This window comes from Rhopalosiphum padi, chromosome 3 (genome assembly GCF_020882245.1).
Source record: "Rhopalosiphum padi isolate XX-2018 chromosome 3, ASM2088224v1, whole genome shotgun sequence".
Classification (NCBI taxonomy): Eukaryota; Metazoa; Arthropoda; class Insecta; order Hemiptera; family Aphididae; genus Rhopalosiphum; species Rhopalosiphum padi.
Genome location: NC_083599.1, coordinates 3740011 through 3812099, shown reverse-complemented (window position 1 = coordinate 3812099; position 72089 = coordinate 3740011). Strand labels below are relative to the sequence as shown.

At 28.7% G+C, this 72089-nt stretch overlaps 6 protein-coding genes and 1 pseudogene across 8 annotated transcripts; 4 read left to right on the top strand and 3 right to left on the bottom strand.

Moving 5' to 3' along the window:
- Nucleotides 1-2173: 2173 nt before the first annotated feature.
- On the bottom strand, nt 2174-5488 carry LOC132927664 (COP9 signalosome complex subunit 5-like). Of its 3 annotated transcripts, none has more exons than XM_060992242.1 (5): nt 5360-5488; nt 3956-4123; nt 3377-3611; nt 2802-2996; nt 2174-2713 (listed from the first exon to the last, which is right to left on the bottom strand). In XM_060992242.1, exons 2-5 carry the CDS (start codon nt 4108-4110, stop codon nt 2279-2281), a joined length of 1020 nt encoding a protein of 339 aa, XP_060848225.1. In that variant the 5' UTR covers nt 4111-4123; nt 5360-5488; the 3' UTR covers nt 2174-2278. The 3 variants fall into 3 exon arrangements, with proteins under 3 accessions (XP_060848225.1, XP_060848224.1, XP_060848223.1); XM_060992241.1 differs by lacking the exon at nt 5360-5488 and adding an exon at nt 4353-4934; XM_060992240.1 differs by lacking the exon at nt 5360-5488 and adding an exon at nt 4188-4931.
- On the top strand, nt 5319-8945 carry LOC132924718 (high mobility group protein 20A-like; the record flags this gene model as incomplete). Its single annotated transcript, XM_060989161.1, has 7 exons — nt 5319-5518; nt 5602-5718; nt 5783-5907; nt 6005-6139; nt 6635-6731; nt 6791-7006; nt 8809-8945. Coding segments are annotated over exons 1-7 (870 nt in total), but the record flags the coding sequence as incomplete, so codon positions are not given.
- A 4508-nt stretch (nt 8946-13453) lies between these two features.
- Nucleotides 13454-16743, top strand: LOC132924717 (uncharacterized). Its single transcript, XM_060989160.1, has 6 exons — nt 13454-13701; nt 13825-13913; nt 14012-14214; nt 15457-15558; nt 16311-16504; nt 16605-16743. The coding sequence occupies exons 1-6, from the start codon at nt 13454-13456 to the stop codon at nt 16741-16743; spliced, it is 975 nt and encodes a 324-aa protein (XP_060845143.1).
- Nucleotides 16744-32528: 15785 nt separating this feature from the next.
- On the top strand, nt 32529-34142 carry LOC132924496 (elongin-C-like). The gene is made up of 3 exons (XM_060988852.1): nt 32529-33001; nt 33424-33617; nt 33714-34142. Exons 1-3 carry the CDS (start codon nt 32972-32974, stop codon nt 33853-33855), a joined length of 366 nt encoding a protein of 121 aa, XP_060844835.1. The 5' UTR covers nt 32529-32971; the 3' UTR covers nt 33856-34142.
- A 2890-nt stretch (nt 34143-37032) lies between these two features.
- On the bottom strand, nt 37033-37757 carry LOC132924716 (transmembrane protein 222-like; annotated as a pseudogene).
- A 3422-nt stretch (nt 37758-41179) lies between these two features.
- LOC132924715 (uncharacterized) lies at nt 41180-43864 on the bottom strand. The gene is made up of 3 exons (XM_060989159.1): nt 43331-43864; nt 41728-42412; nt 41180-41562 (listed from the first exon to the last, which is right to left on the bottom strand). Exons 1-3 carry the CDS (start codon nt 43862-43864, stop codon nt 41180-41182), a joined length of 1602 nt encoding a protein of 533 aa, XP_060845142.1.
- Nucleotides 43865-60989: 17125 nt separating this feature from the next.
- On the top strand, nt 60990-65305 carry LOC132924714 (bleomycin hydrolase-like). The gene is made up of 9 exons (XM_060989157.1): nt 60990-61107; nt 61835-62001; nt 62083-62235; nt 62405-62497; nt 63032-63169; nt 64090-64338; nt 64428-64657; nt 64735-64855; nt 65090-65305. The coding sequence occupies exons 1-9, from the start codon at nt 60990-60992 to the stop codon at nt 65303-65305; spliced, it is 1485 nt and encodes a 494-aa protein (XP_060845140.1).
- The last annotated feature ends 6784 nt before the right edge of the window (nt 65306-72089 follow it).

Below are 72089 nucleotides of genomic sequence, written 5' to 3'. Positions count from 1 at the left end.
CAAATTCAACAGTGGTGTACATTAGGCGACGTTTAATAATTTCATATTTGTAAAATATTTACTTTTATTGTAATTTTCTGACAGTGAAAACTTAAACATCATGAAATGAACATGTGAAATATATTTTTGTTAATAAAATTTAAAATATTTATATTATAAGCTATCTATATTATGTATATTATGAAGAATCTGTAAATAAACTATAATAATGTATTAATATAAATTTAATTATTGTATGATATTATTTTATAATGTTTAAAAGATTAATTTAAGTACAAATTAGAATATTTTAAATGTTTTCATTCTGAAATATATAAAGTGTTCCAGACATATTTTTTTTATGGTTATTGGCTATTATCTTTTTTAATGATTGTTTTATTTACTTATTAGTAGGACTCAGATTTATATGTATTTATGAAACCAAAATATGTGTTAAAAATTTCAAAATTTATATTTTACTAAAATGATTTATTTATTATTATTTTATTATATAATATATCCATATGAGTTTCTAATGAAACAAATTATATCTTAATAGTAAAATTATTATTAAAAAAAAAAAAAGGTATTAAAAATATATAAAAAAAAAATAAAAATTATATTGTTTATAATTTATGGTAACGTGAATTTTTAAATTTTCAAATTTAATAGATCTTAGATTTGGTCGTAAAATTGCCTTATACCGTCCTATACCGACTATATGATCTTTCGACTTCCACTGATGTTATTCGACAGAATTGAATTTTGACTATCTATGTCTGATGGAGTAAGTTATATCGACCGTAAATTAAGTCCAATAATTGGTATTATTTTGTTATTATTTTTATTAGTTTAATTCTAAAACATTTTAAATAATGTGTTGAATTATTTAAAAACCAATGTATCACGATTAATTTTTTAAATGTCATTGTTTTGATCATCTTCTATCTATATCACCAAATTAAGTCTTTATAAGTATTGACGATAATAGTAAAATAAGGTGTCAAAAAATTACACGTGTAATTGACGAAAATCATATAAAAGCATTACATGAAATATGTGTAGTCAAACAGCCATTTAATTGTATATTTTGTAATGCTACTTGTGATGAATTTGATCAATATCAATTTCAACAGTGGTAGTCATCTGGCGACATTTAAATATTTCATATTTGTAAAATATTTTCTTTTATTGCAATTTTCTGACAAAGAAAACATGTGAAATATATTTTTGTTAATAAAATTTTGTTAAAAAAAAATCAAGAAAACAGACTAAACAGAAGAAAAAATATTGTGAAATCTGCTGTAAAAATTATTCATGTCATGCGTCATATAAAGCACATATGAAAAATTTTCACGGTCAAACAAATTTAAACCCAAATGCGTCAAGTGAAGATGGATCAATTTTAAAGTCTAAACTTTATTTCACCGAGCAGAAGCAAACAAGAGATAGAATTAGAAAGACTGATAAACAAAAATATAATAAAGTCTATATAAGAATTAACGACGAAAGTAAAATAATGCGTCGAAAAGTTACAGGTATAATTGATGAAAATCATATAAAAGCATTACATGAAATATGTGTAGTCAAACAGCCATTTAATTGTATATTTTGTAATGCTACTTGTGATGAATTTGATCAATATCAATTTCAACAGTGGTGTTCATTTGGCGACATTTAAAAATTTCATATTTGTAAAATATTTTCTTTTATTGTAATTTTCTGACAGAGAAAACTTAAGCTTCATGAAATCTTATATGCTATTATAAACCCTGCATTTAGATTTTGTTTTTTCTTGCACAATGATCCCTAAAGTAAATCTAATATAATTAAAAAAAATAATATACAATATAGTGATAAAATATTCTTAAATAATAAGGATTTATTTTTAGTCTTTACCATTATGAACCTAAATAACAATTTGCCATGATCATATTTAATATTTACAATATTAAACATGAATGGTTAATTTAAAAAATACTTACAGTGAAATAGTAGAAATTATGTTTTTAACTTTTTGAAGATAAAATGAGCACTATTAAATTATAAATCATATAATTTACATTTTAGTAAAAATTATGTTATTTAAGCTATATTTATTAATATAATGTAGATGTCATCACACTTATTTATTGATTTTACTTAATAACTGCTAATATTAAAATAGTTTTATGAAAAAATAAACCAACATACATTTATTATTTTATAAATATAGTTTATTTAAAAAATGTACGTATTATAATTAGTTATGTCGATAATCTTAATTATTTACTTAGAAATTATAATACAAATTTGTTATTTATTGCCGATTATTCTTTGGTGTACAACTAATAAACAGAGCTTCTTTAATTGTTTGAGACATTAATCCACTTAATATTTCGATTGTTGCTTTATTACTATCTTTAGTAGCTTTTACCAATTTATCTTCTATTTTAGTAGGGTCAACAGGCTCGGGATATGTACGACTCAGAGAAGTGTCAGCTTGTTCTAGCTTATTGGAAAGATCATTTATTTGACTAGTTAAGTAATCAGCATTGGTTATTAAATTGGAAGAACTTAAAGTGTTCACCCAATATTTATTCCACAATGAATCCAATAAACGTCGATCCAGAGAAGATTTGAAATAATTTACTTCTAATGAATAGTATTGTTTATAGTGTACTCCAAAGTCTTCAATTTTATCTAATGGAATAGATTGATACTCAGATGGTTCTTCATTTGCTGGCATATAACCCTACAAATTTTAATTATGTTTTGAATAGCATTATAATAAAAATTGATTTAAAAAGATCAAATATTAAAAAAAAATTGAATAAACTTGCCTTAGGATAGGTACGGAATGCTCCCAAACAAACTTTACCAGCAGAAATTGTTCTAACTGGATCAATTACAATTGCTACAAAAGGTTCTTGGAAATTTTGATTTAACATTTGAGTTGAAACATCAATACCAGATAACCAGCAGCCATAGCCAGGGTGGCTATGATACCATCCAATTGCATTTTCTTGACGTCCAACCTAAAATTAACAATATATAATTATAATATAAAATAAATTTTATTAGTTATGAGTGATTATTTATTAAGTGTATAATTAAAAAATACATCAAAAAATAATTAGAATTATAATTTAGAATTTTATGACCAAAAATAATTGTACTTTAAAAAAACTGTCATATATGCTATGAACAAATCTAGAACAAAGTCTTAATATAACATAGGGAAACAATCAAAAATTAAATTCAAATAGCTTATTTTTATTCGATGAACAAAATACCATAACTTTATGAATATACAAACAAATTACATACAAGATACAACACCAAGTAGTTTTATAGACATCTTTAACTGATAATATAAACATTATGTACTTAAATATTATACTCAAAGTAAACTTACTACTTTAGCAGATTCAATATATGCTGCCATGTATTCATAGGCTTGATCTTGAGCATTGACTCTGGTTTCTGTTCCTTCAACAGGTAAAGCAAAAGAATCCATGACGATCATTGTATTACCTTCTACTTTGCCAAGTAATAGACCCATTATTTCCAAAGCACCGCCAGATCGAGCATGCATGACCATTTTTAATAGTGCTAATGCAGATATTTTAATATCTTTAAAATAATGTGGACTGAAAAATTTAACAGTACATATATTAATACAAAGTGTTATATTAATAATATTGAATACATTTGGTAAAAAAGGTGGCTTATGGGAACTAATCCTTTCGACTTGTACGAAGACTACAGAAACTTGGGCAGATGAGAAGTTGCTAATGATAAATTGGCAAATTTCAAATCTAATTTTAACCAAGTTAAGCCCATTAACTCATAATTATTTGAATATATAAATAAATAACATTATACAAATATGTGTCAAAAATATCTTTGATTCAAAATTAAATTAATTTTCATATGATGAAAAGCATTTTAAAATCAATAATTATAGTTCATCAAAAACATAATACAAACATACTCTTTCTCCCAAGGCTTGGCAGTCAAAATATCTTGTTGTTGTTGTTGGTCATATTTGAATATGGCATCGACTGTATTAACAATTCGTATATTGTTTTCCAATTCCCATGTCTTTTTAGCAATGATTGCTTGAGAATCCCTCGACGTAGACGCCATACTAAAGAATCACCTAAACATAAGCATTAATTAAATCATAAATGCTGTCTATATTGGAAGTTAAGATCATAACAAACGTTTTTAATTTCTTTTAGGATATCTGAACAGATAGAATAGATAATTAATTAACTACTTAATTAGTAGTAAATTAATTCTGTTAGTATATTGTTTTATAAATTATCAACCGAAAAAATAAGTTTTAAGTTTTAATCGGAAAATTTAACATTGGTCACAACACTCACAGCTCGCAGAACAAGAGAGAAACGGATGACATAACAAAACTATATCACGAAAAAACTCTATCGACTACTATTATCGCGTGCGCATACACAAAGAGGTATTTATGACTGTCGTACGATGACGAATGCAGAATGGCCGATTGACGAAGTCCGCCGTTCTCGGGGCGTTTATTAGGTTAGGTATATTTTACAACGTCTGTGGCAGTGGCAGTGGTCAGTGTGGGCAGTGGCAGTGGTCAGTGTGTCCAGTGGCGAGTGGCGACGGGATCGACAGACATTATCGTATTGTCAGCAGTGTTGCGGGGGTGACGGCTTTCGCGCGCGACGCGACGACGAACGGTCCGAACGGCAACCGCGAACGGTCGGCGCGGCGGGTGGTGTCTGTGCGCGCTTGCTCAGGGGGGCGTGGCGCGGTTACCCGGCGTGTCGAACAACGTCGTTAACCGGGTCCAGCAACCGCTACACCGAAAGACCGATCGACCGAACCGTAATCATCGACGACGTGTCCGATTTGCGCCGTCAGCTGCCGATCGCACTTACGCGGTCATACCGGCGGCACGAGGACGGCGCGACCACGGCCTACAGGGTGACCGGCGGAAAGGGATTATTGTGCGGGCGGTTACCGGGCAGGTGGTTTCCAATTTATTATGTGGGTTACAGGTGTGTGTGTGTGCAAATATACGAGCACGGATTATCGACATATTATTATTATTATTTCCAATCGAGCCGGCCGGAGACGTCTTTCACGAAAATCCACGAGGAAAATATAATAGATAAGCCGACCGCGACGGAGATAAGAACGCCGTACCTATACCGTGTGTTTCGCGCGAGGGGATATTGCTATAGTACATATATCGAATGTTTACTATATATAGGTACGACGAGTTAAGACGTCCCCCGTGTGTCAGGCCAAGTGTTTTTCGCCGTACCGTGTCGTCGCGCGCGTTCGACGTTATTGATCGACGTTTTTAGGCGTTTCGCGATTAATTACAATTTATAATTATATTTACCGTCCACCTTTGTTTTTGATTTTTGATCGGAACGGGCGACGTTCAAACCGTCGGCTTGTGTGAATACTTTTACGCTCAGTCTTCGCCAGAAAATAAGCCAGCTTGATTGATTACAAATGTCGAGTTCTGAAAACACAGACTCTATCGACAAATCATCAGGTACTTGCACATCTATAATTTTGTATTTTAATGTTAGGTTGGTTCCATCGCGTTCTTCTATTGCGTTCTTTTAAATGTTATAGGTCAAGATGATGTCACGTTCGTCGAAAATGCCATGCCTAAAAAAGTCAATAAAACTAAAGTTAAAAAAACTAGACCGTATTTGCGTGACAAATCAGCTCCAAAACCTCCGACTTCTGGTAATTAATTAACGCACATTTTTTAATTACTAGAAATACATTCCTTATTTGTCTATATTTGTAGGATACATACGATTTATGTCTAAAAGGCGTGTACAATTTCGTTCTGAAAATCCCAATTTATCATTTGCTGAAATAACCAAAATATTAGCTACTGAGTGGAACCAGTTGCCGGCATATCAAAAACAAGTACCTTATTAATTCTTAATATATTATTAAGTAACACACCAATTATCATTAGAAATAATTTTAACTATTCTTATAAAGAAATATTTTATATTTTTAGCCATATCTTTTAGCTGCTGAACAAGACCGAGTGAAATATGATGAAGAATTAGCTGCTTATAAAAAAACTGATGCTTACAAAAATTTTATTAAAAGCAAATTAAACAAAAAAAAAATTAATACTCCTATCCAAAAAGTTAGTTGAATATTCAATTATATTATTTTCACAAAAAGTTAATATAATTTTTATGACATATTAGTCCACATATTATATAAAATAATAACTTTACAATATTTTAAAAAGGTTTTTTTTTAATTTTAAATAATATTATTTATGAAAATCTTAATTCATTCGTATGTTACAACAATTCTTAATTTTAATTAATAAATGGTAATTAAACTATACATTTATGATTTCATAATATCAAATTAAAAAAAGTGTTATTTTATTTACATTATGAGAAACACATAAAAATATATATTACAGATTAAGGTTGTATAAAATGTCCAATTCATAGTAAAAATTATCTACTGACAACAAATTAAAAAAACTTTTTTTTTTATACTAAAGCTTTTGAATAAAAATGGTTGGATGAATAATATTTATATTACAGAATGAATTTTTGTAAAATTATAAACTCATTGTTAATACTTAATAATTATGAATTATCTATGTACTTATTCTATTTAGGATCAAGAATTAAAAAAAAAAAATACATCTAGTAAAAACAATAATGCAGCACATGACATACCTATATTTTCTGAAGAATTCTTAGACTTCAATAAAGGTTGGTATTTATTTTATTTTATTTTATTAATATATATTTATTTATTTATTTTTATATAGCTAGAGAAACTGAATTAAGGAACTTCCGTAAAAATGTAACAACTCAAGAACAAGAAGTATGTGTCTTAGATAAACATAATGAAAATTTACAACATTTTACTGCCAAATTAAAAGCTGACACTGAAAAACTCGAAGCTGATTGTACAAAATATGAAGAATATTTAAAAAAATTACGATCCAAACTTCTAAATGCTTTTGCTAACTTTGAATTTACAGGTAATTATTTCAAAAAAAAAAATTTTATTTTATTTTATACTACAACTATTTTAATTGTTATCTACAGTGGTATAGTCGTAAATATTTTTTTGGGTATACACTTAAATTGAGAAATATTTAATATGTAGGGGGCTCCGCCTCCCCACTCCCCCTGTATACTAAAACTTAACTTAAATTTATATATTATTTTTTTTTTTTTTTTTTAATAGTTTATTAAGGCTTCAACAACACAGGTTTTATCTATTATTATATATATATATTTAAATATATAATAATATATAATTCCATTATAGTAAATGTGTTTATTTATTATTTTATTATTTATAATTTATAAAATTTCCAAATTTGTATGTTTTTCTAATGGCTCCACTTTCTTCAAACAGTTATCATCCCGATTATCAGGCCGATCTGTGCTGTAACAGCCAGCTTCCAACATATTTGGTTGACTTCCATGTACTAAGAGGTGGCCCATTTATATTGATAAACATAAGATTTGTTATATTTTTTATTGTCAATTTAGATCTTAGATCTGAACATATTATATTCATTAAACATTAAACTAAATCCCCGTTCACATTCTGCTGTAGAAACTAGCAATGTTTTTATAAGTATATTTAATTCCTGTATTTCTTCATTCATTATATTATTATGAATAAAGTTTCTCATTTCTTGTACTAGTACAGATGTATTTAATAAAAATCTACGGCCCAATGGTTGTATTTTATTTTCTCCATGTCTTATATATATATCATATTATTGCCACTGTCATAACTCATAATATTAATTTAATTATAAATATTTGTTTTATTAAATTAAATGTAATAAACAACAAGCATGTATTATCACTTATTAGTATCTAGTTTCTACTACCTAATACCTACTACCTGCCTAATTTATTATGTTTACGTAGTATTCAATGTTTATAGTTTATTAATAATTTCTGATGATAAATAAATAAACCATGAGTAATTTAAGGAGTTATGACGTTTGGAAAATTTTAAATTTTCTTATTTCTTATAATTTTATGATTAATCATAATTAATTATTCTGATACACCTAACACCAATTCTACCAATTCCAATGCTACGACCATATACCCGCGTATTTATTTTATTTTATTTCCTATACGCATTCAAGAATTTTAGCGTTTTGGGTATACACCATATACCCTCCACTACACCACTGGTTATCTAATTAATAATAATAAAATACCTAGTACTTTTTTTTATTTGAATTCTGCCAAATAGCATTTTTTAAAAGATTGTGAAATAACATTACCCGAAATTTTGAATAGATATAGTACTTATAAACACTTAATAAATCATTCATTATAATGATCAATCATGGTACAAAATCTTGGGTGTTTAAGAGCTAGCATTTATTGTGATTTAACATATTACTAACTACATATTATAGAACCCATTATCTTCTTGAAAATAAATAAAATATAAATATATTTTGAATTGTTTAAAATGTATATCTAGTGGCTGGCACTTTTCAATTTTCTATTCAGCGGGTAGAATCACTAGATTTATTATGTTAAAATAGATTACAGGGTTAAAACTAATTGTTGTCTCACTTTTACTTACAAACGTGTTTATTGTTGTATCTGTTATACAGCTACGAATTACATAATAAAAAACTTTGAATAGCTTTAACATTTATACTACTTGTACTATTTATAAATATAAAAATTATAAAAAATAGCCAAATAATATATTATTTTATCTATAATTATATTAATTATTTCAATGATTTAAATTTATAATTATTATATTTTAAATATATTTGTGTTTTTTTAGATAACACTGAGTCACCTACCTATGAGACTATTGATACATACATGGTTAATTTATCCAAAAATTTAACAAGTGATACTGACGTTGATTCTTCCCAGATTACAAATGTAAAGAAAGCCATTTCTAAATTAAATTCTTCACAATGTTAAAATAAATTATATTTTTATTTTTTAAACTATAAGTCATTATTTATCAAATTATGTTTTTAATATTATTTAATGTTATATGCCTATATCTTAGATCTTAAGTGGCAAACCTTTTCTAGGTCATTGAGATTTAAAAAAAAATTTCTTAAAATATTTAAAATGTGTATTATGTTAGCTTTAATAAAACACAATCATTGATTCATTTATCAATATGTTATTGAGTTATTCTTCTATTTTGATATGACAGCATGAATTGATAAAATATGAAAATAAACTATCATAAATTAATGTTGACATGTACAATAGAATGTAAATGGAATTAAACACTGATCAAAATACAGAATATATTTGTAAGTGAGTTCCAAATTTTCAATATTTTATAATTGATAACTATTATTTAGAAATAATAAAAAATTGTTTTCATTATTTTCCTATTTTGGTATGCAAGTACTTGTAACTATTTATAATTTATAAATGTAATTATTAGGGCTTGGAAGTTGATGACCTAAAAAAAAATGCTAAAATGACAAAATATTTTGATAGTTATCTATAGATTATTTTAATACTTGAGGAAACTGTCGAAGAATCCGAAAATGGTTTTTTCCTAATAATAATATACAACATTGCTGATTTTTTACTGACAGGCAATAAATAGGTTAACAAATTTTAATGATTTAATGGGTACATGTAAATGACATCGGTATATAGTGTGGTACTCGTACTCACACTTCGGCAAAGTATTTTCCTGTAAAATATTACTAAAATATTATCATGATAATATGATAATATCACATATTCACATAGTCAGTACTCAGTATACTTATATATTTATTATTTGTACCTATTAGAAACCTACTTATAAGAAATCATATTGATTATTGGCTTAATCAAAGATATGTAATAATAATGTACTTACAAATTAAAAATTAAGTTTGATCTAAAAAAAAACGCCATCAGTCGTAAAGCAAATTAGATTTTTTTTAGAAATAATCTTCAATCTGCATATTGTTATATATTATGCTCTACTTATATAATATTACAAACCATATAGCCAATAGTGTAACGATTTTTAAATAGTAATATTACATAGGTATTGTCTTATGCTTTATAAATAAATGTCTAAATTAATTATCAGTGTTTACTGTTTATAAATGTGAAAAAAAAATACTTTACACGTTTACACTAATATCTAATTGTGTATCAACGTATTTTCTTAGTATCCTTAATCGCCAATTAGCAGCTGCATGCAGTTGTATTGCATTAATGCTAAAATGTTATAAATTAAATAAGTACCCAAAGATAATAATATTATATTGGTAAATGAAATTCAGAGAGTATATTATTATTCATTTTCTGGTAAGGGTAAGATTAAATGGTCTATTTCCAATGATTAAATTAATAGTCATTATAGAAGGGCTCAAGATTTATAACAGTATAAAATTATTAAATATGCTAAAAAAACAAAAAAAATATAATTTTTGGGGTCCAAGCAAATTAGATTTTCTTGGAAAAAAATAGTAAGTGGTATCTCACAATTATTGACTGAAAGCACGGATTTAAGTATTACATAGAGTATAGTAAGTAGTAACCTAATAAGATTACCTTATTATTTGTAATTTAAAATTACTGACACCATCTATTTTTTTTTCTTAAATTATATGGAAAGTTAAACAATGACATACAAAATTTCTTTTGATAGGTATATAGACTATATAGAGGTTTTAGTTAGGTTCGATTTTTATACAGGAAGTTCTAGCACCGGTTCATTCATATCATTATATTCACGTATAAAGATAAACACTAAAAAAATATGCTCTTAAATTAAAAAAAATATATAATATTTTATTGATAAATAATTAAAGTGGTTTTCAAGAATGTTTGCTGTGTCTAATGATAATTTTTCAGATCTAAAATCAAATCAATAGTGGTTTAATTATTTCTCTAAATATTTATCAACAACAGCAGATGTTAAATTAATGATTTCATCAAACGAATAGAAAAAATACAAATAAAACTATTTTATAAGAAAATGTAGTGTCGGTAAGTATAGGTACATTTTAATCGTCTCGTTTGATAATGGTCATTTTAATGCATTAATGATGTGTTAATCACCTACATACCTACGTAAAACTCAAATTAGTATATATAAACCAACAATTGGTGCTTTTTAAAACGTCTGTATACTAAAGACCGATAATTAAGGTTTTTAAATTGTCAAAAAGAGGATATCTAGTAAATGGTTAAATTCCTTCGATTCATATATTTTATTTTCATTAGTCTTCAATTGCAGACTGAGATCGCATCATGTGCAAGTTGCGTCTTTTCTGTTATTTTTCTTAGCTAGATTAATATAAATTAATATTATTAATAATTTTTTATTTTGTTTTTTATTAAAATTAAATTTTCTTAGTATCCACAGCCAACAATCGCCTTTCAACATTTAACAGCTAATAATTTCCATGCGTGTACGTATTTATTCATTTATTTTTATATATTAATGTTTATCATACATATAATATTATTTTATGTTAGTATAATATCGTGTATATGGTATATTTGCAACTTTTAATTTTATCGAAATACTTCAGTTTAATCAATTGCTTAACTATATTATCTTTATAAGATTATTAGTACCTACATTTTAAAAAAAAATTTTTATTCCTGAGAATTTAAAATTATTTTTCTCGTGTAGGAACAAGGTGCATTTTTCCTAATATTAACCCTCGCAAAAACCTATAAAAGAGACTGATAAACTTAAATTTAATTTTCAGAATATAAATCGGATAATATGTTCGAAATTTTAGACTTGGGATATAAGTTATCAAGTGTGTGTACAAAACTTTTTACTTAATTTATTTATAAAAATTTATTTTATTTTAAGAAAATGGCGTGCTAATCATTGGCCAGGTAGATACAAGATACAAGATAGATACTTGCAGTGACGTCGGTCACTATGTATAAGTATTGTGAATAAAATATCTAATTTAGGTGGATGGAACCGGGCATACGCCGATAGTCCGTAGTATATAAGTATACAAGTTTTAGATATTTGAATATAAGTAGGTACATGAAATTTGTCCCATATTTTAGTGTAAAAAATTCACTGTTGTGTTTAACTCGGATTTAATTTTCATGCAATACCATTTGAAACTGACATCGACGCAATTTTATGTATTTGACATAAATATTAAGATGGCGGTAATTTACCAACTCGATGAAAATAGTAAATATACCTACTTAGATACATAGGTACCTATTTTTTAGAAAAATGATGCATATAGTATATAGGTTCCTATTGATTTTCACCTAAAATTAAATACTAATTTAAATAGATACCTAATCTACCTACCTATAAATTAATTTCATAATTCATAGGATAATACTTATATCTATTTCAATAAAAAACAATTATTATAAAAAAAAAGGAAATTGTAAGTATAAATAAGTATTCATTATTGTAAATTTAAATTACAGATTTTTTGTTCTAAAATAAAGTTTAAAAAAATGTATATTTTTAAATGACAATCGTGGAATATTTTAAAAACTAAAACCTACGTTAGCTAACTAATAAATTATTATTATGTCATTCTTTTCAATGGACATTTTGAATTACCTAACTATTGGATAGGTTGGCACCTGCAGCCTGTAGGTTTTCTATTATTTACAAGCATTACGTTTTACTTTTTAGGTACTATTAAACAATTATAACCGCTCCGGTCGTTTCATAAAAAGATCCAAAAACAATACTTAAGTAGGTACAGATGTACAGTTTTATTAACTGCAGATATATAGAAAACTAGATATATAGATTATTAAATATCTTACACGAATCAGATAATTTCATAGAATTTCAAAGAGAAATTAAGAATAGTGTATGATAGATATTATTATCTATTCAATGTGTTTCACTATAATATTATTGTTGTTAGTTTTAATTTTACATTTTTTAACAATAATACCAATAGGCTAAGTTAGGAAAATGTAGAAAAATATTGTCAATCTAGCTATGTATTTTAAACTTTTTTATGGTAGATTTTAGTATAAGTTGTATTGATTAAGCATTATATTATTTTTATCCCATCTGAAAACGTTCACTGTTATTGTACATACCTATCTAACTAGAAAAGTAGAAACTACCTAAATAAGTTATTATACATTACCTACTATAGAATATACCTTATATATTATATACAATAATAATAATTAACTGCTTTTAAATTTTTTTTATTTTCTTATATAATGCAATGGAGGTTCATATTTTTGAGTTTTACAGAAATGTTACACAGGACGTCAATTATAGCAGTCTGAGTACCGTTGAAGCCCTATATATTATTTGTTACTAATAATTCGACCGAATCATTACAATGAAATCTATATGTCGTATCGATTTTATCGACAACCAAAATCGTACCGATAGAATTTCCAAATTTGTATTAATTTATCAAGACCTCAACACGCGGCGTTGTATACTAAGACCTCTAACGAGTATACTCGAAAAAGAGATGGCACATGTATTGTACGAAATATTTACAACTACAGGAGTTCCTTACATATTAAAATGCAATAGAGGTAAAACATTTGCCTGTCAAGTTGAATATAATTTATACCATTTGGGAATACACATTATTGTGGCTTATGAAAGTATACAAATTAACAGTAAAAAGAATCCCACAGACGGTATTACAAAAATCATTAGCGAGATGATTGATGCTTGGTTAATGATTAATGACACAAATAAATGGATTGAGGGGTTAGATATGATACAATTTCAAATAAATCACAATATTTATTATGAAGCTATACATTTACCGATTAATTTTAACAACACCTACTCCTTAAATTCTAAACAATGTGTAATTGGATTAAAACGCAGAACAGAGTCAGTCTTTACAGTCAATATTCAAGCAAAAAGAAAAAAAGTTTTCAATGACAAGGTCGAAATTGATTTACCTATATTTTCAAGTAATAAAATAAAACTTTACCTATATAATATACTGAAAAAATAAAAATAACAGTATTTAATAACAATTTAATTATTTATTTATGAAACTTGTTTACAGATCCTGTAGAAGATAATGATAAATATGAAATCATTGAAGAAATACTGGATAAGTTAAAACATCAAAATCCAATTCCTTATCTTATAGGAATTCATAACGATGAGTTTCTGCAGTTACACCAAAAACCAGCAAAAGGATGTCCAAACACAGAAGTTCTGCAGAAACATAATGCATGTAGTATAATATCCAATACCACCAATGAAGTATGTACCTACCTAGTACCTATTACCTAGCTAATATCGAAAATAAATACTAATAAAGTAACCTCGCGGTAATCCGAAGGGAATTAAGAAAGGAGTTGTTCAGACAACCTATAACTTTATAATAAAATTGTCTTGCAATAAATACCTTATTGCATGCCTATAATTTCTTAGAATTTTATGAGTACTAAATAAAATATATATGTATATAACTAATTCTCATGCAACTGATGAAGTATGTACTTACTTAAAATTTCTCAAAGTAAATAATTTTAACATTTAAAATACTAACTATTTAAAACTTTTTTATTTTATCATTTTAATAATTAATTTATAAATACAAATATATGTATTATAATGTAATATTATATATTTATGTATATAATTATTAATTAGAAATTAGAAATACAAGAAAATATTGTATACAATACTTTCTCTCATGTTTATCACAAATTCAAACTGATGGTCTTATATGAGCCTTCTTTCTGTTATGATTGATTTTAAACAATCATGGAAAAGTCTTTAGTATAGACTTAGTAATGCTTGAGATTTGTCATATTGGCTTGTATGAGGTAACCTGTTGTTTTCCCTTATTTTGGTTTTACAATGATTAGTGACAAATTGTATGTGACTAAGTGATATACTGTATAACACTGTATGAGTTGGCTGTAGAATATTATAACTTTTTAATCCTTTTTATGGCTTATTAAGATTATAACTTATAAACCATTAATATCATTTTTTTTTTAGCCAATGCTCTGGTATGACTTATTTGTTGATGTAAGAGGTTTTAATATTTCATAAAATTTACGCAATATGTATTGATAATTATCTTTTATGAATAAAGATTAATTTTTTATTTAATATAGTTTTGTATTTGACATACCTACTAAGAAATATGTACAGTGAGTATTGTGTTTTAATAATTGATATTAATATCATTGTATGCATAATTTTGTGATTAGGTCTATAATTCAATAAATATTGGTTGTTACTATGGTTGATTGCTGTGATTTTGAATAAATAATTCTTTTTAGTGATCGTGTTAGACTATTTATTTATTTATAAAATAAACGCCAATCAGCTTTTATAATGGTAATAACTAATAACATAGTAGAAATTATATGATATAATATAATATATATATAATTTATATTAATAATAGATTATAAACATAATAATGTAGCGTATGTTTCTGTATATTTCAAATATCATCAATTAATATATTAAATTTAATTGTTTTAGGAAAAGTTGCCTGAGTTAGTACAGAGAGTGGCTGAAGTGTGTTCACAATTAGATGGCCTGCAGATTAACAAGAATTCTAGTGAATCTAATGCAACTGATATAGTATGTACCTCGTTAAAATCCCTCGAATTAATTAATATTTATATAATTAATATTTTAATAATTATCTTAGAAATTAAGTTACATTAATATAACAGTAGATTACAAACAAAACAATATGTCAGTAAAATTATACCCACCTAGCCATCAAAACACAATATGATAAACACAAAAAAGTTTCTACAAAATAATTAACAAACTTAGTTCATTATTTTTAATTTTTTTACGTGTAATCATAAAAAAAAGTTATTACTATAATAGTATAATTACAATTAATTGATTACGTTATATTTTATCTCCACAGTTATTATTTCTCCTATAATTATACACATTTTAATATTTAAATAGGTGACTAAGGTATAATAATGATGTTAAATTATTATTATTATATCATTGAACATTTATAATTCACTCTGATTTAAGACCAAAGTTAGGTACCTTTTTTACCTATGTTGATATAGACTACATATGTATTAAGTAAATATGTGATTTATTTTAATTTTTAAATCATAATGATATAATAAATTAATAACATTATAACAATATAGTTAGGTACCTAATCTGAGTTAATTTCAGATTTCTTATATTACTATAATAGGAAGGAAAGTACTTAACTGTTTTAGAACTAATTATAGACAATTTAAATTATTGACTTATTTTAGGTATTTTTTTTTTTTTAATATCAATAACAATATTTTTGCTTGGTCAAAATTATAAATTATGGCTAATTAGTAATTAGGTTTGGTTGTGTTTAGGACCAAGGGAGTTCGGGATATGGTGGATTGTGCGGTCCGAATTCGAAGTATGTCATGCTGATATCTAATGACGGTCACGAATTTATTATAAAACAGGAGCTTGCCATGATGTCAGGCAATATCAGAGCTATATTAAATGACCCCGTACAGATAGCAGAAAATGAAATCAATGAAATCCGCTTCAAAGAAGTCCCGTAAGTAGCGGTGACGACAGCCATCATATAAATATATAATACAATATAAACCTTGTTAACAGAAGCCTTATTGATATTCTTTTTCTTGTTTTTGTTGTAGTTCTCACGTTTTAAAAGAATATTGTAAATACATGGTGAAGAAAAGATCTAACCCAAACAGCACGCTATATATTCCCGAATTTCCGTTATTACTTGTGATGGCTGTGGAAATTCTAATAGCAGCTAATATTATAAACTAAAAATGTTACATATTGAATACGTTGTATTATATTATGTATAAAATATAATGATATTTAATTTTGTATTTTTTTTTTTTTAACATGATTTAATTATCTATACATTTTATAAAATCTTGATTGTTATTAATTTAATATTTGTTAGGTAAACAAAAAGTACTGATTACAATAAAAAAAAGTAATAAAATAATTTGTTTTCACTTTGTCAGTTGGTCGCTTTGGTTGCGTATAAAATAAATGTAGGTATACATGTAGCTTATTAAAGCCATAATATTATTTGCTGTCTTACACTCTTACACAGTGGTGTATTGGAGGGTATACGGGGGTATACGGCGTATACTTACTTCTCAATTTTTTTGTTTAGCGTATACTCTCTAAATAAACGACGATACGCGAGTATACGGCCGTATAGCCCCGTATACCTGTTAGAATTTTCAAAAATTAATAAAATTCCCTAAAAATACAAAATAAAAACTGTACTATTAAATTCTATTTTTGATGAATTAAATTTCTGTAAAGACGACCCTCGAATGTAATCGTTAGAAAAAAAGATGCAAATGCATCAAGTTCCGGGCCCTAGAAATCATGATTAGTGTACTAATCACTAAGTTATTGGTAGTTAGTAACCATTCTAATTTCTTAGACTGTACTATTTTTTTTAAGTTAATCTTTGGTCAAAGTGATAGGTACTGATAATTAGAATAAAGATTGTTAGTGAATTCGAGGGAAGCGAGAAAAAATTTTTTTTGATTCAATGTTATAGGTATATCATTGACACCTAAGATCTAGAAGGCGTATACCCACGAATATTTTTAGCAATACACCACTGCTCTTACATGTAATGTTGGCTTATTTAATCGTTGTTCCTCAGGTAATTTCAATTTAAGTTTTTTTGTTGAAAAGAATCGTTACTGCTTTTCAACGTTTTTGTTGGCTGGTTCACGATTTTAATAGCATAGCAATATTACTTTCTTGTTCATTTAATACTTTTTAATTTATTAATTGTTTGTAGCTGTTCATCATTTGATTTACCCGCCGGCGACACATACATATTATGCTGTTTAATTGTTGATATATATATATATACAATTTAAAATTTCAAAATATGTTTTGGGCTTTGGTATACCTAAAAAGTTAAAACGATTATATTTTGATAATTGATAAGAAATACGATATATAATTGATGTAAAATGTACTCTTATGCTATCTCTAGATGCAAAAGTTGAGTAAAAAAAAATAGATATTTACAAATGATTATAATAACAGAATTTAAACAATCTAAGCTTTTTAAATATTATTGAAATGGTAAAATAGTTTGTAATGGTTTGTATGGTTCGACAGCCTGGTCACCTAATTACATCACTTGTATTGGTCTCATTGAAAATGTACAACATAAATTCTTAAAATTATTAAATTACAAAATTAATATTCCATTTACTTCAAACAACTCATGTAATATGCAAATAATTGAATTAGGCTTTATATCTTTGGAGGTAAGAAGAAAAGTTGCAGATATTATGTTTATTTATGATTTGTTTAATGGTCATATTTTTTCCCCAGAATTGCTCTCTATGATAGAGTTTAATATAACAAATCACCGATTAAAAAATTCAAACTTATTTCATGTACCGTTTTATAAAAATAATGATAGCTCTACTTCTTTCTTCCCTAGAGCATTAAAACTAGCAAATCTTATTACTGATCATGTAGATTTTTTCTTTATGTTACGTATTGTTTTTAATAGGAATTAAGGAATGTATATTTAGCTTTAAATTTAGTTGTAAATTAATTATCATTATTATGTTATTATTAATGTAATGCTGTTTTATTACTATTATTCATTTACCACTGTCTAATTATTATTATTTTGTAACTGTATTTTCATTATTATTTTTTGTCTTACTTTTTATTTTTTGTTCTTACTGTAAAATACTTAAAAATATAAACCTGATACTGCTCACACAAAAGGGTTATAACTCGTTTATCATAAATAAATAAATAAATATATATTATATTTATTATATTTATAAATTATAACGTGAACATAGATATACATAAATTAATGTTTTTTTTGTATTCATTATTAATATACGTTGTATTATGTATAAGTACATAAATACATAATATAATAATATTCAATTTTGTATTTACTATTTTTTTTAGATTCTAAACGAAGTGAGGAATGTATTGATTTTACAATGATGTATGTTTTATTTTTGTGTCTATCATCACGTTTTGGAGTAGAAATAATGCTTTGATTTTTTACTTCAACCCATATTTGAAAATGAAAATTCATTTAATTGATACTTAATAATTTCCAGTATTTTTCAAAAACGTCAGGAAAAACCTTAAAAAAAGTAACGAAAAATGGATATTTTTAAGCATAATCAGTTTTCGACAAAATCGATTTTTTATTTTGATATAACTCAAAAACGAATCATTGTAAATACTTAAAATTTTCACCAAATGTTTATATTAGCGTTATCTATGTATGATTAAATTTTCAAAATATTTTGACCTTTCTAATACAAGGTTCTTCATAAGTTTTCTTTCAAGTAACTGTAAAAAAAATTTCTAGCGTCAGTACAGAAATAATTTTATGAGCGTATGAAATTTAATTGTTTATGAAATCGCGTAAAATTACGATATAGTACAATTTAAATATAGGTAATAATAATATTATATATCCCACTAATTATATCCTATACCGACAAATCTTCTCCGTTCATAATCGTTTTTCGTATACAATGTTACCTGTCATTGCATTCAAATTTAACTCACTATACTACTATACAGCACTATACAACACTAAGTATAGCTTGCTCATGATGTCAGGCAATATCAGAGCTATATTAAATGACCCCGTACAGATAGCAGAAAATGAAATCAATGAAATCCGCTTCAAAGAAGTACCGGAAGTAGCGGTGACGACAGCCATCATATAAAATATAATATATAGTAGGTATAAACCTTGGTAACAGAATTCTTTTTTGTTGTTTTTTTGTAGTTCTCACATTTTAGAAAAGTCGTGTAAGTACTTTGTAAAGAAAAAATCTAACCCAGACTTCAAATTCCCGAATTCCCATTTCTACCAGAAATGGCTGTGGAAATTCTAATATCATTTAATATTTTGAATTAATAATGTTGAGCGTATTAGACGTTGTATTATATATACAATATAATACAATGATATTCAATTTTGTATTTTTTTTTCAACATGATTTAATTATCTACACTATAAAATCTTGAATGGTATTAATTTGGTTTATTTGGTAGATAAACAAAAAGTACAGATGACAATAAAAAATACAATAAAATAATTTCAGTGAATACAATAATTATTTAAAATCATTATTGTACATAATAGGATAAATACACGTTTAAAACTTCCGTGTATATAATTTCTATTTCTGTAAATTAATAGAGTAAGTTACAAATTATTTTTTAACTACTCGAGTATTCTACCACAAGTGACACGCCCACATCTAAACGTTAATTTTGGTAATTTGCGCCACACCATATAACGAAATGGACGAATGTGTAAATGTGTAATCTGCACCACACTTTTAACTTCAATTGTTAAAATTTAAGTATGCATTTATTTATAATTATAACATGATTTTCATACTTTGAAATCATACTTATTTAATACTTTTTAAAATAATTTTTAGAAATGTATAACTATTAAAATGGACATCCACGCGGTACAGCTGAACGGCAGCGGGCAATGACCAGTATGATCGATATAGATATCGATGTATAATAATAATATGTGTGTCGCACACGCACCGGCGGTTTTTAATATATTATAATAATATTAAAAACGGCGCACTGCACGGCTCGTCCGTTGGCGAATTCGCGAATTCGCACAATAAATACGACGTATTCGCTGCCACACTAATACGCGGACGAATTATATAGCATATAAAATATATATAATTAATTGCCGGTGCCATGCCCGTTCGGCTCCGAGGACAGAACCACGTGTTATGCTAATAACTAATATAAGCAACGCGGTGGCGGATCACGTACAATGACGGATATCAAACCGACGATGATTGTCGTTTTATACAATAACGGTCCGACACGAAAATCCGGCAAGGCCGACGGCAAAAATACCAACAATTGTATCTCACAAAAAACGTGGTTGATGACACTCGAGCTGCTGCGCGTCGGCATCCAACACGCGGGGCACGCAAACGAGAAAACAAGACTGGTCTGGGTTGCACCGGCAAAGGCCGAGCTGTCGCGTATGTCGGCATGACGAGAGAGAGGGGATCGAAAGTTCTCGATCGCGTTATCGCAGATACCGATTCGGGAAAGTCCGGAGTACCGAAGAAGGCGGCAGTTTGAACAATTTAAACTATTATTTTATTACAGTATTACCTGTGCTCTTTTTAATAATATATAATACCTATAATATCATTGGTTTTCAGACATTTGCGTTCATTGGGCTTTTACGCAGCTATATAGAGTATTATAGAGTATTACTCTATAAAGTATTATAGAAATTATTTATGTTAAATAGAATACGACGACGTTTCTCAAACCGTGGATCGTGTGCCGATCGTGGCCCACTGGTGGGCCCGCGAGTCAATTTTTGGTGGATCGTGAAATTTTTTTAAATTTTATAGATCCTAAGATTTTTATGTTATTTTATACTGTATAAATTTTATAAATTATAAAGTGCTGTTATCAGCCACAGCAGGAAAAACGAGCACACGCTTTGCATATACGCCTCATTACTAAACATACATTTGTAAAATTATGTAAATTATAAATCTATAGATTTTTTAGTATGAAGTATCTTACAACTTACAAGTACCTTTATGTAAGATATTTCAATTAAAACTATATTAAAAATAAATATATCGTAAATAATCGTCGCAAAAACACGGATAATGTTCTTACCTTAAGTGTTGTAATGATATGCTGATAAATCATAATTTTGTATAGCTATTTAAATATAATAAATAAATAAGGGTCAAATTGTCGCATGCAGATAACAGCATAAAATCTTTTTTCGCCGATGTAAGTCACGATTCACAGTGTAGGTCACGTAGAAATTCAAACGTGTTTGTGACAATGGGGCGCAAGACGTGTGACTTTCTCTTTCTCGTGTACCGCTAGAGACACGGAATGGCCTAACGAGGGTCTCTATCACTAACTAAACTATGATCCACTGTCGGTCCACGAAAATATAATACCGGGTAGCAGAATTTAATAAAATTGTCATATTAAATTGTATTATTTATCATTTCGTTTGATAATTTGAACTTTTTAGTAACAATATAAATTGATTATTATATTGTCGTTACAAATTAACGCTTTAATTTTATTATACAATTCTATGTGGACGTTCAAATGTATTTGATTTTGCCTTTTTTACACAATCATAAATGTAAAATATTTTGTTGGGTCACGAAGGCGAAAAATATTAATAATTACCGTGCCAGCTCAAACAAGAGCTTGCAGGGAAACGCTGAACTATGCTGTCTTAATGTCCTACAAAATCTCAAATCACACCAATGAATGGTGTTTATGTAATGATCTCTAAGATATAAGTTTAACAATCTAATCTAATATATATAATGTATTTGTAATTTCAAATACATAAGCCAGTCCAATAATTTAATACTTATTTTTAAATTTTTAAAAATCATTTTTTTATTAAATTATAATTATGTGTATAATATATATTTTTAAATGTTTAAATTAATATTAATTCAATATTTTGATAAAAAATACCGGGGTTTTTTTAAACTTGTTTTAATTCTATGTTAATTATTAGTTTTTTCTTTGTTTCTAGTTATACAATTTCGGGGTACAGTTTTTCTAGATTTTTATTCTACTGTGTTAAATGACAAGGTTTATCTTTTGTACAATATTTTTTTTTTTTTAATTATATGGATTATTATGTCACCCACTGCTCCCGCAATTATGTTTAATACGTATTTTAATGAACATATAAACTATAGGTTTTTTTTATCATTATTTTATTTATTTTACAACACTTATTATTATTTAATATTTATATATACCCAGATTGAATTATGATTTATTATACATTTGCACGTTTACTACAATATATAGATAAAACTACATTGCAGTCCTTATATGACCTTATATATATATATATATATATATATATAAAAGAACAGGCCTTTTTTATGTTCCCATTTTGTGACGACGCTATTTAACTTTTTTCCAACTTTTTTCACAGAGTTGTTTCAAATACCTTCCCGAGTGTCACCGCGTCAGCCGATTTTCAAAATGTTGATTTTTAAGGGTTAAAATCGGTGAAAATAAATTTTTACGTGTAATTTGTATAACTATATTCATATAATAATAACAATAGCAGTCGGCCGATACGGGACAGCCATCATATAAAATATAATATATAGTAGGTATAAACCTTGGTAACAGAATTCTTTTTTGTTGTTTTTTTGTAGTTCTCACATTTTAGAAAAGTCGTGTAAGTACTTTGTAAAGAAAAAATCTAACCCAGACTTCAAATTCCCGAATTCCCATTTCTACCAGAAATGGCTGTGGAAATTCTAATATCATTTAATATTTTGAATTAATAATGTTGAGCGTATTAGACGTTGTATTATATATACAATATAATACAATGATATTCAATTTTGTATTTTTTTTTCAACATGATTTAATTATCTACACTATAAAATCTTGAATGGTATTAATTTGGTTTATTTGGTAGATAAACAAAAAGTACAGATGACAATAAAAAATACAATAAAATAATTTCAGTGAATACAATAATTATTTAAAATCATTATTGTACATAATAGGATAAATACACGTTTAAAACTTCCGTGTATATAATTTCTATTTCTGTAAATTAATAGAGTAAGTTACAAATTATTTTTTAACTACTCGAGTATTCTACCACAAGTGACACGCCCACATCTAAACGTTAATTTTGGTAATTTGCGCCACACCATATAACGAAATGGACGAATGTGTAAATGTGTAATCTGCACCACACTTTTAACTTCAATTGTTAAAATTTAAGTATGCATTTATTTATAATTATAACATGATTTTCATACTTTGAAATCATACTTATTTAATACTTTTTAAAATAATTTTTAGAAATGTATAACTATTAAAATGGACATCCACGCGGTACAGCTGAACGGCAGCGGGCAATGACCAGTATGATCGATATAGATATCGATGTATAATAATAATATGTGTGTCGCACACGCACCGGCGGTTTTTAATATATTATAATAATATTAAAAACGGCGCACTGCACGGCTCGTCCGTTGGCGAATTCGCGAATTCGCACAATAAATACGACGTATTCGCTGCCACACTAATACGCGGACGAATTATATAGCATATAAAATATATATAATTAATTGCCGGTGCCATGCCCGTTCGGCTCCGAGGACAGAACCACGTGTTATGCTAATAACTAATATAAGCAACGCGGTGGCGGATCACGTACAATGACGGATATCAAACCGACGATGATTGTCGTTTTATACAATAACGGTCCGACACGAAAATCCGGCAAGGCCGACGGCAAAAATACCAACAATTGTATCTCACAAAAAACGTGGTTGATGACACTCGAGCTGCTGCGCGTCGGCATCCAACACGCGGGGCACGCAAACGAGAAAACAAGACTGGTCTGGGTTGCACCGGCAAAGGCCGAGCTGTCGCGTATGTCGGCATGACGAGAGAGAGGGGATCGAAAGTTCTCGATCGCGTTATCGCAGATACCGATTCGGGAAAGTCCGGAGTACCGAAGAAGGCGGCAGTTTGAACAATTTAAACTATTATTTTATTACAGTATTACCTGTGCTCTTTTTAATAATATATAATACCTATAATATCATTGGTTTTCAGACATTTGCGTTCATTGGGCTTTTACGCAGCTATATAGAGTATTATAGAGTATTACTCTATAAAGTATTATAGAAATTATTTATGTTAAATAGAATACGACGACGTTTCTCAAACCGTGGATCGTGTGCCGATCGTGGCCCACTGGTGGGCCCGCGAGTCAATTTTTGGTGGATCGTGAAATTTTTTTAAATTTTATAGATCCTAAGATTTTTATGTTATTTTATACTGTATAAATTTTATAAATTATAAAGTGCTGTTATCAGCCACAGCAGGAAAAACGAGCACACGCTTTGCATATACGCCTCATTACTAAACATACATTTGTAAAATTATGTAAATTATAAATCTATAGATTTTTTAGTATGAAGTATCTTACAACTTACAAGTACCTTTATGTAAGATATTTCAATTAAAACTATATTAAAAATAAATATATCGTAAATAATCGTCGCAAAAACACGGATAATGTTCTTACCTTAAGTGTTGTAATGATATGCTGATAAATCATAATTTTGTATAGCTATTTAAATATAATAAATAAATAAGGGTCAAATTGTCGCATGCAGATAACAGCATAAAATCTTTTTTCGCCGATGTAAGTCACGATTCACAGTGTAGGTCACGTAGAAATTCAAACGTGTTTGTGACAATGGGGCGCAAGACGTGTGACTTTCTCTTTCTCGTGTACCGCTAGAGACACGGAATGGCCTAACGAGGGTCTCTATCACTAACTAAACTATGATCCACTGTCGGTCCACGAAAATATAATACCGGGTAGCAGAATTTAATAAAATTGTCATATTAAATTGTATTATTTATCATTTCGTTTGATAATTTGAACTTTTTAGTAACAATATAAATTGATTATTATATTGTCGTTACAAATTAACGCTTTAATTTTATTATACAATTCTATGTGGACGTTCAAATGTATTTGATTTTGCCTTTTTTACACAATCATAAATGTAAAATATTTTGTTGGGTCACGAAGGCGAAAAATATTAATAATTACCGTGCCAGCTCAAACAAGAGCTTGCAGGGAAACGCTGAACTATGCTGTCTTAATGTCCTACAAAATCTCAAATCACACCAATGAATGGTGTTTATGTAATGATCTCTAAGATATAAGTTTAACAATCTAATCTAATATATATAATGTATTTGTAATTTCAAATACATAAGCCAGTCCAATAATTTAATACTTATTTTTAAATTTTTAAAAATCATTTTTTTATTAAATTATAATTATGTGTATAATATATATTTTTAAATGTTTAAATTAATATTAATTCAATATTTTGATAAAAAATACCGGGGTTTTTTTAAACTTGTTTTAATTCTATGTTAATTATTAGTTTTTTCTTTGTTTCTAGTTATACAATTTCGGGGTACAGTTTTTCTAGATTTTTATTCTACTGTGTTAAATGACAAGGTTTATCTTTTGTACAATATTTTTTTTTTTTTAATTATATGGATTATTATGTCACCCACTGCTCCCGCAATTATGTTTAATACGTATTTTAATGAACATATAAACTATAGGTTTTTTTTATCATTATTTTATTTATTTTACAACACTTATTATTATTTAATATTTATATATACCCAGATTGAATTATGATTTATTATACATTTGCACGTTTACTACAATATATAGATAAAACTACATTGCAGTCCTTATATGACCTTATATATATATATATATATATATATATATAAAAGAACAGGCCTTTTTTATGTTCCCATTTTGTGACGACGCTATTTAACTTTTTTCCAACTTTTTTCACAGAGTTGTTTCAAATACCTTCCCGAGTGTCACCGCGTCAGCCGATTTTCAAAATGTTGATTTTTAAGGGTTAAAATCGGTGAAAATAAATTTTTACGTGTAATTTGTATAACTATATTCATATAATAATAACAATAGCAGTCGGCCGATACGGGAATATGGTACGGCACCGCGGGCCGAGGATTTCCAGCTACCTATTGCAACCTGACTTTTTTTTATGTATTTTATCGGCGTATAGATTTGAATTGTTCCTAGGCGTAAAACACCGACTAGCTCAATTATATAAATTATAAAATAAATTTTTTTCTTCTTTAAAACACAACAATGTGTGTTGATTTAAGAATTTCATTTTGAGAAAGCAAAAACTGCACACGGGCGAAGCCGGGTAATTCAGCTAGTATACTTATATAATATGTAATTTATTATAAATAATTTATTAATATAAAATATATACCGATTAGTTACTATGTATACGTTCTAGAAACTTCTAAATTTGGCTCACGCGTTTGTTAACGTTTTCTAATTTCAGTTTCTTATAACTTCTACTAAATATGTATTATCAGAGATTTTTCTAACATACCGAAAAGAAAATTTATTTATTTTTAATATTTTTACTAATACTTTTTTATTTGGTAGAAATTGTAATTTTTTTTTTATTTTTGTCATATTATTTGTTATTTTTTATAAACTGCTTTTCTTGTCTGTAATCTATTTCTTATCTCGTTTATTTTATCGATTTCCATCAAAATATCTGATTGTACATTATATAATAATTAATAATAGAATAATCATTAAATTATTTTACGCTGTGTATGGTTTTATTTTATCTGTAGGCATGGTTACTTTCTTAGCTCTTTGATTTTGTCTTTTTGGGGGCGGGGGGGGGGGGAATCATTATGAAAAGTCTTTTTAAGTGCTCTCGCAACTCAGGTCCGTTAATTCGAAGTTCATTTTTATATTTACAACTACAATAGGGTTGCCATACGTCCCGGTACACCGGGACATGTCACCAGTTCATGACTTCGGTCCCGGTCGTCCCGCTAGACCCTACAAAAGTCCCGGTTATGTGTAAATAATATTAGTACCAATAATTATATTAAATTATATTTTTATAAAAATTACTGATAATGGCCCAGTGGACAAAAGAACGTAACCGTCTTCAAGTAGAAACTGTATAAAGTATCATTCAATGCAAATTTAATTTCAAAATGACTTGTTCAGAATTTCATACGTATGCTATGGGAAAACCAGAGCTATTGAAACGGGTGAAAAAGTCAGAAAAATATAATATTTCAAAATAAATAAATAAATAATGTTTCATTAATCAAATGTATCTTCTAATTTAATTTCTTTCATAATTCAATACTATTATTATTTTATTCTACATATATATATATTCATTACACTGTGTTCTAAATTTTAATATTATAAAAAAAAAAATGTTGTTCAAATTATTTTTGTAAATGTCCCGGTCAGTACTTGAACTTTTATGGCAACCCTAAACTACAAACAACACATCCATGACCAGATTAGTCACTTCGCATATAATTGTTTATTTTAAATACAGATTAGGTATTATTTGGAATATATTATTATTTTGTAAGTTGTAACACATATTATAAATATAAAGAAAATACTTATTTAAGTAATCCTAACCACATGTTACTACGAAATGTTATATCTTTAGGAAGTAAGAAAAATTACACTTTTCTCTTTGGTTGTGATTATTACATCCAATTGCCCAACAGTAACCTAAATTAATATTTGTATAAATAATAAAATATAAAATATTTTTGAATAAAAAATAATTACAACAGTTAAGTAAAAACGAATAAGCTTTAGACAATAGTTGAATAATGTATTAATGTGTAATGAATTGACTAAAGTAAATAATGTACATCATAATTCATCATATTAAATAAAGATGTAAAGATATTATAGTGTACATTTGTAATTAACTTTTTTCCCGCAAAATGTATTTCCTTAGCACAATTAAATTTACAATAGAATTAAGTTTGAATCGAATAACTTTATAATTTCCCTTTCTATTCGATGAACAATATGCATTTAAAATTGTGACCAAAATATTTATTTTAATTAAAGGGTCATCAAACTCAAAAAATCAAAAAATTTTCTATTACCATAATAAATAGAATAGAGTCTAACTAAGATAATGATACAACTAAAATTCGTTTATATGACTATTCGTTTGTTAGTTACGTTGAATTTTGACATTGCATGTGACATCACGGATTCGTTCGCCGCGGCGGCGACCAAATATAATACACGGCAATATTTATCCATTTTTGGTTTAACGTAAACAATGACTGCTAATAAACTTAATCATTTTTCGAATGAACTGATCAAATGTATTTAACAGTACCTCATAATCTTTCCATTCGTATAACTAAATCACATTTTGATTTAATCTTTTAAAAAAAAATAACACTTAAACGAATTATATTAAAAATTTACCATATTTTCGCCGCAGTAAACGTGTGTAATATTGTTTTGACCAGGCATGTATACGGAGGGGGGTTAAAACCCAAAATAGTTTCGAGTACCTAACGAGAAAAAAATTGTTTTATGTTGTGGCAAATTTGTATTGCTAAATTTTGTAGCCCCCGCGAATTTTTTTTTTTTGTATTCGTGCTTGGTTTTGACGATCGTGACATCGTGTACCTACCTATAAATTTTTACGTTCAAACTGCCATTTTAGTTTTAACTCGTAGGCAATACTAGAAGTGTGTATGTGGCCGTGTGGTTTGCATAATATTATATTAATATATTATTATCTATACGGGGTTTAGTAAGTTCCCACACGAAACATAGCAGGTAAGCGGGTACATATGTAAGTTCCCACACGTAACATAGCTGGTAAGCGGGTACATATGTAAGTTCCCTCATGAAAAAAAATACACCTGTACGTAAGTTTCCACACGAAAAACAAATTATACCAAACACAAACTTTATTGAGACTTAGGAGTTAGGAATGACAACTTAAACGAAATTGGTGTGGTTAAAATTTGTTTTGTTTTTGTATTGCATAAAAAAAATCCAATTCAATTTTTTTTAGGTATAAAATAATAATAATAATAGAAAAAATCAAATCGTATTTGGTTTATTGCGAAAGCTCAAACACTTCACATAGTCATAGTGTCATACTGTGTATAATTATTTTTAAGTTATAATCTGATATTTTATTATTGATATAGTTTTGTTTTTCTTCTTCCACACATTATTTGTATAGGTATAAAATAAATAATAATAATAGAAAAAATCCATTTTGTTTGATCTAATAATACTTTACAATATAGTCATACTGTGTTAACAAAAATATACCAATATGTATTTTCCGGATTTTTCCACGTGGCGATAAAATTTAATACATTACATAATACATTCTATCTTCAATTATCTTTATTATATATGTTGGCTATGATAATATGAAATAGTATGGACAGTCCATTTTATTAATTTCAGTACTCGTTCATTATTAACAGAGTTAAAATGTTAAAAGTTTTATTGAATTCAATTCGAATTTTTATCTTCATCATCCTAATATATTCAAAATAATAGAAGTTTTAAAAATGATTCAAACAAATACATATATAAAGATAAAAACATCAGATTTAAATAGACCTCAAAATATAAGTAAAAAAATAGAAGAAAAACAAAACTATATAAATAATAAAATATCAGATTATAACTTAAAAGAAATTACACAGTATGACTATGTGAAGTGTTTGAGCTTTCGCAATAAACCAAATAAAATTTGATTTTTTCTATTATTATTTTTATTTTATACAAATACAAATATTATACACATTATATTATTAATTTATATTATATATTATACGGACTAGATTCGATTAACAATTGAATTGGACTTTTTTTTATGCAATACAAAAACAAAACAAATTTTAAGCACACTACGTTTAAGTTGTCAGTTCTAAGTCTGAATAAAGTGGGAAGGACGTTTGTGTTTGGCAAGGCTGAGCATTAACGAATTAAAAGTTAAAATTATACACAATTTATATAAACATTATTATGTGTCTGAAATTTTTTATTTTGAAAATTAGAAAATTTTAACTTTAAATTAAGTTAAGTTACTTTTCTTTGCCCAGCCTTGGTGTTTGTTATAATTTTTTTTCGTGTGGGAACTTACGTATGCATATATCCAGGGGTAATTTTTACCTGTTATATCTCGTGTGGGAACTTACATTCGCCCATCTATACAGCGACTAGTATTACCTACTCTGACACGGTACGCAAAGGTCGTCCGTACAAAGTACAGGCACCGCAGCGACCGGTCTGCGCCTTACAAACCGCCACCGCGGGCCGGCGGAGTACGATTGCGCGCGTTTTACCTTTTTAGGTAAAGTACGATTGCGCGCAGTGCCAGAATAACAAAGAACGTGATTTTAGCTATTCAAAGGCGTACGATTGCGCGTGAAATCGGGAACGACGTTATTAAACAAAAAATAAAGTTGTATCATAATTATTTTTAATATTTAAATTTTAAATACAGAAACAAATACACTTATTCAGAAACTAAGAATGATATAATATTTAAAAAAATGTTACTATACCGTCATAAAAGAAAAAAATTATCGTTAAATGTACGTTCAAAAAAGTGGAAATTATATTTAATATAATATTCAAATTACTTAAGTAAATTTTCTAGTGTTTTATATTATTTATACGTATAATGTTTGTGTTCAATTTGCTGTAATTCTACCTTCGATTTTGGTTTTTTCGATTTTGGAAACGGTAAACAGATTTACCATGAACATATCATATTATACTTGGCAACGTCGCAGTTAAAAGTAAAAATAATATGGCGCGCACAGTCGTATCGTACCCCCGCGGACAAAGACGACGCGACACCGTCGACCCACCCACGCCCATGACACAAAGGACCTACGGAATGGAATGGAAGACATGTCGTTCCGGACAAGTACACTGGCCGCCGACCGTCTCGCTCTCTCGCGTGAGCGTGAACCGTCTTACCGACAACAACGTCCCCTAGTCGAAAGACCGCGTAAAACATAATAAATTGTGTGTATTCTCTTTTGTGTCGTCAACACCTGACGTAGTGACATTTGCAGGCCCGCGCGTATTTACAAAAATTTCCGGCAGGGGCAACATACAATTGCCCCCCCCCTCAAAGGAAAAAAAATATTTCAATATTTTGCCGCCCCTAAACTTAATTGTAATATTGCCGCTCCGAGCCCTCCCTTAAATACGGCCTGGACATTTGACAACTAGCTACTGGCACATGCTACCGCCGTAGCCACGGTGTATATAATCAGTGTTCGGAACGTTCACTTAAAAAAGGAACTCGTTCACGTTCGAGTTCTTTTAAATAATAAACGCGTTCAATGTGTCGTTCATTTAATTTTTTTTTAATGAATCGTTAATCTGCAGTAAATATAAAAAAACCCATAAACATATACGACTCAACCCAAAAATAAAAATACAATTTGGACTTAAGAGCATTTACAATTTATTAAGTATCTGAATACATTTTTAATACTTGACTTGTTATTTGAGTTACAATCAAATAAATATCATAGGAATTATAATGGGAAAACATAAAATCTTTAATAAATTAAATGTCTTAAAAATCGATCAAAATCATTAAAAATATAAAGGTCGTTCAACGACGTTCTTTCCAAACACTGAATTTATAATGTATGATATAATTGTTATTATTTCATTGATATTAAATCAAAATGTGATAATTATACGAATAAAAAGATCACGACGTACTATTAAATACGTTTGATTAGTTCAATCGAAAAAAAAATAAATTCATTAGCAGTTGTTTTACGTCAAACCAAAAACGGATAAATATTGCCGTGACGCCGTGTATTATATAATATAATATAGCCGCCGCCGCCGCCGCCCCTGCGAACGAATCCGTGACGTCCAGAGCAATGTCAAAATTCACCTTACTAGCGAACAGGTGGTCACAGACGAATGGTATCATTTTATTCTTCATAGTATGCACTATAATATTTGAGCAAAAGAAAATTTTTTAGTTTGATGGTCCTTTAATTAATGAATTTCCAAATTATTCACTGCAGACATTTTCTTATTATGGGCATCGATTAAATAATAAATATACATGTATATTATGTATATATGTATATTTAATCAATATTATGGGTGAAACGTTCGTTCGGGTTTCGAGTTATTTTCAAATGTCTTTGGAACCACAATAAAGACGCCACCAGTCAACTAACAGGTTAGGCGTTGTTGTTTGATAACGCCACCGCCGCCTACGCACGCCGTGGAAGCAACATATTATTATTCCGCACCACCCACTAGACGTCTACAGACCGAGACCAGTACAATACAACTACGCTTGACGCTTTCACAGACCAGGTACCGCCATCATCGCCCGTTAACTTGGATAATTGGAAGCTGGTCGTGCACCTCTTCGTCAGTTCGTCTGTTTAAACGTGAATCGACGTTCAATCTGTCGTTCGTCTCCTACTTGTCCGTCAGCGCGGATTGTCCTTGCCGCCATTGTTCACACATCGTACCTACAATAAGATGAGCGCCGACAAGGTGGAAAACGGTCAGGTAATGACGAAAATTGATAATGTTTAATTAAACGGCTGTTATTGTCTATTACGCGATAATAATTATTAAAACGTTCTTCGTTTCTGATACGGTGTACCTACCTGTAGCAGCCTGATAACAAACATAAGAATGACGTGGTGATAGGTTTTTAAAAAAAATATACAAAACATAATAGGTACTCAGTTGTAGGCACCTGTAACAGTTTGTTATATTATATTGAAATATGTAAGCAATACTTGGGGCAAGCGATGAATTGAGATTAGTTCAGAACACAATATATAATAATTGGCAACCTGTAGGATTATTTATTTGTGATAATACAGAATGAATACAACATGACACATCACATATTAGTAAAATTTGAATACTGTAATGGCATGACAATGATCAATTTAAGTGTAATAATGCTTGCTTGTGTTTAGGACGAAGCGAGTTCTGAATATGGAGGATGTGAAGGTCCAGATGCGATGTATATCAAGCTGGTATCTAGTGACGGTCATGAGTTTGTTATTAAACGGAAGCTTGCCATGATATCAAACACAATCAAAGCTATGTTAAGTGGCCCCGGTCAATTTTCAGAAAATGAAACGAATGTAATCCACTTTAGAGAAATACCGTAAGTAACGGTGGCGACAGCCATCATATAAATATATAATATAACACAAACCCTAGTAACAGAAGCATTAAAGATATTCTTTTTTTTTTGTTTTAGTTCTCACGTTTTACAAAAGGTATGTATGTACTTCGCATACAAAGATCCTTATACAAACTGCCCAGATCCAGCTCCTGAGTTCCCTATTCCAGCAGAAATATCTGTAGAACTTCTGATGGCAGCTAATTTTTTGGATTGTTAATGTTGTGTAATAAAAACAGATATTTACAAATTATTATAACTATAGAATTTATTGTATCTATAAATTGTATTGCGGGCATAGATATACATAAATTAAATATTTCTTTGTATTGATTATTATTATACTTTGTATCGTATTATATTATACATATTATAATGATATTCAATTTTGTATTTTTTTTTCAAAACACGATTTAATTATCTACATGAATGTTATTAATTTAATATTTGTTAGATAAACAAATAATACAGATAATAATAAAAATACAATAAAATAATTTCAGTGAATATATTATTTGTTTTCACTTAGTCAGTTGGTCACTTTGATTACGTATAAAATAAATATAATATAGGTATATATGTAGCTTATTAAAGTAATCTATTATTTGCCGTCTTACATGTAATGTTGGCTTATTTAATCGTTCCTCGGGTAATTTTAATTTAAGTTTTTTTATTAAAAAGAATTGTTACTGTTTTTGTTAGTTGATTAATGTTTTTAGTTTATTGAAATGGCAACATTACTTTCCTGCTCATTTAATACTTTTAAATTTGTGTCTAATGATAGATTAATTGTTTGCTGCTGTTCATCATTTAAGTTACTCGTCTACGACACAAACATGTAGTTTAATTGTTTATATATATACAATATACAATTTCAAATTTTAAAAAATCAATTAATAAAAAAAAATGAAAAATACACACATATATTCATTATAATTGTTAATAGGCATTTAAAACATAATTTTTTACTAAATAAAGTATATAAAGTATTTGAGTAATTAAAACTTACATAATATATTGCATTATATAATATTATGATTTATGTTTTATTCTCAATTAAGCTGTTGGAGATATCTGTGCCATTGAAACTCAAATCAAGCATAATATATTTATATCTGGTACGAACAGTATTTATAATATTGTGTAATGATATATGTAATATATCATTATTAATTAATTTAATTTAACATTTTCTAATAATAATTTTAACATTTAGTATAAAGTAGATAAATTAAAAATATAATATATTATCAAATGTCATATACATAAATGCTTTGTAAGATGATGCAATCTATGCCCTGATTAATAGCATAGGCAGCATCTCACAACTTCTTTTATAAAAGCACAAAACATACTAAGTAAGTCGCTCAGTTGCACACCCGGTCAATATTCTGTCACTGTTCATATATCATATTCAGTTTATTAAATTAAAATATTGTTCATAATAATTAAGTGAATTATTCACTTTTGTATTTCATTAATTCCTAATCCATTCAACATTCAAGAAGATCATTTCAAACAACAAGTTCCGTAAGAATTAAGGTAATATATCTGTATTTAACATATACACTATGCATAGTCTTATATACACATTTTTACACAAAAAGAAAACTCTCTTAATCACACCTCAAATTAAGTTTACATATTAATAAATATAAAGTAATGAGTTAAGAATATCAATCTAAATACTATATATTATTTTTTTCTTTACTAATAGTAAATCAGAACATTATATTTTTAACTCATTACAATTGAAATGCACGATTTCTTTGATTTGAATCTTGTAGTGTACAGTCTACAAAGACAATAGTATTAGATTTTGGTGAGGAGAGGCGGCTTAGAAAAAAATTCATATCGTTCTCTGCGTCAATCTAAATAACAATTTGATTGTCTAGTCATAAAATGAGTGTTGACAAGAAAAAATTTATCTAATTAAACCTAAAAGTTTTTATTACTAAACATTTTGAGCAAATTATACCACTGATTACTTTTATCCATTTAATTAATAGAAATATATTTTGTATGGATGGGTGACACATTACTTAATTAAATAAATAGTTCAGACAATTTAGTTTTAGTTGGACCCATGCTTTCAGGCTTTACATTTCTAATATGTATACTATATGTCATAGTCTCATAGATCACTTAAGTATATCTTTATTAGTCATTACAATTATTAGGTTGAAAATAACTTAAATAAAAATAATAAAAATAAATAAATATAATTTAAAAAAAAGAGAGATTGAAGACTTTTTGGAGGCTAAGCTTGAATCCTGAATTTCTAACAAAAATGTTTTATACATGTAAGAGGTGTCCTAATTGTTTTATGATTTTTAGTATTTTTCCCCACTTTTGACTCATTATTACTAAAATATAATTAAGTATTCTTTTAAAGGTTACGTAAATACTATATGAATAATTATTATTATCTATCAACATAAATATAAACAATAATTTTATTATACAGTTAAACTGTTTTACAAATAATACATATTAATATATTAATTGTTAGTAAATTAACCTGCCTAATAATTATAGTAATGAAAAAAAAAATAATTTAAAATATCTTATTATTGTTGTTTGATTTTAATTATATGATGTATAATAATAAAATAATACGGTCTAAGCTTACAATTTGTAACAATAATAAATTAGAAATAAACACAATATGGTACAAAAAATGTATTTTTCAACTTTTTTTTTTATCAAATTTTTATTTTTCAAAAATATTTACAATTTACACAGCTGTGTGTACATTTTATTAAAAGTTAAAAATATAATAAATAACCTAATACACTAAACCCAGAGCTTTATAGATAATTTGTGTAATCCCATAATTGAGTAAAAAAATGATAATTACAAATAGGTATTAAGTACAATTTAATATATTTGCCTTTGTAAGTATGTTATTTGGCATTATATGCATTTATTTTAATAGAATTAAAAACTAATCAAAGTGCTAATATTCAAAATAAATGTATAAAAAATAAGATATAAAATATTTTTGATCAGATAGATAAATAATATCATTAACTATATATATATATAATATGATGTCGATGATCTAAAATGTAATATTATAATTTTGAATAATACATAAAATAATTTGTTTAAGTAAATAGTGATTTTAAATGTTAAATACAAATATATAGATTACACATTTTATAAATTTATTATAAAAAACAATGATTAATTATTATTCTTAAAATAATTGTTTTAATATTTAAAAAAATAGAAAAAGTATTTAAATGCATTATTTTGTTTCATACTGTATACAATATAAATTATACAAAAAATGTAATATATTATTGACGAAATTTTTATAATACAATTTTATTGTTTAATGACCTCTCGTAAAAATGTAAAAAGTTACTTCACAAAGTAACTAGTTTAGAAACTACTTTCCATATGAATAAAGTCAGAAACATACAAACACAAAAATGATAAATGGACCCAAGTTTTAAGCCATGCATTGCAACTAAAAATACAGATTATTTAATTTATTATTATTTGTTATATTTTGTAAATATAAATAATTAATTATTTTGATTTTACCTCACACATTTTCCAAAAATAAAAGTGTACAAAGCTAATTTAACCATATTCCAGTTTTTGCTTTTACAGTAATTCATTAATAATACCATGCCAACATGAGAGTGGTAGTAATCACACAGTAGGTTGTGAAGCACAACTTGTGCTAAAATAAACAATCATTAATAATTTAAACTAACAACTTAAGTAATAAATTATAAACATATCAAATATAATTTATAATTATATATACCAAGCATTATATTATTTTAACAAAATTAAGAATAAAAAATGTATTAATTAAAATTAAATAAATGTTTTAATATTACCAATTACCATTTTATTAAAATATTCAATGGATGCCTCATTAACAGTTTTATCCCATGCTTTAGAACCACCAATTGCAGTTTCTATATCCAACTGCCAGTACTTAGTAGGGTATCCAAAGGCCATATCATCTTCAGCAACATAAAATGATCCAGAAAAATCTCGTATTACTTCAGTGGATGCAATAATTCCCATATGACTAATGAGTAATGAATGAAAATAACCAACTACAAATTGATCAACAATATTTTCATTGAAAATCATAATATTAACAAGCTATATTAGTCATAGGTTGCATCAATCAGCTAAAAATGTCAACAATGAATAATGTAAGTAAATTAAATTAAATTCACTTAATTCACTAGAATTTTTTTTTAACTAAAAAAATATTTGTTCAATTACAAAATATTAAGCACCTATTATTTTCATTTTTTAGTTAATCATTAACCATACTGATGACATTTTAGGGTTATCGATTATATTTTTCTATTTTTTTTAATAATTTATAATATAAGCTATACTATGTTCAATTGTCTGATATGACAAAATAGCCTGTTTAGTTGTAATCTTAATATTAAAAGGTAATATCTAATACAACAAAGTACACTTTTCTAATAATTAATAGGTATTAGATATTTTATTTTAATGCATTAGTGTTAATCAGTGTTGTGCGGTGATATTTAAATTGAGTAAACGCTAAAATAAAATTTCAAGTTAAAATTTAAAAAAGGTATTTTATTAATAAGATTTATTTTTAGATAAAATTCATTAATCTTTCTTGTTTCAAAAATTCGTTCTTAATTAATTAATAATACAATTTTGGAATATTTTTTTCTTTGTGCAGTTCATTTTCGATTGAATTTAATGATAACTATTTATTGATGACTTAGTTAAGTCTTTCTTGTCCTCGTGTTCTTTGATACAATTTTATTCGTTTTAACACCGAATAAGATCGTTCAACTGAAGTCGTTGTGCTAGGAATAGTTAAAATTAGTTGACCGAGTTAATACTTCTTAGTTCTATTAGTTAGAAACATTTTTTCACCTTAATTTTGTTGACTAAATCATAAGGATTAGCATTTTAAATACTTCAGATATATATAGTACAATCATTCGTTTTTAATGTACTTACCTAATATAATCAAATATTTTTTCGAAATTTGACTTTTAAAAGTTTTCTAGAGCAGAATTTGGAAATTCTATCATGTAATTTGAACATTTATTATTTGAGTCAAATGTCAATTAATGATAAAAATTTGAACTTATTTAAAGAATCAAATCGTGCTTGCAAATTTGTTAATTTGTTAATTTGTTATCCAATATTTCATTAAAAAGTATTTTGTAAAATTTTTTCAGGTTTTTTACGTTGTTGCTCAAAATTGCTTTTATTTAATTAAACTGTTTCCCATATAATGCTTTAAATAGATTTATCCTATTATTTTGCAATTGACATTCAGTTTTTTCAATTTTTCTAAAAATAATATCGTAATTTGTCAATGCACCTGTGTGATATAATAAAAATAATTATAAATATATGCAACGGAAAAATATTGGCATTACGTTATTAAAAAATTCAATAAGCGTTCGGCAGTTCGGCACAGCGCTTTTAACCGCCATAAAAAATCTTGGATATCCCCTTCAACCGCAACCGGCCATTCCCATAATAACGATACGGGCCGGATAATCCAAAATACGAACGCTTCTGTAAAGAAAATAGAAATATTGTCTTTACAAAAAAATGCGTTTAATTTTTTCGAAGAAACTTGATAAATGTATTACATTGAATGCTCAAATGAGTATTAATATAAATAATTGTAATTTTAATGTATGCACTATGCGCGTTGCGTTTTAATTTAACGTAATAAATGTTTAACTTTTTTATTTCTTCTTTTTTTGGCCAGGCATGCGCCGCTTACCCAGCTTGCCCTGGCCGCACGCCACTGCTGTTATTTGTTAATGTATTGTCAATTTATTACATTATACAACATTACATATTGTTAATTTATGTTTTGTAGATTTCAAACGCAACACGATGACACCGATTCACACGTTAGTGCTTTAAAACATAAAACAAAAACGGATATTTTTTTTATAATATGTAATATCTAAATATGGATAGTTTCAAATGCATCTTGTTCGCCACTAAAATTCTGCTAAACACGATAACAGAGAATGTCTTGTAAGTTGTACATAGTTCCACGAAGCTTTTCATTTCCCCTTTACAGAACACCACAACCTCTTGACGTTTTTGCCATTTATCGTATTAAATTTAATTTTTCGTATTGGTTTGAACGAAGTAGGTAATAAAACAACGAAAGCCAGTAACGTCGGTACCATCATTTGATATGAAATGCAGTTTTCTCATTTCCTAAAATACGTGTCAAGCACAAAAATTGTTATAAGACAATAACGACACAGTACACATTAATACAACTTTATGGCGAGGCGATAATAAACGTACCTTTTTGATTATTAAAAACTTATGATAACACTAGAGAATCCAACACGTAAAAACAGACTCGTGGTTATCAAAATCTAAAGCCAACATATTTGTAAATTACCAATTCACTAAATAATCAACACGGCTTATTTGTAAGTTCTAAAATCAATTGTAATAGACTATATAATATTATGCACAAAATTTATATTTTTAGGAATCGATCGGCGACATTGACGTATAACAATGTATTTCATCCGAATATTGACCATCGAAATTTATGTATACCTTTTTACTATTCCATATTTTTTGTTTCTTTGCCTGTGATTTTCGGCACAATTTATATAATATTATGCCCCTTTCTACAATACATAGAGGACACCATATATGTAGCTAAAGCCTACAAAATATATGGTCAAATTATTGTGACGAGAGCTGTTATCTTATCAAAACATTTTTACAAATACATTTTTTATTTTAATATGATTTTTAATTCTTAATTAATATTAAGATTATATTTTAATTATTAAAATATTATTATTAATATTAATAACCTTCATTTCGTGTTCGTTGTTTTTTTTATATTATTGTTATATTCCTTTTGTTCTGCTCTTGACTATTATATATTTTTCATTGTATTCTGTGACTCGTGACTCGTGTAGCTAACTATCACCTCAGTTATATAATATCTTTATTATAATTTATAAATATTTTCCTATGTACACATTTATTTTAAATTATTATTATTGTACATATTTATACGTAACTAGATCTTTGAATTTAGGAGGTGATTTTATTCTCACCCAAAATGTCCTATACTCACCTTAACAATTTGTTTTAGAACGTTATAAAATAGTACATTCTAAAGTCTATTTATTGTACACAGTTTACAATTTATCACTAATGAAAAACACTGACGATCCTCCCACTTATATAAGATTATATACGTCAATGCTATACTGAGTTGTTGAACTGTCTTTGGTGCAAAAATGTTCTTTTTATTGAAAGTATGTACCAACTTAATAATATGGCCAAAGTCTTGTTTTACATTATTGTACCATAACCTAAACTTATGGTAAGAATTGAAAGGGCATTGGAAGATAATTCTTCGTGAAGGGGGAGGGTGAATAATGAGTGTGCATTTTGGGAGCACCTTGATTTGGCGCTTAAAATAAACTAATTATCGAATTAAATATATAATATTGTATATTTAGTATGCATACAGGCTTAAATAAAACATACGTTTCGAATTATTGGTGGGGGTTCCCACCTAACCATCCAGTTGTAACGTCACGATCCCGAACTTGTGTAGCGTTATGCCGAGCTCGGGCTTCAGCCAACTTTGTTTTCGTAGATCGTCTGCGGGCGCAGCACTTAGGTTTAGGTGGGGACATTGGACAGCACGGTACAGGATTTTGTGAACAATACGATTCTGGCCCCTGTGAGCAACATAATTCCGGGTTCTTTGGGCAGCATGTTTCCGGCTTCTTTGGACAGCACGGTTCCGGCTTCGTTGGGCAGCACGGTTCCGGCTTCTGCAAAGGTTCCAGCATTTTACACGATTCCGGTTTCTGAGGGCAACACTGTTCCGGTTCTTTCAGACGACAAGAATCTGGCTTCCGTGGGCAGCATGATTCCAGCTTCTGCAAAGGTTCCGGCATTTTACACGATTCCGGTTTCTTTGGGCGACGCTGTTCCGATTCTTTCAGACAAGAATCTGGCTTCCGCGGACAACTTGGTTCCAGCTTCTGCAAAGGTTCCAGCATTTGAGACGATTCCTGTTTCTGAGGGCAACACTGTTCCGGTTTCTGCAGACGACAAGATTCTGGCTTTTTTGGGCAGCATGGTTTTGGCTCTGATCGAGCATATGGTTCCGGCTCTGGTGGGGAACACGGTTCCGGCTCTGGTGGGGAACACGGTTCCGGCTCTGGTGGGGAACACGGTTCCGGCTCTGGTGGAGTGCATGGTTCCGAATTTCCACAAGATTCAGGCTTCCGACATGGTTCTGATTTCTGACAAGTTTCCTGCTTCCTGTAAGGTTCCGGCTCTTGACACGCATCCGGACCGCGCTGCTGTATTTCCGGTTCAATTATAACGGCCACGTCAAATAATTTAAATCGAAAGTTTTGAATCTCTCGAATGATGTTCCGCTCCAGTTGCTGATCGATTAGACAGGAGTTCTCAGTTTCAGGTGCATTAGCCCAGTACTTGCACAGTTCGATCATGATGTGGTCTAGTAGCTCAGCACTGACTTCGCATCGGGCTACGTTCAGCGCCGCGAACGAGCCACGCATCTTGCGCCGCATTTCCACCCAGTCAGGGTTGTCATCCGGATCCGCGAGAGCTATTTCAGTTGCCTCGGCTTCGTCTCGTGCCCTCTCATCTGTGGATGGTAGATCCTCCTCACATAAGGGTTCTACATTCTTGTGATGTAGGTCGAATCGATCGTTGGCCTTGTTTGGGCATCCATGGGTTTTCGTTACCTGTTAGTATACATTATATTAAATAGCGGTTAATGTTTGTCATAATATGACGATGATGATGACACTAGGATAATATAGAACTTGGTAGAATTTGACCGTCTGTTCAATAACGATTTTTAAATATTTAAATTAGTATCTCATTCAATTGTGATGTATTTTTGATAACAAAAACATGAAAAAATGTCATATAAAAAAAAATTATTGATTGACAACTTAAACATTATTTTTTTATTTAAACGTTTAGTACGGGTTATCAGTCAAATGTTTGAAGTTTTTAAAAATATTTACCCCTCGGTCCATACCACAAAAATATAGATAAAGAGAAAACCCAACAGACAATCTCCATAGTAATCCATTATAATAATAATAATAATAATAATCAAACAATAAAATAGCCATTAATAATAGCGATTATGGTGATACTGAACAGTGTCAGATCAATGACTCGTGGTAGGGTCAAGTGGTCATAGTATAATTACTTATAATGGATAACCAATAAAAAAAAATGCCATTTATAATTTTGTAATATGATACATAAATTATATAAAATATTAAAATATAATAAATATAGTAAATATTATAATTATAATTATAAATATTTCGGTGTTTGATAAAACTAAAATAACTAGATTTAAAAATAAAACATTTATTTTCAACTAGATACTTGGTTCAATTATACTCTTCGCTCGTGTGTTCCTTTAGATCGATTTACGAATAGAGATAAAACTGAAAACTTAACAGCCTTGAATAAAAGGGTATGGGTAATTTTTTTAAATAATATTTCCTCGAATATTATTCGATTTTTTAAATAATTTAATACTTTTCAAAGTTGATCACGACATCAACCTAAGGTTCTTAAGACAATCTCAGCTTTAAGGTCCCAGTGCATTGCACACATGCACGCCCGCCCCTTCACACACGCCCCCCGCTATAGTTCCAACACTGATACCGAACTGACGTACGAACCTCAGTGGTGCATCCGTCTAGCTGCCTCTCGTGTTGTTCTCTGTACTCGAGCACCTCGGACCATATGGTCAACCGAACCTCCTCGTCGCCGGCCAGCCACTCTTCCCGATACTCCCAGTAATCGCACGCGTGGCTGCATTGGTAATAAAGTGTGGACCATTCGTTGATCACGGTCGGGAACCACGGTTCGTCGTAATACTGGCCCAGGGCCTGGAACAGGCCCGCCGCCGTCGACTTGGTAGACTGCCACTCGGCGGAGTCCTCGAAACATGGTCCGGGGAATGTCACCTGCTTCGGTGCCGGGTCGCAGTCGTCTGCAGCGCATGCGCTACGCGCGCGGGGCCTGAGCGCGCCGTACTTGTCTGGGCCCACGTTGCCGCATCGCCTCTCGCGCGGCGACTGACCGTCGCCCGGACAGCGTAGATGTTTTCTCTTCTTCAGCGGCATCAGAAACGTATCGTCGCCATCTGGAGCGCAGCAGGTCATGGCGTTCGTTGACGATTACTTTATATGACGACGATTATGAAGTTGATGCGGACAATGATGATGGTAGTAATGGCGGGTCTCGATCTACGGATTAAAGCGTAATCTTGTCGGTGTCGCTGTCGCAATCGACGGTGCCGCCGTCGATAATGTCGTTTTTGTGTGGTTATTATAGTCTATAGAATAGATATGTTTTCTTTCGGGTCGTGTTCTTGTTAGGTACTAAATTTAGGTAGAATTTATGCTCAACAATTATATTAAAACAGCGTAAGTTGCACAGTGTTAATGTTAACAAAAATCCGATTTATTTATTATTTTCTGCTTGTCCAACAACCAAACGACGGGGACCGAGTAATCAATATTCACATCGCCGTGACTACTATATCTGTATTATTACACAAGGCGTTCCACAAATAAATAATAACGAACTGATATTATTGGTAAATCATATATTTATCCCCAAAACCCCTTACAATCTCTGCCTATGCCCCAGTGCCCCACCATCATATAAATGACAATACGACATCCAGACCGTAATTAAATTCCTGTCAAAGTGTTGCTCTAGCATATTATCTAATGTGGCAAGTAGTTACCATATTTATGAATCGCCATGGTGAAATTAAAAGAATATAATATATGTGATATAACTTGTTACAAAATAAACTACATTATTATTAGATAGATAGTAAGTAAAATAAAACAACCATTTTTAAATTTATTAATTATTACTGTTTATAACTATCGCAGGTACACCTTTTTAGAATGTTATTGTTCTTATAATATTATGGTGCAATTGCAATTTGCAATAAAAATGTTAATCATTTAATTAGATAATTAAATACGATTTGATTGTTTTTCAAAAAAATATTTTGAATTTCTTAACTCTTAATTATACATACCATGGCAAACACCTTTGGCCGACCTGGGCTTGGTGATACATTTTACATGTTTGAGGACGGTTACAGGATAACAACAGACCACCAAAAGCGACACGATTGCGAACTAATTTTGCCACACTTAAAAATAATACTTCAAATTTCAATAATATGGGGATTATGTGACATACCTATCATATCTTATTTTTAATATTAATTTATTGTAATAGTTTATATGAAAATTGTAGAGAATTATTGAAAAAATAGGTATTCACAAAAACACAAAAATTAAAAATTAAAATAATTTATGTATATATAGTTTATAGTAAATAGTAAAATACAATAAATTAACCCATAATTAATGTATTATAATAGTCTTGAACTCATAAATATATGTAGGTACATATACCTAAGTATTAAGAGATACAACTCTTATTGAAAAATAAATCGGTACATAGGTATCTACATATTTTTATTTATCAAGTCATTATAGACGAATTTAACTAAATTAGTTAAAGTACTATTAGTTAGTAAGTACTTACTTCTTGTATGAAAAAAGAAGCCGCCATACTGAGATTTTTTAACAGAATCACAAATAACAATTAACTTCACAATATAAAATAAAAATAGGTATTAGGAATATAATCATAAATGAAATATAAACCTCAATAAAGCTACGTAGTGTCGGACTGTCGGAGATGAGTACCTAAACAAGACTATAGGAATAGTTGTGATCGTGATATACAAAATTTAAATTTAAATTACGTATAATAAGAATCAATTATATAATATTATTATGTAATACCTGCTTGCATGCAGATTGCTGACTGATCTATAGTTCGCAATAAATAGTGATTCACCAATAAACCATTAGACAATTAGCAAGTAATAATTTTCTATTTATAGTATCACAAATATTGCATAGATATTGCATTAATATATACAATATAATACATATATATTTTATCAAAAAATGTCATAAGATAACATCGTATTCGTATTAATTTGTTATATTACATCAATAAATAATCTTAACATTTAATTAATATTATTCGGTAATATGTAGAAAACTTTTTGTAAGCAACAACCATATAATATCGCATTGGTATTAATATTAAATGTTGTATCAATTGTGAATCTTCAATATTTATATAAAATTCTTCGTTAACTAATTTATTCTTTTCGATGTAATGATACATTGATGTTTTATTTAGGTACATTGTCTTGCAATATTTCATTTGCGACCGAATTTTTATATAGCGGCGATAAATAGTAACAAACTTTGCACAGGGGTACTCTAACAATATAGCATTATCCAATATGTATAAATGAGTAGCCCGAGTGCCCGATTCAAGGATTAACCCAATTACTATTTACATAATCCATGGATACACACAATATAAGGGAGAGCTTCACGTCTATACATTTTTGCCAATGTCTAATGTATGTTCACCTATTAGATGTATGCGTTTAAAATGTCATCAATTTTAAAAATTCAGACATGTACAAACAGTTATGTCGATTATATTACAAACTGCTAATAAGTATATATATATAGGTACCAAGTACCTACTTACAATAAAATAATTGTGCAAGCATAGAAAATTATTTCAATGTCAGTGATTCAAGCTTGTGTGAATGTAATATTACGATTGCTTTCATGACGTAAGTTGATCTCGTTATTATTGTTATGGTTTTTTTTTTTCATCGCCCTTTTCTAGATACTCATCTACCACGAGCAGTTCTCCAGTATCGTGTACACACTATACCTTCAACGTTAGATACTGCACTCGTAAGTAACAATAAAAAAAAAATAATATAATACAAAATTATTCCGTACACAAATATAAATACAGCTGTTTAAATCATTTGATTTGTGTTAATCTTAATTAATATTTGCATTATTACATTAAACCGTATATTGATAAAGCAAATACTATTTAGTCGTCTTTAATGTGCAACATAAATAGATAGTACTTATGCATATATAACTTATAAGGTATGGCATTTCTTTTAATCACAATACATTTTTGTAAAGTACTAAAAATATTTGATTTAACACATAGTATTAGTAAAAAACAATAATTCTTGTTCATTAAAAAAAAAAATAGTTTTTTTTAGATTCTGAAGGAAGTAAGGAATGTATTGATTTTACAAATTTACAATGATGTATGTTTTTTTTATTATTATTTTTGTGTCTGTCATCACGTTCTGGAGTAGAAATAATCCTTTAATTTTTGACTTCAGCCCCTCTTTGAAAAGAAAAATTTATCTAGTTGGTACTTTGGTGAGACAAAAGTAAAAAATTCATAGTAGTTTTCAAAAGCGCCAGGAAAACCCCTAAAAGAGTAACGAAAAAACGGGAATTTTTTTGCATAATATAAAATCGATTTTTTTATTTTGCTGTAACTCAAAAACAAATCGTTGTAAATACTTAAAATTTTCACCAATTATTTATATTAGCGCTATATATTCACGATTAAATTTTCAAAATATTTTGGCTTTTTTAAGCTATTTATAGACAATTGAAATTTTCGATTTTTCTAAATTTTTTTTTTGAAATGCCTATAAAAAAAATTTGGCAATCCAAAAAATCTTTAAAATTTAATACAAGATTTATTATAAGTTGTATTTATTGTAGTACAAAAAAAAAAAAAAATCGTTAGTCACAAATTTTGATTATAAGCATTTAAAGTTCAAATGTTTACGAAATATATCAAAATCGTGAAAATTTGCAAGGAATTTTTTAGTTGAAAATTCGTAACATTTTTGTGATTTATACCTAAGGTTAAAAAACCCAATACGAGGTCCTTCAAGTTACTTTAAAAAAAATTCTACCGTCAATATAGAAAAAATTTATGAGCGTATGAAATTTAATTTTTTACGAAATCATGTAAAATAACGATATATTACAATTTAAACATAGGTAAAATAATATCATTATATTACTACTAATTATCCTAAACTGACAAATCAACTCCGTTCAGAATCGTTTTTCGTATACAATGATACCTGTCATTGCATTCAAATTTAACACATCCATCATAATGACCTATTTTCCATATCTACTATATACAGCAGAGCGATAACCACTTGCTTACCTTTTTTTTTTAATGAATTGACTAAATTTAATGAACATTAAAATAAATAGAATAACTTAAGACATGTATATTATACGAATATATCAGATATTCACATGCTATGAACAACGTTGCACCGATGGAGTGTCGTAGTCGTCGGACGGAAATAAGCTTGTAGACAGGAACGTCGAGACGTCGATGGACTTATAGACCGCTTTAAATAATCGCTGTTCTCGCGTGATTAAAACGGCGTATCATTTTCGTACCAGATATTCAGTTTTTACTTGACCTTATGGGCTATTGACTCCGCCGGCTACTGTTTAACCCCCCCCCCCCCTTGTATATGTATTTTTAAATACATAATATATATATTAATAATATGTCAGATTTCTCGCAACTGGAAGGTCTTATAAATAATGTAATCTTTAGAATATTTTACAAACATATCAGTTGTAACACCGAAAATTTAAAGTATCAACAGTTTCTATAAACCGTTTCATATTTTTTTAGAAATATCAAATAAACCAAATACATTTTGTCAAAAATAGGTTTTACTTGCCTTGCAGATTATCCCCAGATAATCTCGGCTGTCTTCCTTAATTTTTTTTTTGTTTTTTTCCGGCGTATTTGAAAACTACTATGAATTGTAAATGTTGACCTCTTAAAAAAATACCAAATAGATTCACTTTCCTATCAGAAAATAGAATGCAATTGAACATCAAAGGATTATTTCTACTAGAATAAATGTTTGAAATAATCACATTGCTCAGCTCTGAACCTGAAAATAAGTCGTTAAAAAAAAAATATGGAAATCGTGAGAGGGCCGGTAAAGTGCATTTTAATGTTTTAACGCCTCGCGTTGTCAAAGTAGAAATATATTACCTAGAAGAAAAAAAATTGTAATTAAAAAAAAAATTAGGCCTATATATTATTGTTAACCACAAAACGCATCAAGCCGTGTGACTGGAATGACGAATCTTTGAACTACCATTTTGACTTTTTACTAATTTAATTTCTTAACGTTACGCATGCAGTGCCGCAGTACAAATCGTGAACGATAAATTGAACACAGCCTCCCGCGCAATGACGATTAGTTATGTCGCGCACGACAAATCGGTCTGAAACAATTTAGTACGTTCAAATCATGCCGACCCTCCTGCAGGCAGGCCCATTTCATATTTACACGCTCGCTGTTTCGTGTGCGAACCGAACGCCGCCGCGTTCCAATCTCGCGAGAAAACGCGATCGTCTATAAAGCGTCCTCGACAATATAATAATAATATGTGCACAGTATTACATATACACATTACACGCGCACCGCGCGCGAGCACACAATATATTATATTCGCAGAGCTTGTATTATAGTAGTGTACGTCAGCGGGGGGCGCCATGTACACGATCATATTTTTATTTTGTCCTCTGGAGTGTCGAAAATTCTGTGTGTTCCGTCGCCGTGGGCTATGTGTTTCGAGTGGTTTATTTATTATACGTTTATCATGGTTTGTTATATTATTGTTATTACGTCGTTATAATATTATATTATACGTATTATATGTATATACCAAACGTATACAACAACGCTATTATTTTTCAATTTGATCCGATCCGACTCCCTCTGTGTGTGTACACGAAACATAAATAATATACGAATTCGATGCACTCGCAATTGGCCGATAAGAAACGTGGGAAACACTATTCGGACGTTGCAATATCACAATAATTATTATCGTTATACAGTCACCGGCAGTATAAACACGTATATTCGTATATACATCATATATCATGACTGCAAGTTTTAACTTTTATAAGTATGTTTGATGTACCCATCTTCACGGTAACATTTTATTTTATAGTAAAAAATACGCGTCATCGTTGCGTAGTAGATATAATATAACAATAGTATTTGCACTGCACGTTTAAACCTCGATAATGGAATACGTGATGTGTGATAATAGATGATATGTATTCAATATTATACATATTATTACGAGTAGTGAGTATACTGACGGATATTCGTTTTCCAAGCGGAAAAATACCAAAGAGGTAAAGAAATATTTATTATTGATGAATATCAATTAATATTCTCAAATAGTCAATGAATCTTTAACATATGTAACATATGCACTATCCAATAACAGAATAAGTTTCTATTCGGCCGCGGTACTTGTCAAATTTAACCGGAATCATTCAGTTGTTTAGCATTTAATGTTTATAATATACATGTAATAATTTGTTTGTAAATATATTGTGTAAAATAAAAACATTCGTATTACCTACTTTGTATTTAGGTGTTTTGCAGGACCGGGCCGGTCAGGGAAGACTTTAAAACGGCGTCTACCCTTAAGAAAAACCCAGCTACTTGTAAATAATAATTTATTTTTTTATTCGGACAATTTACAATCCGTATATTTTGTTTACAGAATAAGTTAAAAAGATGATTGACATAAACATATTATACATAATAATATTATAAAACAACACATGAAGCAGCAATAATTAATTAAAAATAAAAAGGTATATATTGTTTATTGTTTTATAGACATATTTTAATCTGAATTGAACAAAACATCGTTGCTTTGCTTATTAATTTATAATTATTAAAATTTGAAAACCACAAAATCTGAAACCTATAAATAGTTGTTATTTCGATGAAAATTATTTTAGTCATTTGGACGACACGACGGTCGCCGATTCAATGAAACCACCGCTCGACAGTTCATGCAATGTTACAGATCGTAACATATTAATTATTAACATATATTATTGTAATGTTATCGCTGGTTGTGCGTAGGTAGCTGGGGAGAATAAGCCGCGTATTATATAGACACTTTTAACATTGAGTTCACCACAATATTATATTGTCAATATATTATTATGCACCGCATTTAGGCATCTAAGCCGTCATAATAATTATAACATTTAACATTTTTTTTTTAAATTATTATTATACGTTTATACTGTTTAATATGACTTTAGTGTTATTGACCAGTTTCCAGATAAAATAGATCACAGAATTGAATTAGCTTAAATCAAAATGTAAACCATTATAATATCATTAAACGGTATAAATATGTATGTAGTTATTATTCAACTATTTAAGTATTAGGTATACTTAATTTTACAATAATATGGTTTTTTTTTTGTTCGCTGTTATATGGTGTTAATGTTATAAAAGCTATAAATAAATAGAGTCTCCACAGAATATTTACTCACGAGCCGCTACAACTGCAAACATTCAGGTAGACAATATTATTAAAGGTGAGGTACATAGGTATATGTACAAAGATTCAAAGAATATAAACAGATTTTAGCATTTTAAAATGAAACTTAGCTACACATTTATCATTATTTATCACAATAATAATAAGCTCTTTAAAATATAGGTATAACCATTGATTATAAATTTATAATCAATGGTATAACTCATTTATATGACTTTCTTAGATATTCCAAGCGGAATTATAAATCACAAGATGTAGGTATTATTTATTTAGTTTAGAGCAACATGGGTACTATTAATTAGGTATGTACAACGTAATAATAAATTATTTTTGTAGAAAATAATATATCCCCAAAAGTATTGTGTTCCCGCCGAATGGAACACATTAAGTAAAGAATTAATGAAAAAATAAATAATATAACATAAAAATATAAAATACAAAACAATAATATTATTTTACATTGAAATAATCACTGAAAACGTTGGCTTATTAGAACTAAACGGTGTTTCGTAGACGAATTATTTATAAATTTATGATGTTAATTTACATCGTCATTTGACTTATATGGTTCATTATGTCGTTTATGATTGTATTATTATATTATACAAAACGCGCGATTGCGAACAGCGCGTTATTGTACACCGGTATTATAATATTATGTAAACGCGGAGGCGCCAGGTGAGAAGGCGTAGTTGTATAGGTACACGATCGCGGGCCCGATAAAGCGGCCAATGAAGATTATAAGACACTATTAATGTCATTAATTAATTGGTGTGAAGGTTTTAATATATTACATAGTATAATGTGTATGTGTGTGTGTGTGTGTGTGTGTGCCTATACGTCCATTGTATTTTAATTCGGTATCAAATAGTCCAAGATTATAGAGCAGAAGACGGCGTTGTGCGTTATATGTGTTTATTTTTTCTCCATTCAAATGTTCCCGTCTCCGCGTTTAATTGTTCTCTAATGAACACGTCAATGGCTAATGTGAACTATTGTAAAAATGGTAATAAATAACCACGCCGGCTGTGAACTGTCCATAATATTTATATAGAAGTGTGTACTTATAATATACAACCTACCCACTTATAGTCGAGATTAGAAGTTTTTTAACTAAAATATTATATAATGGGTATTATAATATTATGTATTTTTACCAGTATGAGAATAATATTATTAAATGCACGTAATACTAGCTGTTTGGTGCACAGCTTTAATGTCCACTCATCTTTACTATAGATCTACCCATCGAGTATCGATCACAAGTTAAAATTTTATTAATTTCACCATTTAATAAAAATATTTTAATAAAAATCATTTACAAAAATTATAAACAATAAACGTATAAATGCACTTATATAATACGTAAAGTAAAAAAAATAATTACAAATTACGTCATTAAAAGTATCGTTTGTGCTTTTTTATACGCAATACCTACGACATATTATATATTATAATTACAATGAAAATTTCAATTGCATTCATTTTTAAACGATGTAGTAAGATTAATTCAGAGTTGATAAACTTTAGTGTGCAATAGTGTGCAATATTTTTCGAAATATTGTATTGTTGGTTTTTATATAAATAAGTGTAGCCGCGTAGGTAGGTACTTAATTGTTAGTTACTGTTAGGGCTCGGATTTATATGTATATTTATGAAACCAAAATATTATGTATTATACTAATATGATTTAAATTATTAATATTTAATTATATAATATATCCATATGAGTTTCTAATGAAACAAATTATATTTTAAATAGTAAAATTATTTTAAAAAAGGTGATATAAATAATAAAATAGAAATAAAAAAAGTTAAAAAAAAATAAAAATGTTAATTATCTTGATTATAATTTATGATAACAGCCATTTAGAAATTTTGAAATTCAAAAGATCTTCGATTTGGTCGTAAAATTGTCTTATACTGACTAAATGATCTTTCGGCTTCCACTGGTGTTATTGGACTGTATTGCATTTTGACTATGTCTGAAGGAGTAAGTTATATCTACCGCAGATTAAGTTCAATAATCGGTATTATTTTGTTACTATGTTGTGCTTTTGGAAATTTGGGAAATTGTTTGTATTGAAAAATACAATCGTACATAATTAATAATTATTAAAATTCGTAAATGAACAAATTGTCAAAATATGTAAAAATATGTAAAATAAAATATAGTTAATTTCATTGGAAATCCCTTGAAACGTATTTATCATTCACTTAAATTAATGTATCAAGTCACAGTACAAATATGTATTTACATATAAATCCGAGCCCTAGTTACTATAATAATATATTTCTTTTTATCAATTAGTTCTAATGTTTATGTTCGATTTTATTGGTGTTTATAATTATGTTTTTATTTTTAATTTCAAACGCAAAAAGCAAATGGCATTTGAAAGTGCTGGGTTCTGCGACAAGAAATTCAATAACAGTACGGTGTTTGAACTGCACATCTAAAGGGGCCGCGTTATTATAATATTATTAAAATAATGACATTACACTATCGCGTCTTCGCACACACTAAACCAACGACAAAAACTATGAAATGCGCAAAAAATTAAAACTTTGTCACAAATCTAACAGGTAAATAGGTATTTATTTATTTATTATAATAGTAAATGGGACAAGACCTTGACATTTATATAACATTAATAATTAATAATAATAATAATACACTATTACATACATAATATTTAACAGATAATAATATAATACAAAATAATTAGACACGAGAAGTTGTTTAGATGTAATTGGATCCATTAGCTAATATCATCATACGCAAAATGGGTTCGTCATATAAACAATTTGTCGCACAGAACGGGACCTGGAAAGGAGCAAAGTCGCGCAAATAACCGCCGGGAACATTAAAATTAATCCTTCCTAACATATCTGAAGCGTCGACTTCCCCGCTCAAGAGTTTCGACAAGAAAACCAAGTTAGCCTTTTTCTTCTTGCTCTCGACGTCTCCAAATTTAATTTCACTAGAACTAATGTATAATCGTGTGGAAGGCAGTCGATATGCAGTACAAAAGAAGCATATTTTAAGGTATACCTTAGTTACTCAAAATTTTGTAACGTTTCGAATCGAAAACGCAAAGACGATTTATATTTTTATAACTTGAGCTCTTATATATGTACGTAAATATGAATTACTTTCAGAACACGAATTGATGTATTCCAATCCATGTACAAATAACAAACAAAATCATCGATGAACACAATACTGTCTTATATAAGTATACCTACCTACGTTTAATTTAGCCGCCTATAAAGTAGAAGCATCGAACGTGCTATAGGCGCAACTAGGGGGGGTCTTGGTTGGGCTAAGCCCACCCAGTTTTGTCTGTAGCCCACCTAATTTTATTATGTGTTAACAATACTAGTGACGTAGGGGCAAAGCCCTCACGGGTTGCTGATATCAATTTAGCCTACCCAGAAATAGAGCTCTAGTTGCGCCTATTCGAACGTCACACTCACACAGGCGGCATCGGAGTACGCAATTATGAATTAATGGCCTAAAAACCGTTTGTCGTTGTATTATAGTAACGAATTTATGTAGAGACGCGACGAAGATCAATTTCCCCGTGTCGTCGCGATGGATCTGCAATCTGTTGTACTGTGTAATAGTATCTATGCCGATAGGACCGTGTGTCCGCTAAGCATAATCTACGTCAACAGATGCCGCTGATGTGACGAACCGATGACTAACGTGGAACATTGAAAATAATACGTCGCCGTATTATTATAGTGGTAATATCATGTGGTATGTATACAGTGACCAGATATAAAAATTTAAAAAAAAAGTACATTTTAAAACTTAGCTCCTTCTCTGTCGTAATTGCCCAATGCGTATACTATTCTATCCGTTTTACCCATATTTCTATAGGTCATCTTCTTCAATAAAAAGGACACTAAATTAGTTGACATTATAATTTCAAATAATTGTTTTTTTTTTCATCTGATTACTCTATTTATTTTATTATTATTATTATCAATTAAAAAAAACCAATTATTTGAAATTATAATATCAACGAATTTAGTGTGTGTCTTTATGATGAAAATACTTTGATATTGAAGAATTTAAAGTAAACTTAAACTAAAGTATAAATTATTTTTTAAAGGTAAAAATACCGAGTGTAAAATTTAAATATATTATACGATTTAGTATATCTTAAATCGTGCTACCAACCAATAAGAATGCTTTATGTCGAACCATAAAATATAAATTAATAATCAAATTATAAAAAACAGTAAAAACACATAAACACGTATTAGCCCATAATAATTTTAAAAAAGAGTACAATATCATGTACTTAACACTATTGTTAAGGACATTAGGAGTTAGGACCCATGTCAAAAAAGAGTTCGTCTGGTCACCATAGGTATGTACAACTGATGTGGGCATTGATTATAATATTAATATTAGCGTTTATAAGTAAATGGTTTGGGTATCCAATAATATTCAATAATATTCCTGTAGCAAAGTAAGATCATATATTATTATTATTTATTTGTCCCGTTTTGAATAGATCATAATTTTATAAAAAACAACCAACATTTTTTATAAATTAAGCGTGTGCAAATATGACCTGGAAATCAATCACAATTTACTAGGTACCAGGTAATTAAATAGCCAAATAGGTACCTAATTTAAAAACAACATAACATATTTATCACTCTATTTTTAATCATCTGTAGTAAGTGTATGATTGATCCATATAATAAACACGAGAGGTAGGTACGCGAAAAACAAGTTTGAGAATCGCTGGATTATATAATAAAACGACTCTATACGAAGCAACTTACTGTTGTATATATTAATAAATATTAAACATAAGTTTAATTAAAAATCATTCTTGTATAGCCTAGAGTATTTTTAAATGTTTATTTATGGTCGAGATAAAAAGTCTTATATTTTTCTGACAATCAAAATTCTATATAATTATTATAATTTTTAATTGTTAAAACTGTTAATCTATATAAATCTCTAGATAAAATGTATGCAAATCAGATCACATCGGATAAATATGAATTACTAAAGCATATTTTCAATTAGATAGATACTATTTTAATCATTAACCGTGTATATTAATTGTCTGCGTAGTAATTCTAACGAAAACTGTTTATACGATGTGCTATAAGTAAGTAGTACTTAATTAATACTTTGGTACTTACAACTCACAAATATAATATCATTAAGCAGAATCGCCTGTAGAGGACTTATCTATGTATACAAATCTGTTGTACACGGTAAGTCACACGTATATAGGCAACTATACATGAGTACATGAGTACTGAAATACTTGAATAGGTATAGGTACGGCCCGACTATTTTATATTTTTAAACCAAACACTTCTTGGACACCGCGTCCAGCCATGTATTTGTATCTTTCTACTCGATTCTCCGTGAGAAATAAAAGTATATAATACATTATATTATTATACTCTTAAATAAAACGATTATAAAATCGTAACCTATAGGTATATATATGTATATAGTCGAAAAAAGCATTCTATTGGAGTGGGAATCGTTCTTGATACGAACAATAATAATAATAACCAATAACCAATAACCAATGTACCTCTACACGCGTGTTTAGTGAACTATTGCGCCACAGCGATTCTCCTGAGGCTATTTGTTTTCTATGTTTGTTGCTTGTTACGTGTTAATTTATTGCGGATGGCCAAAAAATACATAACAAGCGCTCCAAAGACAATCGTACATAAAGGGTTTACTTTGTGTTTACCGATTGTTCGAACCCCTGTCGTGTGTGTAACATGTCCCCTATCATTTAAAATGCTACTCAAACTCTGGGCGTTTGCCACTTCAGCCGAACCTTTGTGTGATGTAGTTTCATTTATTTCGGTTTTATCTACTAGGAAAAAATGAAAAATACGGCGTAATGAGGTCACACGGTTCGGTCGTCGGCCGTGGTTATTGGAAAAGCTAGAAAAAAAAAAAACCACTCGCGATATAACAAACAAAATTCTTCATCACGATTTAACACAACATTTAAGCTCATCATATCGGACGTACCCAATGTTAACCTTGAATTAATCAATTGACCTTACTGCTCTTCGCCACAGTGGCCTTGGTAAAGTCCAATAAGAATATTGTCCCGCATGCAAGACGCCCTTGTTTTGTTATGTTATGTTTTTTTTTTTTTTTTTTTTTTTTTTTTTTAATTTGTGTTTATATCAGTTTCAAAGCCGTTAATACTAAATGCATACTCTTGCGCTTTCATTCGATCAATCTTAGAACGGATGTTTTACGAATATTTAGCTATCATCACAGTAGTTCAACTATCAATATGTTAACAAACCATGGATAAATATTTTAACGAAATGTCATGACATTTTTCAGTACTCCTCAATCTCTCTGCGGTTGTAGCCTATTAGTTGTAATATTTTGATAATATTTCAATAAATAAACCTTGGTCGGATCCAGGAACTAGGAATGAAAAAGGGATCTACGTAAGAAACGCACAAATATCATGTGAATATAAATTTAATAGGCAGGTACTCGTTATTATTGTAAAAAGTTACAAGCCATAAAAAAATATCAACAATTTACCTTGCTGAGAGAAAAGTATTACACATTTTTATAATCTAACTAATAGACACAAGAAAAATATCTTTCAAATAGTAACCATGAAAGATTTATCCCGCATAGGTTTTTTGTATTTGCCCCTTTGACTTACTATTTGTTTACCTACTTCACGACTACACGCAACTATACGTTTAGCAATATCAAAGTTGAAACTCGTATTTTAACAGCTGAAAAGGGGGGTATTTTTGTCGCGATATTCACATTAGTGGATACAAAAAATATCTCACGGATTTGAAAATATGATCTTAAAGTATATTTAAAAATTCCAAAAATCGTAATTCGATTAAATTCATTATTAAAGGATATAACATTGAGATGAACATTCTTGGCGAATCATCGTGTATATAATGATAAAACGTGAAATAAAATAGGTGTGCAAACATTACAAAACCCATTATTATTATTTGTGGTAACATTTGCATATTATAATAGGTATACTATTACTATATATAATATCATTATTATCATTTAATATTATCCCCAGTTGGTCTGTTGTTGTTCTCGTAATGTTTTAATGCGCACTAGTTAAATGTCAATAATATAAATTACAATGACATTCATTTATATGTGACAAGTGCTGGAATTATTGATGTTGGGTATATTATAATATACGATATACGACATTCAGTGTCGTATGCCACATTAAACTACAAAACCACACGATATTATTATCTTGGTTTAAAGCATAATATCGTTTCATTACTATACTCTAACCATAGTAATATAACCTAACCTAACCTTTTTTTATTAGACGTGTTCTGTTGTTCTAATATGCGTTGGCTGTGGACTGTGGTTCCGTTCGGTTCCGGAGTAAAATTATGTATATACGCGTTTGTATGTTAATAAATTAATTTCTGTCGTTGTCTCTAAGTGGAAATAGTTTTTATTTTAATTATAAAACGATTTACCTATGTGTCTTATTTGTGGAATTATACGCGGTTACTTTGCAGTATGTAATAAGTATTACTATAAATGCAAAATGCTTTTTAAATAATATATATTTTTTTATTAATATTATTTGTTGAAAATGTAATAACTATTCCATACAATATGCATATTGTACATATTTTAACAGTAAACAGGTACCATCTGTTATCGTAAGAAGTAGGTATTAAAGATTTTTTTCCCATGTTTATTTGTATGTTTTAATGTGGGTACAACACGATTGCGAACGAATAACTCTTATCAGAGAATTTGTTTTTTTAGCCGAAAATCGAACGATTGCGAACCTCTTTTTAGACAACGTTGCCAAGTTTATAATTTCTGAATATTTTAAACATTTATTTATTTTTATTTATTATTAACATTTATTATAAACATTATTTTTTTTTTAAATATAAACTATTGGTATTAATAATACAATTAAAACAACAACTCTTCGTTACAAACTAAAATAAAATTATACAAATGGGTATGTAGCGTTTAAAATGTTGATTAATTAATACAATTTTCGCTGTATAAATATTAATAATACTGTTACAAAATGTACTTGTTAATTTTACGTTATAGAAACTGAATAAACAAATAATATAAAACATTCAAAATACTAGTTTTAAAAATACACATGTTAGTGTTACGTTAGAAACTGAAAAATAAATAAAATAATACATACATACATACATAGATCTGAGTTGTGATAGGAATGAATAACAAATAATACTGCATGACTATACGAATCGAGCTGGTTTTTCATCAAATTAATATAGATATAATATTATAGTTAAATATGTTAGTATCTTTTCAACATCGTACCTATCTATCTTATCGGCATTGCCCCGGCGTGGTGTAATAGCAAAAAACCCTTATATTATTACTATTTGATTATTTTTTAAATTATTATTTAAAAATGTGTTATTGACACCAAATCTGACAACATCGCAAAATTAAAGTCGGGTAAAAACGTTCGCAATCGTATATTACCCTTTAATGTATACGCTTAAATATGATATAAATAATAACTGATAGGCAAATATTGTGTTACAGTGTACGAGTATAGGTACTATACAGTAGAAATGTAGACTACAAAATTCAACTTGAACAACAAAATCGATCAATAATGGTGACACTTAATAAATTGATTAGTCTAAATGTACTTTTTTGAAATGGTGTGTTAGTTAATATTTAAACCTTTGCACCACTTCTGTCCTCGAATATAGTGATGACAAAGTCAAGAACAAGTACTAAACGGATTTAAATGGTTTTTGAAAATATTTTTTTTGCAAAATTAAAACCCATTTTTGATTTCACTTTCCTGAGCAGAATATTTTTGAATTTTTCTCATCATTTTGATACTTAAACATTGAATTTCAAATAAGCTACCTTATAATTCACAGAAAAATAACATTTAGCTCTGAAATATGAAGTATAGAACTTATGAAATAAGCGATTTATTAACTTAGGCATCGTGATGATAAAGATGACGGAATATCGTATAATAAGGTATGAAAAAATGTAAACTGACCTCTTGAATATAATAAATTATAAATTATACGTCTATTTTTAGTCATTCAATCCGGTCAGCTCGTATAATCTTGTATCGTTAAACCGTAATGTAGATTATCGTAAACAATTAAATGCTTGCCAGTAGCGATTTTTGTTCCGGTATCTATTTGTATATCTGTATTATTAGGTGTTTTTGAAATATTAATCCCCTCGTCGTCGTCATCTATATAATTATTTAAATATAATAAATACATACCCTCGTACTAATTATTAACGATCGAGCAACGTTGGTGGGTTCACAAAACTAAATACGATACATCGGTCACACCCCCTTGTCATACCATATGGATTGTTTACATGTGCAGTGCGCGCGCGCGCGCGTATGTGTGTGTACCATATATTATTATATAAACGTGTACGTGCGTATGTATTTTATTGAATAAAGTAGTAAGTATAAATTATATCGAGACAAGTATAAAAAATTATCGATTTAATCTGCGTGTTAAAAAAATTAGGCCCCACACAATGTATAATATTAATTATATTATTTATTCGTCATCATTTGTATACTTTTATATACTGTAGCAATGTTATAATAACACATGTGACCATGTGAGAGGTATCCATGAAAACTAATAAATTTATCGTTCATCAATAACAATATTACGGTAGGTACCTTATGTTATTATATTATAGCATTCCAATATTGCGCTTGAACGTTTTATCATGGTGTACAAACCAGTGCGCGGTACGATATTTTGTAGAATTACGAATATCATATTGACTAAAATCAAAAAGCAGCGAAAAATAACTCTGACGCAGTTGAAACAAATACTGTGCTCGAAGTTCGGTAATAATTTCTTTCGCAAACGGAATCATAAATACATACTACTGGATGTCATGGAATATCTGTTGTACACGAAGAAATTGTCCGTAAGGGTCAGTTCGACTTCGGATGAACACAACAGTATGGAGACAGAAGTTACAGTTAATAATAGTGAATTAACAATATATTATAGTGAGTTTATCATAGAATTTTTCATATGCAATATACATCGTGTACGATTATAATCTATTTACAAATAACACTTGAGTTTATATTTAAGTTCAAATAAAAGGCGTACCTGCTATAAAATAATAATAAATCAATAATATAATATTATACATTATAAAATTTATAATATTATATCAGTGAGATCGTTATTATAATACACTATTATTATAGTATTTACTATTTATGCATTTATCAAATTCTTGCCATATTAATTTGAGTGTAAAATACTACTGTGTATACCTACTTCTTTGCATATAACCTTACAAAAATAATAATTACAATTTTTCACAATGAAATAACGCCAAACGATATATTTTAATATTTATAACATATTATTTAAGATATATATTTTTCTTCATATTTTTGGTTCGATATGAATATTTATTATATATTATAAACATCGATTAGATAATCATAAAATAAAAGTATTAGATAAATATGTAAAATACATTTTGTGTATTTGAATACAATTTATTTTTTACTTATCTATTATATAGTTTGTGTTCTCGAGAAAAAAACTTTAATTTATGATTATCACTATAATCAAACTTCAAAAGTCGATAGTCATATAGATAAAATTACTATTCTATTAATACATGTAATAATAAATAAAAATAAAAATAGTACCTAAATACTATACTTTTTTTAAACATATTTATTAATACAAAAATATATTTTACATATCATAAAGATGTTGTTACGAACGAATTGTTGTCAAAGTTCAATGATGCCTTTTTTTCAAATCCATCGAATATTTTGGCTCAAAATATCTGTACTGTATATGACCCATTTGAAATAGCATTGTCAAGAAATAGGATTCAAGACCAAATAGTTTCTGATCATTATTTTTCTACGAGAGTAATTAATTAAAAACTTATAATGGCGATTTGTAATACAATAATAATAAATGACAACATTACTTATATTTATTTAAATTAGATTAAGGGTTGCGGAAATCCGATAGGAGATCAAAAATATTCTGGCCGATGTTGGATTTTCGCCTGCTTGAACGTAATACGAGTTCCGTTTATGAAACATTATAATATTTCACAATTTGAATTCAGCCAAGCTCACATGTTTTTCTGGGATAAGGTACTAAATTTTAATAAAAATTATTCGAATAAATTTAGAAAATGTGAATTATTATGTCATATTATTTTGTACGAGTTGAGTTAGTAGTTTTCGGATTAAAAAAAGAATAGTTTAAACGCAAAAACGGATTTTTAAATTCATATTGTTTAAAATATAAACATTTATTTAGATTGAGCGATGCAACTTTTTTTTGAACGGAATAGTATCAACAGCTAGAAATGGTGAATCTTTAGACTCCAGAAAAGTGATGCATCTGCTAAAAGTAAGTAAAAAATTAAAAAATCTATCGTAATAAGATAACGCTTTTGTAAATTTGTCACCGTAAAAATAAAGATTTTTATTTTTGCATTTAATACACTTTTAGTATGAAATTAAGTTGTTGTTCAATCAATATTTTATTTAAAAAAAATATATGGACAGGTATCGTTAAAAATATAAAACAAAATAACCAACAAGTAGATATGTGCTTTATTTCCATATTATAATAAATTATAAAATTCAAAAGTAACAATTTTCAAAGAGTTTTATAACAATTTTTTTATAATTTTATAGACAGACAATCCTACAAAGTTTTATATACGTCTTGTCTTATCCAACTAAAATATTTATTGTTTTTTTGGCAATTAATTTTTCATACAAAATGTATTCTCTTATGGATAAAACAATATTATTTTTCAAAAACTAATAATAATTCTACAATTAAGCTATAACTACATGTCTACATATTTTTATGAAAACCATGAATATACAGACTCATTATGCTATTATATTATAATAGAATTATGATTTTTTATAGAACCCCGTTGAAGACGGTGGCTATTGGAATATGGCAGTCAATATAATCAAAAAGTATGGACTTATGCCAAAACTTAGTTTTCCAGAAAGTTATAGTAGCGAAGACAGTAAAGAACTTAATTGCATTTTGAACAGTAAAGCAAGTTTAAACTATTTAATATTTAATAGAGAATATAAAATCATTAAAATAATAATAACAGTTAAAAACATGTAACTGTTAAAATGTATCTCATTAAAAATATTATTTTATCAAACGTAAAAAGTTATAAGTGCTTATAACAGCTTATCATAAATATAATAATATATACTATACTAAATATTGCTTAAAAGTCCAAATGCAGTGGAAACATTTTTGAAACAATTTGAAACATTCCACAATTCACTATTACATAAATTCATATTTTTATACATAATATAATGTTTTTATGTATTTTTACTAATTTTAAAAGATTTTTACCACGAATCTAAATTCATATAAAATATATAGAAAAGTACATAGGTCGGTGTATCGGTTATGATTTATAAGTTCATTATGATAATAGAATTCGTATGCAATGAATTAAAATTTAATATATCTACTCTTAATGACGAGTTTTTCTCAAAACTTAGTTTTTTCTAATTATTTTTTGTGATTTCTTTAACCAGGTTATTACGGAAGAGTAAGCTGGGTATAGCATATATTATGTTATATATATATTGAAACCTCGCATTTTCTACGTCTTACGAAAGTTGTATTTTTATATACTGTGGTATACCAGTATACCTAGAAAATTAATCAACTTTCAACTGTATAAAAAAATATATATACTTTTATTCTTATATTAATTTATGAACTCTGTGTACCAGATATGAGCTTAGCTCAGTTGGTTTATGTCATATTATGTATATCAGCTCTTATTATTATTATTGTATTAAAATGAAATTATGTTGAAATAAAATATCATATCAAATAGGTCAAAAAGAGACGGCTCTGGATTTACCATAAATTAAAAATTTGTAAAATGTATAAAAATAATATATTCGTTAATAAACTATTTAAGTAAGAGTTTTACATTATAGCTCCGAGAATTTGCCATTGTTTTACATGATATGGTGACCAACAACGATACGAATAGTAATATTTCTGACCAAATCGAAAAGGATATGTCTATTGTGTTCAGAATCGTCGGAGTATGTTTGGGCATTCCGAAACAGACCTTTAAGTGGTATTATCGCTCAAGTGCTAATGAACCTTTACTTCACTGCGATATTACGCCGCTTGATTTCTACAACACAATGGTCGAGCCGATTGTTCACCTCGAAGACAAGGTGATGACTATTGTTTTTATTTCATAAACCACATCGATAACTATGCAATTCAAAACTTCCAAAATATTTTTATTTTTTTTCCGTCACAGGTCTCTTTGATATCTGACCCAAGAGCCAATAATGAATTCGGTCGATTGTACACGTTGGATTTGGTTGGGAACGTTACAGAAGGCTCTAAAATCGCGCGCAACAATCAACCTATAGAAGTGCTGTTGGAAGCGTGCAAACAATCGATCGCCAGGCTTGGCGAACCGGTTTGGTACAGTTGTGAAGTGAACCAGAGATTTTCGAACGAACTTGGGCTAGAAGACTTAAAACTGTACGCTGTACCTACTCTGTGAATTTCCGTTATACGAATCGTGTTAGATACTCATACTGTTATAATATTATTTATAGACATGACATAGAATCAATATTCGGTACCGATACATCAATTCCGATGACCAAAAGCGAACGAATTTTATACCATGATTCATATCCAACGCACGCAATGGTATTGACTGGATTCCATGAAGAAGTAATCCTATACTACGCTGACCTACATAATACGTATACCTATACATTTACAATTTGTTTTTTTAAAATAAATTTTGTATATTATGTACAAAAAAAAAAAAAAAAAAACAAAACAAATGACATATCAAATCGTAATATTAAACGCCATCATCATGCGTAATATTATATAATACCTTCACTGGTATATAATGCCTTCACTGTATATAATAATACAATGGACAACTCTTTATTTCAGAACAATGAAGTTACACGGTGGCGCGTGGAAAATTCTTGGGGTAAACACAATACGAACATGAAAGGGTATCTAATGATGACCACGGAATGGTTTAAAGAATACGTTTTCGAAGTTATTGTTGACAAGAAATTACTGCCACAATGTGTTCTGGATGTATTTAGTCAGGAGCCAATAGTATTACCCGTTTGGGACAAGCTCGCGGATCTCATTAGTTAGTGAACTAATATCACTATTTAAACAAGCCTAATTTTAATCGGTTTTTACTTCGATTATCGTTCATTGAACGTTGTATTTGTGTTATTGTACGGAGCTAAAACTTAATAAATTATTATATGTTCATATTAAATGGAATGCAAATGAGCGTTGTTTCTTACACAACACGCAACTGTTGTTCTACCATAAGCGTTTATCATTTATTCAATAATAAATTATTCTCAAAAAACTGTACTCATTCGTTTTGGACACTTTGAATAACAAATGTTGATATATAAAAGTCAATTAATCATTAAACATTATATCTATATAATGTTATAATGTATTCATTAAATGCAAAATTGCACAATAATCGTTACGATGATTATATTTACTTATAACATTTAATATTATTATTTATCATTGAACTGCAATAACAATAAAAAATCAAACCTAATACTAATATTTATTTTTTTATAAGACTGCAGGCCTTTGGCATATTATATTTAAACATAGTTATCTAAATTATACTCTTATCTTTTGTACAAGATCATTCAAGTCTCCTTCGGTAGTAATGTAGTGCAAAAACAAGAAACGCTTATTCTGTATAATGATATAATGAATAAAATTATGTATTATTATGAAAAAATTGATTGTCGTTTAGAAAAATTAACAGACAAACTAAATAGCTATTATTATTTTATTATTTTACCAATGTAATAATTATACAACGAACAATGTACAATATATTTTATCGTGATAAAAGTATAATATTATGCATCATAAAGAGTAGGCTTATTAATATTTAGTAGGTGTTTCAATTCAATGTAATAATTAAATACATTTTTAATTTTCCTAAAACATAGCTAGAGAGGGTAGAGAACATAATTTATTAAGTAACATCTTATATAACTCCTCCGAAACACAAATTAAAACTCCATCAAATAAACAATATAACTGCAAAAGCAGTAAGTATACCAATATAAATATATATATATATAGTGTAAAATAGTCATGATTAAAATAAATGGTCAACCAGACCAATTGAAACTATTTTTTTTTTCTTTAGGGACGACTAAAACTCGATGCCGCGTGAACGACACCGTTAATAAGGCCAAATGTGCATGCGTATATAATAATATAAAAAGAGTATACAGATCAAATGAATCACCAGCACCCTCAATTACGTTTTATTATCGCCCCCTCCGGGTCGTTGTTTTTCTCATTGTATTCTAATTAAGAATTTATTATCAGGACTGGATATTCCAGCACCGTGGGTACATGCATGGCACATGCACCCTATGTATAAAATATTATTATTATATTATATGTACGTCACGAGATTCGAGTTTAAGAATGAGAGAACTTCGAACATTGCGCTATTCAAAAGCTGAACGCATCAAGTTTTATATATTATTGTATTTTATAAGCGTTCCGAGCAACGGACAAAATGTAACGAAGCCGTTGGTAATGTTACCTACTGTAAACCATTAATGTACCCGGATGGTTACAACTGCTATTATGGAATTCATCACTTATTCTTCGTGTATACATTATACATATAGTATAGGTTACCTATATCAGTTTTTTTTCGTGAAATATCTGGGTGGTCTTGGACCACGGTATACTTATAATAAATATCGAAATCACAAATGGTTTGATCACAATATAGTATGGGTTTTATTTATCTATTCATATGTGTAACACTTTAAATTAAAAATGAATATAAAATAAAAAAAATATATCAAAAATAAATAACGTTAAGACTCAAGTATAAACAAATAATAAGGAATAATAAAAATAATATAAATTAGGTATTATACTTAACAGCTATAGCACACTACATTTCATTATTCGTTCCATTATTGTTGTATACTTAATGTATGTGTTGATGAGTTGAGTTCGGATTCTTTTCGTCTATCTCTAAGGAATTGAAGAGGACATTTACGTATTTAAAATATGATAATAATAATAGAGATCAACATTACAAAAAAAAAAAAAAAATTGGAAAAATTATTGGGTTTTCCGGAAAAAATAAAGACATTTTGGTTAAAGTAAAAATAATGTACTAAAATACATTTTAAGAAAAAATATATTATTCGGTACCTATATTTTAATATAAAAGTATCAATTTAAAATTATAAAATAAGCACACACAAAAAAAAAACATCAATAAATATATTAATATAATGCATTATTATTACTTTACATGCTACCCCTTTTTTAACGACTCGTGTGTTTAATAATATACTAAAACAATGGTGCAATAAAAATTCAACGATTGGCTTTAGTTTTAGAAATAGCTAAAGCAATTTCAAGTCAGTCCGTACTTTGTACATTATATTACAGCTTAATTGCTTACTAAAAATTGTTTTGATTTAAAATAATTATGTATTTTCGTCTATTTTTTTATGTTTTTTATTAGATTTAAGTTGTAAATAATATTTTTTAATTTTTATGAAGTTCATTTTATATTCTTCAAAACCTTCGAGTTTCTATATTTTCTGAGTTTCTGGGAAAAAAATACTTTGATCTCTAGATGATATGATCCGTTCTGTATTAATTGTTTTTCAAAGCTGTAGTCATATTTTGATTCTTTTTTCATGCCCAATTTAGGTTGCAATGTATTAACCGTGTCTCATGTTCAATCTGAAATCGGCTTATGGTCATCCAGTATAGGTAACCTAACTTATGGTTTATTGTAATTTAATTTAAATTATAAATGTACACTAAAATTATTTATAAGTTATAAACATGTGTTAATCCCCCTTCCCCAAAAAATAATAACCATATTGCCACTGGATTTTGCAACAATTTTGTCACAGTAATTTTATTTGTTTACATTAACTAGAAAATTACAGCAAAAATATTATAAATATAATGAGTATGTCCCATACTTATTCCCATTTATAATCGACAAAAAATGATTACTTATTATCCATAAAAAACTTAATGCAAGGCTCAGGGACGTGTTTATGGATAAGGTAGGCAGAAATGTTGCAACCAGCCTCTTAATAAAGTCTGAAATAATATTTTTCAAAGAGACATAGCCGTAAATAGGCCATAATATAGAGGTATAAATTTTTTTTGTTTTTTGCTGAAATTAAAACCTGTTATGTAAAAGTTAAACATTAAAAATGTACTAATAACCAATAACAATAAGCCTAACCCACCTGTCAAAACTGTCCATAAACTCAAAAATGTGTTAATTTATTAATAAGCATCTTAAACCTATAGCCTTAAAAAAAAAACTAATTGCCCACGATTGCTGCAAGATTACATAGAAAAACCGACATTTTTTAATATCCAATAACATTATAATCATATATTATTCCGCAAGTTATATTATTTTAATCATATTGAAAACCGTTTTTTTTAGCGATTCTGCGCTCAGTAATAACGAAAAATAAAATCGTCTTATTAAAAAAAATACATATTATGTAGTCTACAAATGATTTGAATTCGAAAATAATCATATATACCATTATAAATTATACGAATATCGTATATATGAACGGGAGAAATGTTTAAAATGTTCTTTGTATATTATATTATTATACATTTTAATACACAATATTTAACATTAATATTAAATAGATATCCTTTTTTATTTTTTTTTTTGAGAGAACTTTCTCCAGAAATGACTTAGTGTTCCGGTCGCGTGTTGTCCTCGCCTGTCCGTAAGTACCTGGCATACATCAGCTGTCGCATAATAGGCGACAGAAAACGACCGGCCGTATCGTGTGCCTATATTATATTAATATATTATATAGTATAATATATATTATTATAGAATATATTATATTATAATGTATTACGGTAGTGATCGCTCCGCTTTGTTTTTACTTAGGTTCGCGCCACTACTGTCGCGCTGGATATACAGTAAAACCTCGATAAGACGGAACTCGGTAAAACGGAAACAACCCCGGTAATACGGAACATTTCTTTGGTACTTTTTTTCAAATTTAATTTTTTTGAACCCCATCAAAACGGAAATCCTGTTAACACGGAATAATTGCTTGGTCCCAAGCGATTCCGTCTTATCGAGGTTTTACTGTACTATAAACTTGCCGTCTGAAAACGTCCATGATATAGCACAATCCATAATTTTTACCTGAAAAATCGGAACTCGTTTGCGCACACGGTTATATTAAATATATAACTGGTTTGCGCACACGAAAATAATTATATTTTTGTCACGCCTGCACCGAAAGTTTGGTTTTCTACTGCAGTTGAAGCGTTGGAAAGTGACCTTTTTCCGTCCAGCGGGTGGAAAAGTGAAAAATGCTAATAGTGCTGGTCGGAAAAGTGGAAATCCCGACAAGTGCTGGTCGCGTATCTCATTCACATCAGACATTTTAACCAACAATTTTACACTCCTGCACATCCTCACATACACCAGGTAATAGACGTAATTCTTAAAATACAAACCGAAACAGAATTAAAAATAATTACAATCAACAAAAATATAAATAATTATCGCCGTAATTATCAGTTGAACATCGCATAAACTTATGAACAAAGTATACATCTGGCGAAATTGACCAAATTCAATACATTCAAATAATGGGAAACCGTTATTGCAGAAAATAATAGACACGTATATATTATCCTATACGTATATTTACCAATCATATTATATTAAAATTAAAATTATCATGCATTTTTAACTTGAACAATTATTAAATATTATTTATTACATGTAAGTACTTTAATAATAAAGAAATATTAATATGCAAGGTATTAAACTATTAAAGTCTAAAAGGTAACTGTACGCAAACCATGTGTATGATTACGGCTCGACTGTTCTCAAACAAGTTGTCTTTTTGGTATTTGTGCGCAAACCAGTACCGCCTGATATAACATCTATATACCTATAAGCTAGCTAGGGCTCGGAAGTTGATGCATTTTGCATTTTTTTTTTTTGGAACTCTTTAGAGTTTAGACGATGCTCTCCTGGCCACAAATGTGTTTCGTTAGCATGTGAATCTAAACAACAAATTTTGCATTTTGCATTTTTTTGCATCTCTTGGTGCTTATATTACTTTTTTAGGACATTTTTTGACGTTTTTGTGTTGTATTTGCATTTTTTAATGTTTTTAAGGTCATCGACTTCCGAGCCTTACGGCTATAACATATAATATATACGTAATACAGTATAACCATCATATATTGTGGCGGAAGACTGCAGCAATAAGTACCCATGCGAAAGACTCAATCGGCGGACTCGACCTGCAGCCGAGAAACGATTTTCGGAATCGAATATCATATAGCGGTAATATCTACGTAGGTATAGGTGGGTATACTAAGTGGGTATAGGTATTAGGAACTTAAACCTATTTATATATATAATACCCGCGTATATGCCTATATATATATATAACCACGAGGATCGGGCGGTAACAGCAGACACGCGAGTTATTCGAGTGCTCGGAACGGGTTGAGGTGGACGAAAAAATACAATAACAACATCGGTGTATAATAATATTTTTTACGTGGACAAATAAACGATTCGATATTACACGCGTTGTTATGCACCGGGCAATATTTCGGGAATCAGCGTGATCGCGTCTGTATGCCGCGGGGGTCGCGACGCAAAGAAAATACACCGGCGATTACGATCAAGCTCCCGCTGCAGTTTTTTTACTTATTTTTCTTTTTTTGTTTTGTTTTGTTTTGTTTTTTTTTTTGTTTCACTTCTTTACGTTTGTCAATAAACCACGACAATACGTCCAACCATCCGTGTACAGCGCGCCGCTGACGGTCTATTATTATTATTATTATTATTTATTTCTTTTTTATGTGATATTATCTCCGTCTACACACGATTATAATAATATAAACTCGACATTAATTTTTTTTCTCATCGAAATCTCCTGTAAAAAAAAAAAAAAACCAACCAACCAACAATAAAGACGACGAATATAACATTTATATAAACGTTACATAATAATAAAACACGCACACACCCTTTACACACTCTTCACACCTTGTCCCGTGACGTTATATTCGCCGTCTTCCGCCGCCGCGGCGTATACGTTTTGTTTTGTGTGTGCGCGCGCGTCTATGTATTATAATATGCAGTCGAGACCCAAAATCGATCCGACAAGAAGATAATGATCGTTGACGACCATTCTTCGGTAGTAAAAACACACCGTTAAAATGTGTCCCATTGCTTTGATTTTACCGCCAAAAACCGCGTTATCGACGTCACAACGGACGACGACGATCGTAATACATTAAAATGTCCGCGGTTCCTATAAGTCGTCCTTACGCCGAAGTGACAATATTAACATGTAATAGCGTTTGAATTTTGCCGGCATATTTTCTCCGACATAGTTGCGCTGTGCATAGGCACGCACGTTACGTATATTTTTGTTTCTGTTTCGGTTTGCAAGAAACAAAAAATGATTCATGTTTTTATTTTTTATAGCGAAATGATGGAATGGACAGGTCATGTGTGGAGGAAACCTGATGCTATAACAAAGACGGTCTTACAAGAGAATCCAAGAGGGAAAAGACCACTTTCGGGAAGACCCCGAATGCGATGGGAGGATTGTGTAAAAAAATATGTAGCAGTTTTCTACCCGCGGAGGAAGATTGGCGTATGCTAGCGCAAAATCGTGAAGGATGGAGGCAGTTATGTTTGGATGTAAGGTCTAAAAGGCCGCAAACGAAAAAAAAATAGCAAAAATATAAGTACTACAGACGTGTGTGTGTGAGAGATTCGAATTCTATACCGACGGACTTATATTTTATAATATGTACGTATAATATTAATTATCCATTTAGACATAATATAGAATAT

Bases quoted from the DNA above. Each gene is read 5' to 3' on its own strand.
- LOC132924714 (XM_060989157.1), top strand. From the start codon at position 60,990: ATGGAATATCTGTTGTACACGAAGAAATTGTCCGTAAGGGTCAGTTCG. The intron at 61,108-61,834 runs GTGAGTTTATCA...CATATCATAAAG, and splicing joins TGAATTAACAATATATTATA to ATGTTGTTACGAACGAATTG. The intron at 63,170-64,089 runs GCAAGTTTAAAC...TTTACATTATAG, and splicing joins ATTGCATTTTGAACAGTAAA to CTCCGAGAATTTGCCATTGT.
- LOC132927664 (XM_060992242.1), bottom strand. From the start codon at position 4,110: ATGGCGTCTACGTCGAGGGATTCTCAAGCAATCATTGCTAAAAAGACA. The intron at 3,612-3,955 runs GTATGTTTGTAT...TAAATTTTTCAG, and splicing joins GCCAAGCCTTGGGAGAAAGA to TCCACATTATTTTAAAGATA. The intron at 2,997-3,376 runs GTAAGTTTACTT...TGTTAATTTTAG, and splicing joins ATATTGAATCTGCTAAAGTA to GTTGGACGTCAAGAAAATGC.
- LOC132924717 (XM_060989160.1), top strand. From the start codon at position 13,454: ATGGCACATGTATTGTACGAAATATTTACAACTACAGGAGTTCCTTAC. The intron at 13,702-13,824 runs GTTAGATATGAT...ATTAAAACGCAG, and splicing joins ACAAATAAATGGATTGAGGG to AACAGAGTCAGTCTTTACAG. The intron at 16,505-16,604 runs GTAAGTAGCGGT...TTTTTGTTGTAG, and splicing joins ATCCGCTTCAAAGAAGTCCC to TTCTCACGTTTTAAAAGAAT.
- LOC132924715 (XM_060989159.1), bottom strand. From the start codon at position 43,864: ATGACCTGCTGCGCTCCAGATGGCGACGATACGTTTCTGATGCCGCTG. The intron at 42,413-43,330 runs GTGTGAAGGGGC...GTATACTAACAG, and splicing joins GGAACTATAGCGGGGGGCGT to GTAACGAAAACCCATGGATG. The intron at 41,563-41,727 runs AGTGTTGCCCTC...AGAAGCTGGAAT, and splicing joins TCGTCTGCAGAAACCGGAAC to CATGCTGCCCACGGAAGCCA.
- LOC132924496 (XM_060988852.1), top strand. From the start codon at position 32,972: ATGAGCGCCGACAAGGTGGAAAACGGTCAG. The intron at 33,002-33,423 runs GTAATGACGAAA...GCTTGTGTTTAG, and splicing joins ACAAGGTGGAAAACGGTCAG to GACGAAGCGAGTTCTGAATA. The intron at 33,618-33,713 runs GTAAGTAACGGT...TTTTTGTTTTAG, and splicing joins ATCCACTTTAGAGAAATACC to TTCTCACGTTTTACAAAAGG.